Consider the following 72089-nt stretch of genomic DNA (forward strand, 5'->3'; position numbering starts at 1 on the left):
CATGCATCTTGATGGTTCATTAGAAGAAAAGAGTGAACAGCGATTGCAAAGCGGCTCGAATTGGTGAATGGCAAAGAGAGAAAAATAGTTTGTTATTTCAAGCAAACATCTCATCAAGAAGCATCCTACCATATAACCATATAACCATATAACAATGACAGCACGGAAACAGGCCATCTCGACCCTTCTAGTCCGTGCCGAACACATAATCTCCCCTAGTCCCATATACCTGCGCTCAGACCATAACCCTCCATTCCTTTCCCATCCATATAACTATCCAATTTATTTTTAAATGATAAAAACGAACCTGCCTCCACCACCTTCACTGGAAGCTCATTCCACACAGCTACCACTCTCTGAGTAAAGAAGTTCCCCCTCATGTTACCCCTAAACTTCAGTCCCTTAATTCTCAAGTCATGTCCCCTTGTTTGAATCTTCCCTACTCTCAGTGGGAAAAGCTTTTCCACGTCAACTCTGTCTATCCCTCTCATCATTTTAAAGACCTCTATCAAGTCCCCCCTTAACCTTCTGCGCTCCAAAGAATAAAGCCCTAACTTGTTCAACCTTTCTCTGTAACTTAGTTGCTGAAACCCAGGCAACATTCTAGTAAATCTCCTCTGTACTCTCTCTATTTTGTTGACATCCTTCCTCCGTCTCCCGAGCCCCCGGGTCGTTCAGGTTGGAGGCCGCTCCACGGTGCTAGGCCCCAACGACAACGGAGACCCGACAGGGAAAAGGTCGGGTCTCCCGGACAGGGAAGAGATTTTAAACAGTTTCCCCCTTCCCCCCCCCCCCCCCCACATATACACATTTAAAACCAGTATTAAAAAACACCAACACTACATTTAACTAGACAAAAAAAAAAAAAAAAAAAAAAAAAAGACAGACAGGCTGTAGGGGCCGCTGCAACGGGTGAGTCGCGCCGGCAACCAATTGATTGACTTCTGTAGAAACATTGTAATGGGATGCTTTGTTATTGGGTTGGGGGATGTCAATAACACTTTAATGTAATAAATATCTGAGATTGGTTTGTAGGGGTACCACCTCCATGTTAATCTGCCCCACAGGGTTCGATGACCTATAAAAGGTGACCCCCACGAGGTTTGTTATCAATCTTCTGGAGGAGCGCTTGGGACTGCATAACCTTTTGGAAGTATCTGCTTGCATGAGGCTGAAGGGCTTGGACAAGCAGAGACAAGGATTAGGTATGTTACAAAACTTACCTTCAGCGGTGCTGCAGTTCTGTCACTGGCCGTGTGCGCGACTTTGGCGCCTTTGAGAGGGGGACGGGTTTAAAATGCCGTTTTCTCCAGCCTGTTCAAATCGATCTTTGTCAGGCTGTTTAGCTGCTGAAGAATAATCGCTCCGACATCTGTTTTATCAAGTTTATTAAAAATAGCGCTGAATAATGTAATAGCAGGAGTAAAATAAAAATCATCTTCTAAAGCCGTCAACGCCGACAACGGGACAGATCTCACGTACGGGACAAAGCAAGGTACGCCGTTTATTTTTACATATAAACATGCTTCTTAGGATGCCTTTAATCAAAATTTCACATTGCGAAAAGGTGATTTAGGCCCCATACGAACCGGCAGTGTTTTCCCTGCCGATATGGGGTTTAAATTCACCGCAAATGCAACGTTCCAATCGATCGTGTTCCACAAAATTTCACCTGCAAGATGAATAAAATGGCCATCAATTTACGGGAATTAAACACTAAATTCCTTCCATTTGGCCTATAAATTCATGACTGAGATTTAAAAATCATGTTATATTGTGAATTCTTGTGTGAATGTTATTTGGACACTTAGGCTATTTAAAAATGTCAACCTTTTCTTAAGAAATGGATAGATGTTTAGATCTAGTAATTGAATTTTGTAATTAGCTACAATTAGGTAACTAACTAATTATATGCTTTAATTTCACGTCATCCAAGTAAGATTGTTTCAGATTTGTTTCAGAATGCTTCAATCTATAATAACTGAAAATTTCATTCAGTTCTCTTAATTATTAAGAAAGTTATGGGCTTTTGAGTGTCCTTGATCACAGCTTTTGAGTTAAGTCAATGAAAAAGCAATAGGGAACAAGATGCTAATTTCCGAGTATGAAAATCGCCATAATTATTTAAATACTAAAGATATGAAAGTGAATTAGGTGTCAAATTAAACTTCTTTTGATGCTTTATCTGATGGGATAAATTGCAGACTTGATTTTTAAAATCTCAAAATTTTGTAACATTGCTACAAGGATCGATCCTCGGTGTGGGTAGGTATCGTACAGGGAATTCGTCATTGATTCATAAAATAAAAGATTTAGTGGTCCAGTGCTTGACTCGGTGTTTTACTGAACTAGACTAAGGGGGTTAGCTCTAGGAGCATAATTACACCAGCAAAACTGAGAAGTGTTTCGAGAACAAAGCGTATCTTGGGTTCCCCAGCACACCTCCCTGATCCTGATGTTCGAGATGTCCGGCATTGAATTTTATCTATTTATTTATTTATTTATTTATTTGTTTGTTTAATTCTTTATTTCGAACAGAATAAATAAATAAAAAGCAAGTGTGAAACAGCATACAAAAAACAAAAGAATATTTATAATGTGTCATAAACAATATCTATAAATAAATGAAATCATATGTCCGAAAAGGAGCAGGAAGAAGCCAAAGCTTATTAATTCCCACCCCTTATTCAACTGCTAATAATTATCATATACTAATTTAGCAGCTATATGTACAACATATGTACACCAACAGCTATATGTACACCAAATTATTTCCATTTATACACTAATCAAATATTTACAAAGCCATACAAAAAAGAGAGAAAAAAAAATAAAAGAAAAGAAAAAACCCTCATATACTATACAGTATCTTAGTCATATATACAACCCATCACCCTATAATCACCCTTCCCAATACAATCAGTATAACAAATATCCCACTCACAATCACCTATCCTCATCCCAATATCCTTTTAAAAAAATGTGTTTTTGTACATCTTTTTAAACTGAATTATGTTTGTGCTAAGTTTTATCTCCTGTTCCAGACCATTCCACAAATTCACACCACAGATTGCTATGCACATACTTTTAATAGTTGTTCTGACATTGAGTTTTTTAAAATTATGTTCCCCTCTCAAATTATACCCACCCTGTCTTTCCATAAACAGTTTTTGTATATTTCTTGGAAGTAAATGATTTCTTGCTTTGTACATGATTTGCGCAGTCTTAGATTTAACCGTCGGTGAACTTCAGTGTATGTGACTTTAAGAATAATAAATTGGTATGTTCAAGATAGCCAACGTTATTGATAATTCTTATTGCTCTTTTTTGTAATGTGCATTACGGCACATTACTGTGTACTGTGAATTATTGTGAGTCTCTCTCTCCCTGGAGAAGGACCAACTCCTCGAACATTTGACAGCAGAAATGTCCAAATGTGCTTTCATAATTTTTGGTGGGATACACATTCTCCAGGATAATAGCGACTACTGCTTTTCCTTGAAATAATGCTATGCATCTTATACACCTTTTTGCCTCAATTTAATGTTTCATTCACTGGACATCACCTCTCATTTTGGAGTGATTGTTTGATATTAGTTAGTTGTGGAGCATCATCTGGATTTTGTGCTCAACTCTGCCAAAGAGGAGCTGATACTCATTCTGATTCAAAAGCAAGAGTTTTCTCACCGAGCCGAGGCAGCTGCATGCATCTTGATGGTTCATTAGAAGAAAAGAGTGAACAGCGATTGCAAAGCGGCTCGAATTGGTGAATGGCAAAGAGAGAAAAATAGTTTGTTATTTCAAGCAAACATCTCATCAAGAAGCATCCTACCATATAACCATATAACCATATAACAATGACAGCACGGAAACAGGCCATCTCGACCCTTCTAGTCCGTGCCGAACACATAATCTCCCCTAGTCCCATATACCTGCGCTCAGACCATAACCCTCCATTCCTTTCCCATCCATATAACTATCCAATTTATTTTTAAATGATAAAAACGAACCTGCCTCCACCACCTTCACTGGAAGCTCATTCCACACAGCTACCACTCTCTGAGTAAAGAAGTTCCCCCTCATGTTACCCCTAAACTTCAGTCCCTTAATTCTCAAGTCATGTCCCCTTGTTTGAATCTTCCCTACTCTCAGTGGGAAAAGCTTTTCCACGTCAACTCTGTCTATCCCTCTCATCATTTTAAAAACCTCTATCAAGTCCCCCCTTAACCTTCTGCGCTCCAAAGAATAAAGCCCTAACTTGTTCAACCTTTCTCTGTAACTTAGTTGCTGAAACCCAGGCAACATTCTAGTAAATCTCCTCTGTACTCTCTCTATTTTGTTGACATCCTTCCTATAATTAGGTGACCAAAATTGTACACCATACTCCAGAATTGGCCTCACCAATGCTTTGTACAATTTTAACATTACATCCCAACTTCTATACTCAATGCTCTGATTTATAAAGGCCAGCACACCAAAAGCTTTCTTTACCACCCTATCTACATGAGATTCCACTTTCAGGGAACTGTGCACAGTTATTCCCAGATCCCTCTGTTCACCTACATTCTTCAATTCCCTACCATTTACCATGTACGTCCTATTTTGATTTGTCCTGCCAAGATGTAGCACCTCACACTTATCAGCATTAAACTCCATCTGCCATCTTTCAGCCCACTCTTCCAACTGGCATAAATCTCTCTGTAGACTTTGAAACTCTACTTCATTACCCGCAACCCCACCTATCTTAGTATCATCTGCATACTTACTAATCCAATTTACCACACCATCGTCCAGATCATTGATGTACATGACAAACAACAGTGGACCCAACACAGATCCCTGTGGCACCCCACTCGTCACTGGCCTCCAACCTGACAAACAGCCATCCACCATTACTCTCTGGCATCTCCCATTCAGCCACTGTTGAATCCATCTTGCTACTCCCCCATTAATACCCAACCATTGAACCTTCTTAACCAACCTTCCATGAGGAACCTTGTCAAAGGCCTTACTGAAGTCCATATACACAACATCCACTGCTTTACCCTCATCAATTTCCCGAGTAACATCTTCAAAAAATTCAAGAAGATTAGTTAAACATGACCTTCCAGGCACAAATCCATGTTGACTTCCTAATCAGACCCTGTTTATCCAGATGCTTATATATATTATCTCTAAGTATTCTTTCCATTAATTTGCCCACCACTGACGTCAAACTAACAGGTCTATAATTGCTAGGTTTACTCTTAGACCCCTTTTTAAACAATGGAACAACATGCGCAGTACGCCAATCCTCCGGCACTATTCCCGTTTCTAATGACATTTGAAATATTTCTGCCATAGCCCCTGCTATTTCTACACTAACTTCCCTCAATGTCCTAGGGAATATCCTGTCCGGACCTGGAGACTTATCCACTTTTATATTTCTCAAAAGTGTCAGTACTTCCTCTTCTTTGATCCTCATAGTTTCCATAGCTCCTCATAGTTTCCATAGCTACCCTTCACTTTCTATTTGCATTCCTTCATCCAGCTTCACAATTTGCAACTCTTCAATCCTTTTGTCTCACACCTTCGGTCGTATTGTTTCTGGCCTTTGCCCAGCCATGTGCCGATCAATCTGTTCCAGCATTCCTTCCCCCCACACAATAGACAATCAGTTTGAAGAAGGGTCCCGACCTGAAACATCGCATATACATGTTCTCCTGAAATACTGCCGAACCAGTTGACTGCTACTCCAGTACTCTGTGTCATCTCACCAATAAAGATGAGGAACTTTACAGCTATATTTCTATCCAGAATTTATGTGTACCATTGCCAAAAGCAACAAGACACATTTGGGTGGCACAATGGCCACTGCATCACAGCTCCAGAAATCGGGTTCGTTCCCGACCTCGGGTGCAGTCTTTATGGAGTTTGCACATTCTCCCTGTGACTGCATGGGTTTCCTTCTAGTGCTCCAATTTCCTCCAACATCCTCGAGATGTGCAGGTATGTAGGTTAATTGGCCTCTGTAAATTGTATCTAGTGTGCAGGGAGTGGATGCAAAAGAGGGATAACATAGAACTTGGGTGAACGGGTGATTGTGGTTTATGTGGACTTGGTGGGCCGAAGGGCCTGTTTCTATGCTGAAATTTTCAATCGAAACGGAAGAAGTTTTCATTAATGGTTCACCAGGTTGTGATGTGTGGAATTGACTGTGCATTTGGACTGGGAGAGGAAGGAATACTTTCATCCATTACTTGCACCATCCATGCCTGGCTGCAGATCTCGCTTTTACCTCATCACTTACTTGAAAATTTGCAAAACTGGAGTCAAAGTATGGTATCCTCAACCCCAAAGGACTGCCTGGGTAGAGATTCCAACACACATTTGTTATTCAGAGAATCTTAGATGCTTTGTTTAATGTATATGGAATCCCAACAGTGAAGTTTCACACAAACTTCTGCTGCAGAACCCAACCCTGAGAAAGAGGTCATCCTTGAGCTGCTCAGTCTATATAGATCATAATCATTTTTTAATTTTTTTTATTAGCATTGGATGTTCCATAAAAGAGAAATACTGTCCCCTCAATAATTCAGCATTACTCCCAATTCAACTCAGTCTAAGACATGGATCCTGTTTCCACATCAGGAGAAGCAATCAGTGCTAGAAAAGCAAACAAATGTTTAGTGATTGGCACTGTTGGTTCACAGTAATCCAGGTTCAATCCTGCCCTCAGGTACTTTCTATATGTGATCTGCACCATCTACTTCTTTTCCATCAGGTCCCCATGCTTCTTCCCACAGGATGAGCTCTTCAGTCAACTGCTGAAGTCAACTGGTTCAGTCGGAACACTTAGTATACAAACTTAAAGCACATGGTATTGGGGGTTCAGTATTGATGTGGATAGAGAACTGGCTGGCAGACAGGAAGCAAAGAGTGGGTGTAAATGGGTCCTTTTCAGAATGGCAGGCAGTGATTAGTGGGGTACCGCAAGGCTCAGTGCTGGGACCCCAGCTATTTACAATATATATTAATGATCTGGATGAGGGAATTGAATGCAACGTCTCCAAGTTTGCGGATGACACGAAGCTGGGGGGCAGTGTTAGCTGTGAGGAGGATGCTAGGAGGCTGCAAGGTGACTTGGATAGGTTGGGTGAGTGGGCAAATGCGTGGCAGATGCAGAATAATGTGGATAAATGTGAGGTTATCGACTTTGGTGGCAAAAACAGGAAAGTAGACTATTATCTGAATGGTGACCGATTAGGAAAAGGGGAGATGCAACGAGACCTGGGTGTCATGGTACATTAGTCATTGAAAGTAGGAATGCAGGTGCAGCAGGCAGTGAAGAAAGCAAATGGTATGTTAACATTCATAGCAAAAGGATTTGAGTATAAGAGCAGGGAGGTTCTACTGCAGTTGTACAGGGTCTTGGTGAGACCACACCTGGAGTATTGCGTACAGTTTTGGTCTCCTAATCTGAGGAAAGACATTCTTGCCATAAAGGGAGTACAGAGAAGGTTCACCAGACTGATTCCTGGGATGGCAGGACTTTCGTATGAAGAAAGACTGGATAGACTCGGCTTGTACACGCTGGAATTTAGAAGATTGAAGGGGGATCTTATAGAAACTTACAAAATTCTTAAGGGATTGGACAGGCTAGATGCAGGAAGATTATTCCCGATGTTGGGGAAGTCCAGAACTAGGGGTCACAGTTTAAGGATAAGAGGGAAGTCTTTTAGGACCAAGATGAGAATTCATTTTTTACACAGAGAGTGGTGAATCTGTGGAATTCTCTGCCATAGAAGGTAGTTGAGGCCAGTTCATTGGTTATATTTAAGAGGGAGTTAGATGTGGCCCTTGTGGCTAAAGGGATCAGGGGGTATGGAGAGAAGGCAGGGATGGGATACTGAGTTGGATGATCAGCCATGATCATATCGAATGGCGGTGCAGGCTCGAAGGGCCGAATGGCCTACTCCTGCACCTATTTTCTATGTTTCTATGTTGTTATGTTTATCAGTGCTTCAGTGCTGTCTGTACGGAGTTTGTATATTCTCCACGTGACCATGTGGGCTTTCTCCGAGATATTTGATTTCCTCCCACACTCCGAAGACATACAGGTTTGTGGGCAAACTGGCTTGGTATAGGTGTAAAATTGTCCCTCGTGTGTGTAGGATAGTGTTAATGTGTGGGGAATGTTGGTCGGTGCGGACTCGGTGGGCTAAAGGGCCTGTTTCCGTGCTGTATCTCTAAAAACTAAAAACTAAAACTAAATACCTTGGGCTCAATGGCCACCTTCTATGTTGTGATAAGCTTGCTGCCTTGATCTATTCACTAGCAATGTGAAGTAGTGAAGCAACTTTTCTTTCTTCTTGTTTGATGCTTCATGAATGATTTCAGTAATTTGATTTAGTTTGCAAAATGATTCAGATTCCGTGAAGTGAAGCAAAATGCTCCCACTAAATATAGCTCACTCCCTTTCTCACAACGATGCTTCACAGGACATCACCGTGAATTGATTTTCATACCCATCCTGCTGTGAAATTTCCATGAGCATATGTTGAATAGGAAACCAATGTTTTTTTCATGTTTTTCTTTGCATCGGAATCACATCTCCCAATGAATCAGAATGGTGGAATCAGGGATGGAGGTGAGGTTTATATCTTTAACAAGTCTCCTTCTATGAACCCTTAACAAACTTAAAAGTAGCAATCATATTTCTTTTCAAAACACTCTTTCCAAGTGAATTACACCTCCAGCCCCTTAACCATTCTGCCTGCAGTCTTCAGCACGCGTTTGTATATATTTATATCATGGTATATTGACACATTTATCTGTTTTGTAGTAAATGCCTACTATTTTCTGTGTGCTTAAGCAAAGCAAGAATTTCATTGTCCTATACAGGGACACATGACAATAAACTCACTTGAACTTAATAGCTGCAACACCATACGGTCATGGTGGCGCAGCGGTAGAGTTGCTGCCTTGCAGCGCCGGAGACTCGGGTTCGATCCCGAATACGGATGCTGTCTGTACGGAGTGTGTACGTTCTCCCCGTGACCTACGTGGGTTTTCTCCGAGATGTTCGGTTTCCACCCACACTCCAAAGACGTACAAGTTTGCAGGTTGGTAAATGTAAAAATTGTCCCCAGTGGGTGTAGGATAGTGTTAATGTTCGGGAATAGCTGGTCGGCACGGACCCGGTAGGCCGAAGGCTGTATCTCTAAACTAAACTAAACTAAACCTTGTTTGTGCCATTGTGACAAACAATCTCCCAGAAGTATGGGAGGACAGAGGATCTAAGGGGGTCGAGGAACTGAAATAAATTTTCATTAGGCGAGAGATAGTATTGGGTAGGCTAATGGGACTGAAGGATGATAAATCCCCGGGGCCTGATGGACTGCATCCTATGGTCCTCCGGGGGGTGGCTCTAGAATAGTGGATGCACTGGTGATCGTTTTCCAATGTTCAATAGATTCAGGATCTGTTACTGTGGATTGGAGGATAGATAATGTTATCCCCCTTTTCAAGAAAGGAGCGAGAGAGAAAACGAGGAATTACAGGCCAGTTAGCCTGACTTCGGTGGTGGGAAAGATGCTGGAGTCAATTATTAAAGAGGTAATAATGGGGCATTTGGATAGCAGTAAAAGGATTAGTCTAAGTCAGCATGGATTTATGAAAAGAAAGTCATGCTTGACTAATCTTCTGGAATTTTTGAGGATGTGAGAAGTAAAATGGATAAAGGGGAGCCAGTGGATGAAGTGTATCTGGACTTTCAGAAAGCCTTTGATAAGGTCCCGCACGGGAGACTGGTGACTAAAATTAGAGCACATGGTATTGGGGGTAGGGTGTTGACGTGGATAGAAAATTGGTTGGCAGACAGGAAGCAAAGAGTAGGAGTGAACGGTTACTTTTCAAAATGGCAGGCAGTGGCGAGTGGAGTGCTGCAAGGCTCGGTGTTGGGGCTGCAACTGTTTACCATATATATTAATGATTTGGAAGAGGAAATTAGGAGCAACACTAGCAAGTTTGCGGATGACACAAAGCTGGGTGGCAGTGTGGACTGTGAAGAGGATGTTAGGATGTTGCAGGGGGACCTGGACAGGTTGAGTGCGTGGGCAGATGCATGGCAGATGCAGTATAATATAGATAAATGTGAGGTTATCCACTTTCGTGGCAAAAACAAGGTTAGGTAAGGGGGAGGTACAGCGAGACCTGGGTGTCCTTGTACACCGGTCACTGAAAGTTGGCGTGCAGGTACAGCAGGCAGTGAAGAAAGCTAATGGAATGTTGGCCTTCATAACAAGAGGATTTCAGTATAGGTGTAGAGAGGTTCTTCTGCAGTTGTAAAGGGCTCTGGTAAGACCACATCTGGAGTAATGCGTACAGTTTTAGTCTCCTAATTTGAGGAAGGACATCCTTGTGATTGAGGCAGTGCAGGGTAGGTTCACAAGATTGATCCCTGAGATGGCGGGACGGTCATATGAGGAAAGATTGAAAAGACTAGGCTTGTCTTCACTGGAGTTTAGGAGGATGAGGGGGATCTTATAGAAACATATACAATTACTAGACTAAGTTGGACCCATTGGGTCCCATGTTCACACGGGGGGGCTGGTCCCCCAACGCAATATTCCACCTCTTCACCAATTCCAATATTGGTGGCCAGTGGGGGGGGGGGGGGGGGGGGGGGGGGGGGGCATTATGGGTATTAAGGGTATTGACTAGTATGGGTATTGTGGGCTGAAGGGTCTGGTTTCCAGAGGGCTAGTATGGACATTGTGGGCCAAATGGATTCTTGGGGTGACAGCTCAGTCACTCAAGCCTGATGTGCTGGCAACTCACTCACGACTGGTGGGCGAGCAGTTGACTCACGGCTATTCCTTGAAGTTCCATTTCAAGCAGGGTGCAAGGCCACCAAATTCAATTGCAGTTTCACCACTTCAAGCAGGGTGCAAGGCCACCGAATTCAAGTGCAGTTTCCTACCACTTCAAGCAGGGTGCAAGGCCACCGAATTCAAGTGCAGTTTCCTACCACTTCAAGCAGGGTGCAAGGCCACCGAATTCATGTGCAGTTTCCTACCACTTCAAGCAGGGTGCAAGGCCACCGAATTCAAGTGCAGTTTCATACCACTTCAAGCAGGGTGCAGGGCCACCAAACTCAAGTGCAGTTTCCTACCACTTCAAGCAGGGTGCAGGGCCACCAAACTCAAGTGCAGTCTCATGCCACTTCAAGCAGGGTGCAAGGCCATCAAATGTTAGTGCTGTTTCATACAATTTCAAGCAGGGTGCAAGGACACCAAATTCAAGTGCAGTTTCATATCATTTCATGCAGGGTGCAAGGCCACCAAATTCATATGCAGTTTCATACAATTTCAAGCAGGGTGAAACCACCATAAAACCACACAAAACACCACATAAACACCACACTCACAGTTCAGTAGACATTAACTGCGTTCAGTTGATTCACAGCTCAGACAGAATCGAGACCTCTCCCTCTCCCATCTTCCAGAGACTGAGCCACACCCACACTTCCGGATTCTATAATCCCTCCCCCTCCCACCAGAAGGGGCGTGGCTTTCATGGCGTGATTGACAGGAGAGAGATTTTCAACATTTTTCAAAACACTAATAACACTTTTATTTTTCATTGATGGGAAGAATCCTCTGCACCTGATGAGCGGAGGGGGACTGAGTAAGATGGCCAAAAATCACAGCCGTAAGTGGTAGCATTTTATCTAAAATCAATATACAGTGCAAACAGGAAGTTGTCAAGTTACCACCACCAACAACCATTTGCAGTGCATCATTTCAAAGCAGTTACCACCACCAACAACCATTTGCAGTGCAGCATTTCAAAGCAGTTACCACCACCAACAACCATTTGTAGTGCAGCATTTCAAAACAGTTAACACCATCAACAACCATTTGCAGAGCTGCATTTCAAAACAGTTACCACATTTTCATTTTCAAACCACATTAAGGGCACTCACTGTTGAGTAGACATGTGTTCAGTGTTATTCACAGCTCAGAAAGACGTGACCCTCTCGCTTCCCCCATCTTGCAGAGACTGAGTGAGGCACAACACTTCTGGGTTTTATAGTCCCTCCCCCCTCCTACCAGCAGGGTCAGCAGAGAGAATGTTAACATTTTTTAAACAATAATAACTCTTTTATTTTTCATCGATGGGAAACATCCTCTTGTCCTGCGCAGCGAAGGGGGACTCTGAGTTAGATGGCCAAACATCACATCCGTAAGTGGCAGCGTTTTTTCAAATATCATGAAACAGAAAAACAGGAGTGGCCAAGATTCCAAGCTAGATGCAGGAAAAATGTTCCCAATGTTGGGCGAGTCCAGAACCAGGGGCTACAGTCTTAGAATAAAGGGGAGGCCATCTAAGACTGAAAAAACGTTTTCTCCCAGAGAGTTGTGAAAATTGTGGAATTCCCTGCCACAGAGGGCAGTGGAGGCCAAATCACTGGATGGATTTAAGAGAGAGTTAGATACTCTAGGGGCTATTGAAATCAAGGGATATGGAGTGAAGGCAGACACGGGTTATTGATTGGGGACGATCAGCCATGATCACAATGAATGGCGGTGCTGGCTCGAAGGGCTGAATGGCTCCCTCCTGCACCTATTTTCTATGTTTCTATGTTTCTATGTTTCTATTGGATCTTGAATTGCATACAGCATTCTAAGGGTGTTTGCAGAGAGGGTTTACCCTATTGTGTTGGATCAAGCCATTGTCATTTGACACCAGGTGATTGCGAATTTAAACAACTCTCAAAGCTTAGCAGTTGCTAGGTAACAGAATGTATGAGAGGAAAAACCCACAGGCGGTATAGAATAATTTGAACAAGAAACAAGCGCAGAGGAGGAAGGGGGAACCGACCTGGAGCAGGCACCCTGTTTCACTTGCACTTACCTCCTGGTGGAAGAGATAGAAAGTGGAGAGCAGCGATCATTGAATGTGACCCGGAAATTCTTCAGACACTGCTGTTCAAACATCCAGCCAATGTCACCTGATTCCTGGATATGGTCTACAGTGGAATAGTGTAGACTATACCCAGGAATCAGGGCATGGTCTACATTGGAATAGTCCTGGTGGAAGAGATAGACTGTGGAGAATGGAAGCCAGGAAACCCACCAAGTAGAAAGTGAATCAGGATGGGAAATGATTCCTGAAGCATTTTAGAAGTCCCCTTAGTTATGTTCCTGGCTCCTACTGGCCTTGCTCTTTTTGGTTGTGATGATCATACACTCTGACCCTTTCTGACTGGGCTCGTTGTTCTGACTGGCACGAACGTTAATATCTTTGCCAACCCTTACAAACAAGACACCTGTTACATGATTGATGCACAGCTCCTTGTGATAGTTGCTGAATGTGTTCTAGCAAATCCCTGGATGTCATTTTACACAGTGGAATTCTTCAGTGGAATAGTGTAGACAATTCCCTGGAATCAGGGTATGGTCCACTGTGGAATAGTAAGGATCATACGCAGGAATCATGGTATACTCTACAGTGGAATAATGTTGATTATACACAGGAATCAGTGTATGGTCTACTGTGGAATAGTGTAGGCCAAACTCAGGAATCAGTGTATGGTCTACTGTGGAATAGTGAGGACCATACCCGGGATCCAGGAATCAGGACATGGTTGACTGTTGAATAGTGTAGACTAAAGCCAGGAATCAGGGTATGGTCTGTTGTAGAATAGTGTAGATTATACCCAGGAATCAAGGTAAGGTATACTCAACCTGTATAGATGTAGATTAGGGGAACATAAGTCTGGTGCATATTTCTAATGTCTTATTATTATTATCTTATTAATACCCTTAGCATAAGCTGCACCTATTTTGATATGGCTATGTATATCTCATGGAATCATGAAGTCATGTAACAATTCATTTACAATGATCTCATGCTAGTTCGTTCCTTCTTTAATTCTCTCCACATTTATAATTATCTTCTCCAGATTCTACCATTTACCAGCTCTGGGGACAATTTGCAATGGACAGTTAACCTATCACCCTGCATATGAAGGAAATCCACATGGTCATAGCGGGAATGTAGAAGTTCCACACACACAGACCACCGGGAGTCAGGATTGAACCTGTTGATGCAGCAACTCAAATAGCTGCACTACCCAGTCACCCTGTTTGGTATTTGTGGAAGCAGAGTTTAGTTTAATTTAGAAAATACAGGTCCACACTGACCTGTTCACAGTAGTTCTATCTTATCCCACTTTCGCATCCACTTTCCCTACGCACAAGGGGCATTTTATAGAAGGCCAATTAACATACAAACCCGTACATCTTTGGGGCATGAGGGGAGACTGGACTACCCAGAGGAAGCCTGAGATACAGAGAGAACATGCAAACTGAGCGCAGTCAGCACCCGTAGTCAGGATCAAACCCGGGTCTTTGGCGCTGTAAGCTGAGCCACCGTGTGAAGCCAGAGAGGTGAAGGTAAGCAATAGCATCATCAAAAGTTTGCATAATTTCTTCAAAATGTTTCTCCAGACATTCAATAATTAGCGCATGACGCAACTCTTTTAAGAATGTATTTCTGGGAATGCTGCCAAGAGACTGCAGTGTTTGTTTGTTGCCAGATTTGTTTGTCACCTGTCTCAGGCAGCAACTCTCTTGGCTCGGCTGTGGTGGCAGGCACCTAGAAGTTCAGCAAACTCAAGTTTAGTTTAGTTTAGTGTAGAGACACAGCATGGAAACTGGCCTTTCGGCCCACCGAGTTTGCACCAACCATCGATCACCCATACACACTAGTTCTATGTTATTTCACTTTCTCATCCACTCCCTACACACTAGGGGCAATTTACAGATGCCAATTCACCAACAAACCTGCATGTCTTTGGGATGTGGGAGGAAACTGGAGTAGATGGAGTAACCCACGCGGTCACGGGAAGAACGTGCAAACTCCACACATAGAGCACCCAAGGTCAGAATCGAACCCTGGTCTCTGGCACTGTGAGGTACTGGCTGTATTAGCTGCACCATTGTGCTGCTAAATTTCACTGTACCGTTTCATTTTTAAAACTGCTGCTCATATATTTCTCAATGATTGAAATACCAAATGCTTTCCCTTGGCGGTGGCTGCTTCTCGATACATTTGGTTTACACTCATAAATCAGTATGGTGGACCTCTAACTTGTGGGAATCTAACTTTCTTGCTCCTTTCCAAACCCGTTAAACTCTCAGACCTTACAAGTATGATTGAATTACATACTTGTATTCAGGCCTAGGTAGAGTGGATGAGGAGAGGATGTTTCCAGTAATGGGAGAGTCTAGGATCAGAGGGCACAGAGTCAAAAGAAAAGGACATACCTTTAGAATGGAGATGAAGAGGAATTTCTTTAGCCAGAGGGTGGTGAATCTGTGGAATTCATTGCCACAGATCGTGTTGGAGGTCAAGTCATAGGGTATTTCTAATACGGAGATTGAGAGATTCTTGATTGGGAAGGGTGTCAAAGGTTACAGGGAGAAGGCACGAGAATGGGGTTGAAAGGATAAAATAGTCAACCATGATTGAATGGAAGAGTAGATTTGATGGGCTGTATGGCCTAATTCTGTGCCTAAGTATTATGGTCTTAAGGGCCTGTCCCACCAGCATGCGATTGCATGCATCTAGCGGGCCCAGACATGGTCGCTTGAGGCGCACGGCCGCGTGGGGCCGGTCCCACTTCAAATCGCGGAGGTGTATGGAGTTGTGCGGGGCTGGTCCCGACGTCATACTCACCAATCAGCTGGGCAGGAGGTGGGCCAACTGAATTTGGACGTTGCATGGCGTCGGGCGGTGACGTCATCACGCAACGGCACGCCGGTCGGTGACGTCATTGTGCAATGCCACGCGCTAGGCGTACGCCATCAAGACGCTGCGTACGCCGTCAAGACACTGCGTACGCCCTCAATGCGCCTGCAGGCCAACAGGCTGTTGGCGCGCGGAATTTTTGGACAGTGCAGGATTTTCAGAGCCCTGCGCGATGTCGGGACCAGCCCTGCACAACTCCATACGCCTCCGCGGTTCGAAGTGGGACCGGCCCTGCGCGGCCGTACGCCTCAAGCGACCTCGTTTGGTCGCGCTAGACGCATGCAATCGCATGCTGGTGGGACAGGCCCTTCAATTGTCTTATGTGTTAAAAGCAGAGTCAAGCTCACTTTCCATTTGCTGTTAATTGTTCCCAGGCACTGGATGCAATGAGGCACAGACCACCCCTGCTGTGAACATGCGTTCATTTCCTGCATTAACAGATTGCCAAGCCTGTACTGGGTTAATGATGAGATTATACGGTGCAGGTCTGGACTCTGGGTAGAGACTGGCCAGAGTCATTTCTGTTTCCTAGACTAAACCTTCTTTAATGAGGCAGTGCTGAAAGGCAGTCAGCACGTATGCTTTTCAGCATTATTTATTGCTAACCAAATCTGTTCCTAATCACGATAAAAGGACCAGTTTAATTATTGGAAATGCATAAGGTATGTAAATGTATCTGGCTTTGCTTCAAATCTGTAACTGCTTCATTCTCAGTTCCCTCACGCAATTAGTTGATAAAGTAGGGATCAGTATCAAAGAGCCAGTATCAAAGAGCCAGTGAATTTGTCATAGCTAAACTAATCTTTTCCTAATAACAGCCAGAGTAATTAAGATGACCCGATAAACTAATTTCCTTTAACCTGTTATGCTACTTACATTACATGTGTTTGGATTGCTGAATATTTAAAAATTGCAAACTGGTTGAATGATTCAAAGGGAACAAACTGTAAATAATTATAAGATTGAAGTATAATCGGTCCCCATACACACAGATCTCAATTCTAATTCAGAGCTAGTGTTCAGCAGGTGATGTTTGTTGGCAGTTCAAAGCTCTCCAATTCCAGCGTGACATGAAGTGATTAAGCAGGGTGGCACAGTGGCACAGCGGTAGAGTTACTGCCTTACAGCGCCAGAGACCTGGATATGATACTGACTACGTGTGCTGTCTGTAGGGAGCTTGGATGATCCCCTTCTGACTGTATGGGTTATCTCTGGGTGCTCCGGTTCCCTCCCACATTCCAAAGTAATGCAGGTTTGTACGTCAATTGGTTTCTGTAAAAATTGTCCCTCATGTGAACGATAGAACTAATGTATGGGTGAGCATTGGTCGGTGTGGGTTTGGTGGGCTGAAGGGCCTGTTTCCATGCTGTTTGTCTAAACAAAACTATTACAAGTAAGGAATTGCAGATGTTGGTTTACAAATACAGATACAAAGTGATGGAATAACTCAGCAGTTCAGAGAAAGAGCAGCACAAAGCATGATGGCAATAGGTCAACACTGTCGTGGGGCGATTTTGATAGGCAATTGGTTGGACAAAGGCCAGAGATGAAAAATCAGTAGATGTGAGGCTAAAGGATTGAAGAGTTGCGAATTGTGAAGCCAGAGAAAGGTTGTGAGCTACTCGAGCAGAATATGAGATGCTGTTCCTTCAGTTTCATGCGGCCGTACTCTGACAATAGAGGAGGCCCTGGACAGAAAGGTCAGTGTGGGAATGGGAAATTGAGTTAAAATGATTAGCAACTGGGAGATCCAGTTGGCCATGACAGACTGAGTGCAAATGTTCAACGAAACGGTCACCAAGTCTACAATTGATCTCGCTAATGTGGCTTCCCTAGATGGATGTGAAGGAGGTGGTATAGGGGAAAGTAGCAGGGATGGGAATGTTCTAAGTCATTCTCCTCCTTTACATGTTAGCAGGCAGATCCCCACCCATTCTAATTTGTAAGTGATGGAAACTCAAACAGAACATCAAACATAGAACAGTACAGTGTGGGAACAGGTCCTTTGGCCACAATCTTTGTACCTAACATGATACCAAGTTAAACTAACCTCCTATGCCTGCACGTGATTCTTATATTTAATTCCCTGCATATCCATGTGCCTATCTAAAAAACTCTTGATGCCTCTCTCATGCCTGCATCCTTCATAACCCCTGACAGCTGCAGAGGCTTCCCAGAAACATTGGGTTTTCATGAACTTGGGTTAGGAGTGAATGGGATGATGGTACATGGTAGGTAGGCCTTACAGCCTGTAAATACATTATATCTACTCCATCCACTCTTCAACCACCTGTCATTACCCCAGGTACCCCTTTGTTCTGTCACCCCATTCCTTTGTTTCCTTCTCCTCACCATCCCTCCCTCTGGTTCTAAATGTGAATCCCCCCCCCACCTTAATTTTTTTCCCAGATTCCACCATTTGTGCCGTTCTATATTCCCCTCCAGCTATGTTTACTATTTCCACCATTCTTTGTCTTGCCTGACTTATCTGTCAACCACTCCTCCTTACCTGCGACCACTTATCACATCAGTTCTTCCCCCACCCCTCTCCCTCACTTTTTTTGTTACCAGCTATCTCCATCTACTCCCCTCAGTCTTAAACAAGGGTCCTGCCCCAATAGTGGCGTTCTATCCATTTCCATCCAAAGATGCTGAGTTCACCAGCAGAGAACAGTGAGGTTTTTTTTAACTTGAGAAACAATACAACATAGGTTTAAAATGGTGCTGACATATGCACTAATTTAAAAAATGATTTTTACATTGTTCATATTAGGTGTGAGAAACCTAAATCAGCGGGGATTACACTAATTTATAGTAAGATTAAACAAGAACTTACCAGTTTGAAGTTTGATCTTTATTTTATGAAGAGTTACATTGAGGGACTATGTGAAGAGACCCCATCCAGGCACACGTGCGTCAATCTTCAAAGCAGCGGTGTGAAATCACAGATGATAGTTACCGAAGCTTAATAGTAAGCTACGTGAAACAAACATAACTTACCGTTGATCTTTATTAGGGTGGGAGCGGAGGGCACGTAGTCCCTCAACGTAACTCCTCATAAAATAAAGATCAAACTTCAAACTGGTAAGCTCTCGTTTAATCTTACTATTTTAATTCGGAGTCACGTGAGTGACTACGTGAAGGTTTTAAAGCTTCTGTGATTGCAGGCCGTAGATTCAATCCAGGCGTCTCACTGCATTTGATTGACTCTATATGAGTGAAAAACAATCAATAACATGCAACCATAACATTGATGTAATCAGTTAATGATTTTTATTTATCATAAAACATTTTTTGTCCCCTTTTTTATCACTGGGGAACATTTAATACTGAATCCCGTTTTAGCAGTCGCTGGTTTTTCTACAGCCGACTTTTTAATGGGGCGCCCTCTACTCTCAGACATTCTGTCCTCTTGAGTTCTAACTGCGGTGCGTTTCCCTTTACTTTTCCCACTTTTCTCCATAATTCGACTTGCCTGATTCCCAGCACACAGTCTCCACGGAAGAAAATTGGCCTGAAAGTGAAAGTAAAAGTACATACCTTCAGGTTTTCGTTCACTCACCGCTTGGAGGGCTCTGCTCCTCCCAACGCAGTCGCAGTCGCTATGCATCTGACGATATGATGCATGTGCGCCTGGACGGGGTCTCTTCACGTAGTCACTCACGTGACTCCGAAGTAAAATTGTTAATAAGAAGCATAATTGAACTTACAATTGAGTGATCAAGTCCTTTTGTTGGAGAGCGATCAATCACTCAAAATGTTTGACACAAGATGCTGGAGTGACTCCGCAGGATACACAGCTTCTCGGAGGAGAAGGAATGGGTGACATTTCAGTTCGAGATCTTTCTTCAGACTGAGTGTCAGGAGAGAGGGAGTCTGGAGATATGGAAGGGTAAGCTGTGAAAATGACAGATCAAAGCAGATGGTGATAAGGAAATGTAGAATGGTTCATTGTTAGCTGAGGGGAAGGTAACAGAGTGGCATACAATGTGTAATATACAATGTGTAATATTTAAGCAGGAGGACTGGTCAGAGAATGAGAGAGGGAAAGCCAGGTTTACTTGAAATTAGAGAAATCAATTTTCATACCGTTGGGGCAATATGAGGTGCTGTTCCTCCAATTTGTGTTGGGCCTCCCTCTGACAGTGGAGAAAGCCCAGGACAGAAAGCTCAGTATGAGAATGGGAGGGGGAGTTAAAGCATTTGGCAACCGGGAGATTATGTAGGTCTAGGTGGACTGAGCGGAGGTGTTCAGCGAAACAATCGCCGAGCCTGTGAACTCTTCAATTCAAAATGTTGAATCTGTAGGTGACTTTCGTTCCATGATTCCCAGGATATTTCTGCCAGAGTGGACTAAGCAGTGCAGTTCCAAGTTGCTTTAGTTCCAATGTTCCTTCTGTCCTCAACTTCCTTGTGATTCATCAACCACAGATTGATTTATTTCGCCATGATTGTGAGACATGTTGCTGTTACCGGTTGGTTCAAGGTTTATTGGATTACTTTGTGCTAATCAGTTTAATGGTGACTTAGAGAACATACAACAGTATAGAAGATAGACACAAAATGCTGGAGTAACCCAGCAGGACAGGCAGCATGTCTGGAGAGAAGGAATGGGTGACGTTTTGGGTCGAGACACTTCTTCAGCCTGAGAGTCAGGGCAAAGGGAAACAAAAGATTTAGACGGTGATGTAGAGAGTATAGAACAAATGAATGAAAGATATGCAAAAGAGTAACGATGATAAAGGAAATAGGCCATTGTTAGTGCTTTAATATTGTGTTTCTTTACTTTAAACTGCTCCATTACAGTTACACAACTAATTAACAGAGGCTTTACACTCGGGCCTTGGGTTCAGCCATCCATCTTGGCTACTGCCTCATGGGTATTGCATCATCAGTACTGCACCACCGATGGCGCTATTCCCATAACAGTTAGCTGTTTGCTAGATGAGAACGAGAAGCTGGTGCGACTTTGGTAGGGGTGCGATGGAGAGAGTGGGAATGCATCAGAGAAATCTGAGAAATCATTTTTCATACCACTGGGTTGTAAGCTGCCCAAGAAAAATATGAGTGCAGCACAGGAATGGGCCCTTTGGCCCATAATGTTTGTCCTGAGCATGGCAACTTGAGGTTAGTCATGTAAATGGGCTCTCAATAGTCAAAAAGCAGTGTATAAGCAAAAGCAAAAGTAAATGCATATGACAATACATGGAACCATGGATCCAGGAGAATACTCCTACATTAAAAATGTTGCCCGCTACTTTGATATTACGTTCAATTTCTTCATTGCTCGATTACATTTGGGTGTACCAAACGTCTTTGAGTCTCGACTTCACCGATTCAAGACAAAGTTATAGAAATGAGATTGGATTTCCAAACCAAAGAGTTTTCAGTTGTTCTGCTTCCTTCATTTCATCATTGATCACTTTATTCCATATTTAGCTTTGGAACCTGTAACATAGTGCCTCCTTGTTCTCTTTTTTTTCAGATTGCACCCCCCCCCCCCTTTTCCCATTAGAAATAAGGCCTAGACATCTTTCATCTTATTTTTTAACCTTCCTGTAAGATTTATTTTTACATGCTGTTAACAGCTTTGAAAGTAATGAACTGTCTGGCTGTAAGTAAATTCATAATCAAACAACATTCATTTCATAAAAGTGCATTAATCAGAGATATAATTGTTCAGCAAAAAACCATTAAGCTGCAACCAAGCGGAGCTTTAATAATAAGTACAAAGAAATAATTAGCACTTGATAGTCAGGTTGCATGCAGGACTACATCTAGATAGATACCAGTGCAAATGACGCCATCTCCTATAGTGCTTCTCTCTTTCTTATCTTGTCATTCAAATGCAAATCCAACATCATCCACCAGACACTAGCTGAAACAAAAGCCTGAAAGCAATTCATTTTTGAAGAATAGCAATGCAGTCAAAGTCTGAAGCAAAGATCCTATAGCGAGCAAGGTGGTCAACTCGATGAAAAAGACGTAGTACAGTCATGGGCAGATTCATGGATAATTTAAGGCCCCATTTCCGTAACCGGCTTCCGTCTCCGCACCAAAGATCAATTGGGATAATAGTGCAGAGACAGAAGCCGGTTACGGAAACATCCTCGTAAAAATAAAAGTTACTTGGTAAAAATCTTCTCCTCATTTTCAGAATTTTAATTTATTAACACAAACTGTTCCCCTGCAACGTTGATTACACTGCGAGTCGGGTCGGGTCGGGTCCGGTTACGGAAATGGATGAAAAAAAAGCCCATGTTCCGTTCCGTTGTGTACTACACGTCAGCCCCATTGCATTTAGCAGGAGTGGTCTATCTTGCTCCGCTATAGGGTCTTTGGCCTGAAGAAGGGTCTCGACCCGAAACCTCGCCCATTCCTTCTCTCCCAAGATACTGCCTGTCCCGTTGAGTTACTCCAGCTTTTTGTGTCTATCTTCAGTCAAAACCTCAGTCGTTTAACTATTTCAAAGCTTGTTGTTAAAATTTTCTCAAGCCCACATCTTCCAGCCTCGGTCTTGCAGGGAAAGAGGCTTATAACACTTAACTCAGTTTTAATTCTGTTCCTTCGGCAGAACAGAAACTCACAAATTCTAAATTGCATGCATGCTGACTGAATTTTCTAAGCATAAACTTCAAACATCCCTTCAGGATACAGGCAAAGATATTCATATCATGCCATACAAATATATAGACTTAAAGATCCTCCAAATCTTCTTTTAAATCTCTCCATCTTGTGGATAATCTTTACCATCCCAGCTCTCACAAACCAAATTAATATCCTTCTTTAGTTGAACCTCAATTTCATTCTCTCCGACAGATAACAAGGCGTTTAACTTGACGCTGAGTGTTTCTCAGCTTAGGACAAGGTCTTTCTGGGTTGGTTCCATTGTTGGTCATTGTTGCCCATGGTCCCAGCCCATTTGCATTTACCTGGGCTGGTTGCAGAGTTTCTTGCCTGCAATGTAACATGCCTTGCAAATTTATAAGGTTAATTCCTGTAATGAGGGAATTGTCTTATCATTGAGTGGGCAGAGATGGGACAATGACATTTAGAAGAACGAGAGGTGATCATAAAGAAACATATGATTCTGAGGAACATATAGGTTAGAAACTGAAAAGTCGTTTCCTCTAACTGGAGACTCCAAACTAATCGCAGAAACTCAGGATAAGCAGTTTGTAAAGTTCAGGAGGAATTTGTTTTTTAGAAGTGTATGAATTTGCGAGCCCTTTACTTTGGAGGATTCTGCCATTAAGCGAACGTAAGGATGAAATTGGCATGAAGGGGATCAACGGAAATGGGGAAAAGACAAGAAAATTGGTGGAAACAAGGAATTGCAGATACTTGTTTACAAAAAAAGACAAAGTGCTGGAGTAACTCAGAGGGTCAAGCAGCATTTCTGGATAATATGGGTAGGTGATGTTTTGGTTCAGGATTCTTCTTCAGACTGATTGTGGGGCTGAAGAAAGCAGGAAGAGAATAGGCAGATGTTTGATCAAAGGCCAATGATGAAAAAACAAAAGTTGGGAGATAAATGGATTGAAGAGTTGTGAATTGTGAAGCCAGAGGAAGGAATATAGGTGGTGGGGGAGGGGAGGGGAGAAATAAGTGGAAGTCCAGATGAGGCACCAGGGAGGGGAAGAAGAAAATATAGGGAGAAAGGGGTGAGGGAGTGGTGAGGTTGGTAGGAGTTACTGAAAATTGGAGAATTCAATGTTCGTTCATACCTTTGGGTTGTAAGTGATCCAAGTGGAATATGAGGTGATGTTCCTCCAACTTGTATGTGACCTCACTCTAGCAATGGAGGCAGCACAGGACAGCATGGGAACAGGAAGGGCAAAGATAAATTGGTATATTAGCCACAATCTTATTGAATATTAGAAAAGGCTTAAGGTGATGGATGCCTTGTTCCGGTTCTTATTTTTATGTTGTCCTTACACAAAAAGTAAGGCAGTGATTCCAACATTTGTGAAAAAATTGGACATAAGACTTCCTTCAATTTGTGACAATAGAAAAGGAAGATAATGTTTCCTTTTCTTCTTTTATATTAATCATGGAATAATTTAGTACTTATTAATCTGAATTAGTTCCCATGGGTCAACATATTAGAAAGCGGAGAATGACGATGATGGTTGCCCAGAATGCTGTGAGCCGCAAAAAATGTTCCAGATGCAACCAAACACCGCTGACAGTTAACTCTTGGTGAGTTATTCCGGGCAGGGGATGGAGGGGGTGATTCCGACGCGTAAAAGCTGACTTGCATACGGAACGTATCCCTTACTTAAATTGGGGAGTGCCTGTACTGGCAAATGTTTATTTCAGCAAATAAAAATTGCTGCTTTATTTTCAGATTAAATTGAAGATGTGTAAAAATCGGACTGTAGCTACTGTAGTTTATTCTAGTTTATTGTAATTCATTGTAGTCCTTTTCCCGTGACTTTCAGTCTGAAGAAGGGTCTCGACCCGAAATGTCCCCCATTCCTTCTCTCCAGAGATGCTGCCTGTCCCGCTAAGTTACTCCAGCTTTTTGTGACTATCTTCGGTTTAAACCAGCATCTGCAGTTCCTTCCTACACATGTAGTCCACAAGCTTGCCAAGACCTACCATCACTCACTGACTTTCTGAGTTTTCCAAGAGATTCGAGAGGTTTATCCAGATTACAAATTCTTCAGATGGTCTCCCTCACTAGAAAAATGGATGAAGTTAATGACCCAGATTCCTAATTCCTCAGTAAGGATCCCATACAGCAATGACTTACCTTTAGAAATTGAAACAGAAAATGCTGTAAATACATGCCAGCTGGTGGCAATTGCAGAGAGAAATATTTGAGGTCACTGGTCTTTTACCACCTAATTCATCAATTATCTCTGTTAAGCTCCCCACAGATGCTGCCTGACCTGCTGAGAATTTCTGCTTTTATTTCAGATTTCCTCAGTTTGCATCCGCAACTTGTTTGCTTCTTGGTTAGGGATTTATAGATAAAACTTTGTCACACAAATTCTCCTTGTTTTCAGCTCACACCCTCGCAGAATATATCCAAACTACTGGAGAATAAAACATGAACTTCATCTTCAAGCTTCAGAGCTAATATTGCAAACACTTTGCTGACAATTCTTTGACTTTCCCTCTATTTTTAAAGGCCACAACATTATGGTTTCCATGGGAGCCTCATATTTCTTATTTGCCGGGGCAATAAGATGAAGAGAAGAGGGGGTGTTTGTCTCTTGAAAAATATTGAGGTGGACAAATACCTAGGTCATGACATGACCTATTCCAAGTTATTTAGAGAGTCAAGAGAGGAGATTACAGGAGCCTTGACAAAGATCATTATATCCCCTCTAGCTAGGTGAAAGGTCCTGCAAGACAGGAGACCACTAGGGGCGCTGCATTGAAGGCGTCTCTGCCTACAGCCTGTCCGTTTTTTCCCTTTTTTTAATTTTTGTTTGTCTAAACTGATTGTTTTGTGGTTACTTTAGCTTTTCTATGTGGGAGAGGGGGGTAGGGTAAGGGGGAAACTGTTTCCCAGTCGCTTCGTGGTGGGGATGCGACTATTTCTCCGAGTCGCGTCCTCGCCCCCCCTCCTCACGACCTACCAGCTGGATCGGACCAGCCTTTCCTGCCGGGGACCAGACCAGAGCTACTACAGCGGCTCACCGCTGGATTCACCGCGGAGCAGGCGCCGTTTGGAGCTCTGGAGTGTTGGGCCTGCAGCATCAACATCATGGAGCTATGGTTCGCGGAGCTCCCAACGTGGGTGATGCTGACCGACATCGTGGAGTACTGGGGCCCTTTGCCGAGGGTCGCCAGCGTTGAATCTCCGCCCGGCGCGGCCAGGGGAAGTCGGGAGCTGCGGACTACATTGGGAAGCGGCCGTTTTGGAGGTCCAAGCCGCTGAGGTTGTCCTCCAGTACCGACGTCGGAGAGCCAACATCCCAGCGAGCGGGCCTGAGTGGCGGGCTGCCCATAGCGGCGACTGCAGACGGCTCCGGAGGCCCCGACCACGGGTGAACATCGAGGAAGAGACTGACTTTGGTACCTTCCCTCACAGTGGGAAACTTTTGATTCTGCTGTGTGGGGATGTTTTATGTTTAAATCTATAGTGTGGTGAGTTCTTTATTTTAGAGTATGGCTGTATGGTGATCACATTTCACTGTGTCATCTGGCACGTGACAAATAAATATATATTGTATCTTGTATGTTGCCCCTTTGATTATCTCTATTTCCTTTCTTAAAAACAAAGAAATCACAGGCTGTATAGCATCACATCAATAGTAGGATGCTATAGGAGAGGATTCATAGGGATAGATTCTTATTTGGAAGATAATGGGTTAATTAGGGCCAATCAGCCTGCGGCATGTCATGTTTTACTAAGTTGATGTTTAATTTGAGGAGGTTACAAAGGCGATTGATGATTGTAGGGCAGTGGATGTTGTTTACATGAATGTTAACATTGATAAAGTCTCACATGGTAGCACAGTAACGGCACTTTGGCCCACCGAGTCCACACCTACAAGCAATCCCTGCACACTTACTCTATCCTATACTAGGAACATTTTTTTACATTGATACCAAGCCAATCAACATACATATATGTACGTCTTTGGAGTGTGGGAGGAAACCGAAGATCTCAGAGAAAACCCATACGATCACGGGGAGAACGTGTAATCAGGATCGAACCCGGGTCTCTGGCGCTGTAAGCGCTGGAAGGTAGCAACTCTACCGCTGTGTCAATGTCGCCGCTCCCGATCCAGAAAGTTAAGATGCTTGAGGTCTATGGTGACTTGGTAGTTTGGATTCAGAACTGGCTTTCTATAGAAGACAGAGGGTGATGGTGAATCTCTTTTACCTGCATGTGATCCATATCCCTCTATTCCCTGCATGTCCATATATCTATCAATAAGCCTCTGAAATGTCACAATCATATCTGCTTCCACCACCATACCTGGCAGCATATTCCAGGCACCACTCTCAGTGTAAAAAAAACTTGCCCAGCACATCGCCTTTAAACTTTACCCCTTTGACTTTGAAGCTCTGTGATTCTGTTACTAGATTCTGTGGAGCGGCCAGCTGCGACGCTGAACGTTACATCCCGGAGCCTGGGATCTCTTGCCGAGATCGCCAGTGTGTGGAGCTCCGTTCGGCGCGGTCTGTTGGCTTGGTCTCCGGTGGGAAGGCAGCCGTTCCTGGCACCCCAAGCCGCTGGGGGTTCTCCCGACGCCGGAGTACCATCACCCGGCGAGAACATCGGGCGCCGTGGCGGCGACTGTGGAGGCCTCAATAGGCCCAACTTTGGGTGGACAAGAGGATGGGACTGGACTTTGTGCCTTCCCCCACAGTGGGAATCACTATGCGGGGATGTTTTTATGTTTTGGTGTTGAATTTCTTCATGAATACTGTGTTGTATTTTTATTAGTGTGCTGCAAGGACATCAGAATTTCCCCTGAGTAAGGGGATTAATAAAGTCAATCAATCAATCAGTCAATCAATCAATCAATCAATCAATCAATCAATCAATCAATCAATCAATCAATCAATCAATCAATCAATCAATCAATCAATCAATCAATCAATCAATCAATCAATCAATCAATCAATCAATCAATCAATCAATCAATCAACCAATCAATCAATCAATCAATCAATCAATCAATCAATCAATCAATCAATCAATCAATCAATCAATCAATCAATCAATCAATCAATCTTGAGAGCCAGAGGACCTGTTCCTGTGATGTTATGCTCTCTGTTCTCTATTTGGAAGAGACTCTTAAATACTGAAGCTAAGGGTTAATTAGCTCACTGCCTTCATCTGTATCAACTAAAGGTTTGAATGTGCAGTTCTTTGTGTTATTTGGCCTATTCCATGCCAAAAATACATTATCAAAGTGAAACTCATTTACAGAACAACCATGCTCTACCAGGCTGCCATTGCTCTGCTGCCAGGACACATGCAGGATAATATGTAGGATAATATGTTGGTACCATCTGCTACAATACCACAGGGATTGTTCTCTCCCTAGCCTTCTGCTAACCAAGCAGCTGTCAGATGAAGTTTCAATCAGATTAGCATGACTGATATTTTAATCTCTTCTGCCTGTTACCAGATGTTTGCCGTTTCATAAGTGATAGGAGTAGAATTAAGCCATTCGGCCCATAGCCAACCCCACCATTCATTTATGGCTGACCTATCTCTCCCTCCCAACCCCATTCTCCTGCCTTCTCCCCATAACCCCTGACACTTGTGCTAATCAAGAATCTCTCTATCTCTGCTTATGAAACGGCAAACATCTGGTATCTATCTCTGCCTTAAAAATATCCATTGACTGGGCTCCTCTGACTAAATAAATTTCTCCAAATCTCCTTCCTAAAGGAACATTGTGGCATCACCTGATGGTCAGATGACTTACTGTCGAACCTCATCAGTGGTTACGAGGACTGTCACGTGATGTCATGGGATAAGGGGAGTGTCCTGCTACATCAGCAGATCTTACCTAGAGATCGTTAGTCAACAGGTAGCTAAGCTCGAGTCAACACCCTCGCTCAGCAGCAGCAGCAGCAGCAATGACTCTTATGTTAAAGAGTCCCAAACACACATGTATGTTAAACTTATCTCACCAAATAAAGAAACCGTTTGATCACAAAGTTTGGACTCGCTACAACATCCTTTAATTCTGAGGCTTTGACCTCTAGTCCTAGACTCTCCCACTAGTGGCAACATCCTCTTCACATCCACTCTATCCAAGCCTTTCACTATTCTGTATGTTTCAATGAGGTCCCCTCTCATTCTTCTAATCTCTACTGGTGGACTAACTCCACCTGAGGCCCACAGGGTTATTTTGAAGGATTAATCATTCCATATAAGTGATAGGAGCAGAATTAGGCCATTCGGCCCATCAAGCTTACTTTGCCATTCAATCATGGCTGATCTATCTTTCCCTCTCAACTCCATTCTCCTGCCTGCTCACCAGGTGGACCTTTTCAACGACCCAACTTGCGTGGATGTCAAGCCAATCCACATGCTGAATTTTAAACCAAAGCACCTTAAAATTATTGCCCTTCCAAATAGGAGAATGTCACCAAATCGCACCTCTTTCCTGCTCTGCTGCTAACATTCAATGCAATTGCAACAAGAATACCCTTTGAAAAATAACCATGTGCAATTCTCAAGGGCAGTCAGTGATGGGCAAATCCTGAAAAATGAGTAAATAAAAATATACATATAGTTCCTCTGTGCTGTTGGGTATTTGTACTGCTTCACTGGCTGAGTCCGACAGAACTCTGTGATATTGTTTGTAACATCAACACTTCCTATTTTAAGACTGGTGATGGATGGACAACGCGCCTTTTAATGGGAGTCCTGTAGAGTTTGAAACGGTGAATGTGGGAGGACAAATTGTTAAAGGGCCACATGGAATAAGAAGAGGCTCACTGTACAAAAGGCAGATATTACACAAACCTATGTAAATAATTGATTACCCTCCATCTAGAATATTGAACACCCCACTTCAGGGAGTATATTTAACTGCCAACAGAGCAGGAGAATTACTCATGTGGTAAAAATCTGACAAAAAAAACACATAATGCAAAGGGGAGCAGGAACACACCATCCAGCCCTTGAACCTCTTGTGTATTTTTCCTCAAGATCTTGTACAGTACCACAGAGTCATGGCCCTGCATTGCCAATATTACCTTTGAATACATTCATATTCAGAAAATGATTGGTCTTTGAGTTCAAAGACCAAGCTTCAAAGTGTCCTGCAAGAAGGAGAAATCCAAAGATTCATCACCACCTGTGTGTAGAAACATTTCCTTATTTCCCTCCTCCTTGAACATCATCCAGCCAAGTCAAATCAATTACTGTTTGCCATATGCACAAGCACAGTGAGGTTTGCAGTACAATGGAAATCATGTTTGCAGCACTGTCACAGACACACAAACTCCTGTTCCATTTTTCTATGTTCGCTCTTCTGGGTGAGATGCTAACTGCATTTCGTTGTCTCTGTACTGTACACTGCACAATGACAATAAAGATTGAATCTGAATCTGAATCTGAATCTGAATCTCAGACAATGCACATCGATTTTGTATGACAGTGAAAAGATAAAGACTGTGCGAATAAAAAAAGACTTTAATACAAAACACGATGAGTCCATGGCAGTGGAAGAGGGTGGTCCATTGTCGAGGAAAAATGAATGTTGTGCAAGTCAGTTCATTAATCTTCGGTCCACCGAGTCCATGCCGACCAGGATCACCGATACGCTAGTTCTATCCTACCCAAATTTTACCAAAGCGATCCCTTATTCTGAAACTGTGACTCCTTAGTTTTATCCTCAGCCAGGAAAATCATCCCTCTTTGCATCCTCGTTGGCGGCACGACTCACTGTTGCAGCGGCCCCTACAGGTTGTCTGTCTTTTAAAATATTTTTGTCTAGTTAAATGTAGTTTGTTGTGTTTTTTTTATACTGTTTTTAACTGTTTATGTGGGGGGCGGGGGGAGGGGGAAACTTTAAAAAATCTCTTCCCTGCACGGGAGACCCGACCTTTTCCATGTCGATTCTCCGTTGTCGTTGGGGCCTAGCACCGTGGAGCGGCCTCCAACCGAGACGACCTGGGGGCTCCAGTCGCAGAGCCTGCGGAGCTGCGGACTCACCATCGTGGGGCTGGCCGGCCTCGGAGCGTGGGGAGCGGTGGTGGCTCGCTGCTGCGGCCCGACCCCGGAGCTCGGAGGCTCGGAGGCTCCAACTGCAGCCACAGGTCCGGTGGACTGTGATATCGGGAGCTCGCGGGTCCGGGTGGGAGACCGCTTTCCGGAGCTCCCGCAATGCGACTTCTCCAGCCCGTATCGCGGGGTTGGAACGACCCGGAGCGGGGCCGTACATCGCCTGGCGCCGCTTTAATGGCCGCGGGACATTCGAACGCCTGCCGGGGGCTCCAACTTTTTGACTTTTGGGCCTGGAGCGGGGCCGTACATCGCCCGGCGCGGCCTAAAATGGCCGTGGGTCTTACCATCACCCGCCTGGGGCTTCATCATCGGGAGAAAAATGGAGAGCAGGGGAGAAAAAAGACTTTGCCTTCCATCACAGTGAGGAGGAGGTTCACTGTGATGGCTGTTTGTGTGGTTGCTTGGTTGTGTGTCTAGTAAGAATCGTTTTTTGTTTGTATGGCTGTAGAAACAGAGTTTCGTTTGAGCCTCACTGAGGTTCAAATGACAATAAATATTGTATTGTATTGTATTGCATCCAGTCTGTCAAGAATTTTGTAAGTTTCAACAAAATCTTCAATCTCCAGAGAATGTAATCCTGTACTGCACGCACTGCACTCTAGGGCAAGTGTATCTTTCCTAGGTAAGAGGACTGGAAGTGTACCCAAATCCCAGGTGTTGGTTCGTGTATTATTGCAGTAAGACTTCCTTACTCCTGTATTATAATTTGATTGTAATAAAGGCTAAAGTTCGAAGAATAGTCCCGACCCAAAATGTTGTTTGTCCATTCACTCGACTCGCTCAGTTCATCCATCTTTTTGCTCACATACAATTTGTAATGAATTGTATTGTAATTAATTTATTAGCCAAGTATGTAAACATACAAGGAATTTGATTTGCCAACAGTCATACACAAAAGCACCAAGGTACATAACCACATAAAAATCAAACATAGACTTAAACAGCCACCACAATGGCATGTGAGAATCCCCAGGGCACAGTGTAAGTGGAGACCCACAGCTATCAGTTCAATGATTTGCATTCTTAATCACGTTTCACCTGCTTGTTGGTTTCCAGTTGCACCAAAGCCTCTTAGAACATCAACACTAGCCAATCTTAAAATATAAATGCTGTCATATGTTCTAGAGCTGAATGAAGCATTTCAGACCATCAAGTCTACTCCGCCATTCAATCATGACTGAACTATTTTTCCATCTCAACCCCATTCTCTTGCCTTTTCTCCAGAATTGACACCCTTACTAATCAAGAATCTCTCAATTTCCACCTTAAAAATATCCATTGACGACCTCCACAGCCATCTGTGGCAATGAATTCCACAGATTCACCACCCTCTGACTAAATAAATTCTTCCTCATCTCCTTTCTTAAGGTATGTCCTTTTATTCTGAGGCTATGGCCTCTGGTCCTAGACACTCCCACGAGTGGAAGCATCCTCTCCACATTCATTCTATTCAGGCCTTTCAGTATACGGTAAGTTTCAATGAGGTCCCACCTCATCCTTCTAAACTCCAGTGAGTACAGGCCCAGTGCCTTCAAACGCTCATCATATGTTAACCCAATCATTCCTGACTTTCTATAGTGTCGACAATGTGGATAACCTCATATGTTCCCACATTATATTCTCTCTGCCCCTTTCTCCTGTCCTTACTCAGATTTCCCTTTAAGGTTCTTTCCATTCCCCTTCATATTCATAATTTCACTTCACTAGATTAATTTATTTTCAGCTGCACATCACAGTTTTTTTATTAAGCCTTGTGAACACAATTTTTTCAACAAATCATTTATCAAAATGGATTTGGATGAATAGCTCTGCATGTGTCTGTGAGCATATGAATATTTCTTCTAGGTGTACAAAAAGGTTTAATCCAAACAGTTTTGTCTCCTGGTAGCATGTTGCTGGGCCATGGATCAATGGCACCAGGGAAAAGAAAGCAAATCGATGAATATATTGGCAACGGGAAAATATGATATTTGTGGGAAAACCTGCCTAAAGGAATAACAAAACACATCCAGCAGAGAGATGAATCCATCCGCAAATACCGATGTCTATTATCATTTTTGCATACCCTATGTGAGTTCTGGAACCAACTGTTATGCAGCTCAGAAGTCGCATATGGATGCTTATTTTTATTCCTAATCTGCATGCAGCAGGCTTAGTCAATGTACCCAGGGCACGGTGAATTACTGTCAAGAAGATAATTCAGTCTCCAGCCAACTCAAAATTCACTGTTAGCCATGGAAATAACGTTCACAAATACCTTGAGTGCAGTGGAAGAGTGGATGTAATTTCATTTACATTTTGAGAAAGAAGACTTACATAACAATCTTCTCACAACACTTGTCCAAACCAGTGCATTCGATATGTCCTGTGCCACACTCCTAATGTGTTCCAAATTCAAATTTTGTTGAAAAGTACGCAGCTTTAAGGGCCTGTCCCACGAGCATGCGACAGCATGCGGCAAGCGCGACCAAATCGGAAGCGGGGGCCGTGCGGAGGTCGAGTGATCCCTGTACAGGGCCTGTCCCACCAGCATGCGACTGCATGCGGTGAGCGCGACCAAACCGGAAGCGGGGGCCGCGTGGAGGTACTAGTTGCATTAAGTTCGAGCGAAGTCCGCGGGAAGTTCGCGCTAGGCGTACGCTGTCAAGACGCTGCATACGGCGTCGAGACGGTGCATACGGCGTCGAGACGGTGCGTACGCCCGTCGATGCGGTGCGTACGGCCTCAATGCGGCTGCGGACCGGCAGGCCGTTGCCGCGCGGAATTTTTGAACGGTGTCAGTTTTTCAGAGCCCCGCGCGATGTCGGGACCAGCTCCGCATAACTCCATACGGCTCCGGCGATCGAAGTGGGACCGGCCCCGCGAGGCCGTATGGGTCGCGCTTGCCGCATGCAGTCGCATGCTCGTGAAACAGGCCTTTAACTGTCTCACTTTTGAATTCGAAGGTTCTAGATATGGAATCAACGTATTTAAATTATATTCTAATAGTTTCACTTCCACAGATCACATCGTTTATGACTGCATAAAATGATAAATGTTAGGTTATCCATTTTGGTGGCAAAAACAAGGGGCAGATTATTATCTCAATGGGGTTAGGTTAGGTAAGGGGGAGGTGCAGTGAGACCTAGGCATCCTTGTACACCGGTCACTGAAAGTTGGCATGCAGGTACAGCAGGCAGTTAAGAAGGCTAATGGATTGTTGAGAGGATTTCAGTATAGGAGTAAAGAGGTTCTTCTGCAGTTGTATAGGGCTCTGGTGAGACCACATCTGGAGTATTGTGTACAGTTTTGGTCTCCTAATTTGAGGAAGGACATCCTTGTGCTTGAGGCAGTGCAGCGTAGGTTCATGAGATTGATCCCTGGGATGGCGGGACTGTCATATGAGGAAAGATTGAAAAGACTAGGCTTGTATTCACTGGAGTTTAGAAGGATGAGGGGCGATCTTATAGAAACATATAAAATTATAAAAGGACTGGACAAGCTAGATGCAGGAAAAATGTTCCCAATGTGGGGCAAGTCCAGAACCAGGGGCCACAGTCTTAGAATAAAGGGGAGGTCATTTAAGACTGAGGTGAAAAAAAACATTTTCAACCAGAGAGTTGCTAATTTATGGAATTCCCTGCCACAGAGGGCAGTGGAGGCCAAGTCACTGGATGGATTTAAGAGAGAGTTAGATAGAGCTCTAGGGGCTAGTGGAGTCAAGGGATATGGGAAGAAGGCAGGCACGGGTTATTGATAGAGGATGATCAGCCATGATCACAATGAATGGCGGTGCTGGCTCGAAGGGCCGAATGGCCTCCTCCTGCACCTATTTTCTATGTATCGATGTATCTATGTCCCTCTGCTCCTCTAACACTGCTCCAGACTTGCTCCGTTCTCATTGTGAAACATCACAACTCGCCAGAATTAAATATCCAGCTGCCTCCTCATCCCATTCCTGCTCCTTGCTTAATCTTTCTCAATTCGCAACTCTCAATCACTTGCCAGAAAGATCAATGGTCCTAAAAAAAACCTTGCACATGATGCTATCAGATTATGTTTTCTTCTTCACACACCCTGACCTTCCAGTCATCCAATGACCTCCCTATCAGAGTAGCAATGTCTTCTTCAGTTTCAAACTCCACTATTTGCCTCAAACATCTAAGCCCCACTTACAGACTTGAGCATATAATAGAGACCCATTCCAGTGCAGTGGGGGGGGGGGTTAAAACCCATCATATTCACTCTCTAGTTTAATGATACCATATTTCAGTAACTTGACTGATGCTAACCTGACTCTATTTTCAGACAGGAACCATTCAGGTGACTCATCATATTTTGTATTCTCATTACTAATAGGTCACTTGCTCGACCCTTAGACTAGAATCAAATCCAATGGCTTTAAGTTTGTCTCCAGTTTTTACCTGGGAGAAGTCATAATTGTTGGTCCCAGAGCCTAGTCATTGTATTGATAGAAATGGACTCATTCAGCTCTCAATCTAATCATACACAGGTGGAATGGACCATCTTGTTATCTGCACCCAATTTTCATACCTTTCAATTGACTATATCTTCTTCAATCTCTTCAAAGATCACTGAAGATAAATTGTGAAAGAAAATTACACATTACATTGCAAGAGCTATATTTTACAGTAGACAGTGAAGAAAGCGAATGACATGTTGGCCTTCATAACAAGAGGAGTTGAGTATAGGAACAGAGAGGTTCTTCTGCAGTTGTACAGGGCCCTAGTGAGACCACACCTGGAGTATTGTGTGCAGTTTTGGTCTCCAAATTTTAGGAAGGACATTCTTGCTATTGAGGGAGTGCAGCATAGGTTCACAAGGTTAAATCCTGGGATGGCGGGACTGTCATATGCTGGGAGAATGGAGTGGCCGGGCTTGTATACTCTGGAATTTAGAAGGATGAGAGCGTATCTTATTAAAAATATAAGATTATTAAGGGTTTGGACACGCTAGAGTCAGGAAACATGTTCCCGATATTGGGGGAGTCCAGAACCAGGGGTCACAGTTTAAGAATAAGCGGTAAGCCATTTAGAACGGAGATGAGGAAACACTTTTTCACACAGAGAGTTGTGAGTCTGTGGAAGTCTCTGCCTCAGAGGGCGGTGGAGGCCGGTTCTCTGAATTCTTTCAAGAGTGAGCTAGATAGGGCTCTTGACGATTGCGGCGTCAGGGGATATAGGGAGAAGGCGGGAATGGGGTACTGATTGTGGATGATCAGCCATGATCACATTGAATAAGGCTTAAAGGGCCGAATGGCTTACTCCTGCGCCAATTGTCTATTATCTATTGTCTATTTACTATCAGGTTCAATCAATGAAGCCCATCATTTAAGAATTGTAATAAAATTACTAATTTGGTTGAAGATGATACTGAGATCTTCCCCAAGTTATGTGCTGAAAAGACTATTTTAAATAGATATCTGCCAGCGTATAACCTGTGTACGTTAGAAGGGATCCCGGGTTATAAATCTGTCACATTATGTGTACACTCTCTTTGTATTGTGTTTAGTTTAGTTTAGTTTAGAGAGGCAGCACAGAAACAGGCCTTTTGGCCCACGAGTCCGCGCCGACCAGCAATCACCCCGTACACTAGCACTATCCTACATACCGGGGACAATTTACACTTTACAGAAGCCAATTAACCTACAAACCTGTACCTTCGTGGAATGTGGAAAGAAACCAGTGCTCCCTGGGAAAACAAGTGTATAACCTGCGCACTCACGGGGAGAATGTACAAACACAGGGAGAACATACAACAATAGCATCTGTAGTCAGGATCAAACCCAGGTCTCCGGTGCTGTAAGACAACAACTCTATCGGTGTACCTGTAACATAGAAACATAGAAAATAGGTGCAGGATGAGGCCATTCGGCCCTTCAAGCCAGCACCGCCATTCATTGTGATCATGGCTGATCATCCCCAATCAATAACCCGTGCCTGCCTTCTCCCCAAATCCCTTGATTCCACTAGCCCCTAGAGCTCTATCTAACTCTCTCTTAAATCCATCCAGTGATTTGGCCTCCACTGCCCTCTGTGGCAGGGAATTCCACAAATTCACAACTCAAGGGCTGAAAAAGTTTTTTTCTCACCTCAGTCTTAAATGGCCTTCCCTTTATTCTAAGACTGTGGCCCCTGGTTCTGGACTCGCCCATCATTGGGAACATTTTTCCTGCATCTAGCTTTTCCAGTCCATTTATAATTTTACTTCGGAGTCACGTGAGTGACTACGTGAAGAACCCGCTCAGCGCGCATGCGCGGCATTACGCCAGCAGTGCAACAGCGGCGCAGCGGGAGTCAGGCGCTCCCGCTACGAGCCTGAAGGAAAGGAACGTTAGGTAAGTACTTACCTTCAGTTTAAAGTTGGTCTTTGCGTTTGTTTTTGCTCCAGGGGGAGCAAAGCAGCAGAGGGAAGCGGCCCCCGTTCGACTCCAGGGAAGGAGCCGACAGTGGAGGGGGGAGAGGCGGCAACGGGACCGCACACGCTGCGGTCCACAGACACGGGTGCTGCACTGATGCCCAGTCCGCTAAACAGCTGTCTGACCAACAGCAGCGGACTGGAGGGAAATTTAAAACCGGCCGGCACCCCTGCAGACTCCCGACAAGGAGACTCGCCTCCCCAGAACCGCTGAAATACCGCCCGAAAACGGCAGACAGCCTCCAACAGCAAGGTCAGGACCAACCTCAGGCTGGAGACAGACACGGAAGATGGGATCAGCACTTCAAACAAGAAACAAGAGTGTCTGTTTCTCCAAGCCAGAGGAAGGTCATGGAGCTAAAAACTCCAGCGAGACTGCCTCAGGAGCAGGGGCAAGTCCGCCAAGGGAGCTAACACTCCCACTCCAGTGCCTAACAGCACTGGTCATCTCCCTTGTCGAGGGATCGATAGCGACCAGGGCTGGGCTGGTCAAGAAGAGGGGTCACTGGCTGAACAACATCGGGAGTATGCTTGAGGTACAGGATCAGGAAGAGCTGCTGGGTGTGGCCGCTATGTGGCTCCACCACTAGCGAGATGGCTTTTCAGTCTCAACTGATGGCCAGCTTACTACCTGTTCTTTTCAAAAAACCTCTCCAAGACAGGTAGTCATGAGGCGTTGGATTTCATCACGCCTCCCCTAAATTGCATTTACTCAAAGTGCCCACCATTATTGGGGGGTACATTGAGCATCGCTTTTAAAAAACCCAAATATCTAAAAATGAATTTGATATCCCTGACGTCGGCTATCATTTTCGCATGCTCTTTCCAGAGGGTCAGGGTAGTATGGCAAACACCTGACCCTACGGTTCGCAGTGCTCCGCAACTTCTCAGGAAGTTATAAAACCTGCCCTCAACTCAAATTTTTTTTTACAGGACTGTGAGAACGCCGACCTCACAACCACAGATCCTGTTGTCTGGCTAAGTTACCAAACCAAGCCTAAAAAACTGGACGAAGTGTCCAAAATATCGGTGCAAGAGGGCAGGGTCTGGAATGAGCACCACACGTAAACCAGTCAGCAGTACCTCTAACGCGTCCACCAGGAGGGTCTACCTCATGGTACTGGTGAAAGCACGGGGCCTGCATGCCAATCCCGTAAGCCTTTCAGGCCAAGGCCCAGAGCAGGCCCCATGGAAAATGCGCCACCCCCCAACACCACCGCCACGTCAGACAACGTGCAAGACTCGTTGGACCGGCAGGAAACAGAAGAATACCCATAACCATGGAGGTAGGTGGGTCTGGTTCCTACCAACGTATAGAAAATAGGGGCTTAATACTAACAGGGGGGAGATTACACCTGTTTTAAGAAGCACGGGAGTCTATCACAAGTGATCAGTATATACTCAATGGCTTTAGTGGATACAAAATACAATTCATACTAGGAAAATTGCCACCAGTTCAACATTTACCCTAGAGGGTATTTTCCCTCTCCGTTAAAGAAACGAGAGGGACAAGCTGTTCTGGTGAGACTAATTACAAAGGGTATCATGGGAAACATGAACCCTTGGAATTCGTATAAAATATTCGTCACTAAACCCAAAAAGATGGTGGATGTCGCATCATCATTGACTTAACTTCACTAAATATGTTTGTTAAGTATATACATTTCAAAATGGAAACGGTTGTTACTGCCAAACAACTAATTTCCAAAGGATACTTCATGGCAAGCATTGATCTTAAAGATATTTACTATTTAGTACCATTCACAAGGATCATCGCAGATACCTGAAATTTACCTGGATGGGGCAGCTATGGCAATTTAAAGCGTTACCCAATGGGAAAATAGGCAAGACCATGGAATTGACTATGTTAGCTGTATCAGCTACCAAACAGTTATTCGAAACCCTGGGATTGTCTTACATCCAGATAAATCTAAGTTGAAGCCATCCACAATCATGGACTACTTGGGCTTCACAATTAATTCAGTCTACGTGACTGTAACATTGCCAAGAGACAAAACAGTTGAATTGGCACAATCATGCAATAATTAATGGTCCACGTACTCCCAACTATTCGACCAGTAACAGAGTAATTGGGAATATGGTAGCAGCATTTCCGGCTACACAATTCAGACCTTTGCACTGTCAAAACTTACAAAGAGCAAAGTTACAGGCACCAAAACGACATACAGGTCATTATGATCGTGTCATGAAGTCACCCACTGAAGCAATATCATGACTACAGTGGTGGGCAAAAAACATTTGGCATAATTTCAACCTATTATCATCACTAACAAGTAGTAGATGGACTAACCCAGAATCATCGTTACCACTTACACTGGGCATTAATTATCTACAGATGTTGGGTGACTTTTATGGTTTAAAAGCATATGCACAAATATGCATCACTTGCATGTACGGTTACAAATAGATAATTCTACGGTGGTAGCCTACATTAACCATATGGGCGACATAAAATCGGTATCATGCGACAAGTTGGTCAACACAATTTGGCAATGGTGTGTCGAAAGACATATATGGCTATCAGTAACTTACCTGCCAGGTAAGCTAAATACAGTGGCAGACACCAGGTCATGTAAATTTAATGACAATGGATGTTAAACCCCAAATAATTTGCAAAAGTTATCATGCAATATGGCACGCCAGATATCGATGTATTTGCATCAAGGCTAAATCACCAGGTACCTATGTATGTCGCTTGGGAACCAGACCCTGAGGCAGCAGCGGTAGATGCGTTCGCGCTGGATTGGGGAAATTCTTCTTCTATGCATTTCCTCCCTTCTGCCTCATCAGTTGGGGACTACGCACAATACAAATGGAATCTGCTTCAGGTATTTTGATAGTACCCGACTGGCCTACGCTGCCTACGAAACTCCGATGGTATCCCCAGTGACCCATAGTTATTAACACCCAGTGTCGGGCAAAAGCCACCCGTGCCATGAAAAAAAAAAAAAAAAAAAAAAAAATCAAACTCCTGGGTTGCAGATTCTGCACAAACCACTTCTGGGACTGGGATTATCAGAACAAACCATCGACACCATGTCAGCATCCCTTCGAACATCCACTAAAAAACAGCACTTGTCCAGCATCAAGAAATGGGAGAAGTACTGCTTGGATAATGGGACCACCTACTCAACTGCTACAGTTACCAACGTACTGGGATTCCTGGTGAACCTTCACCACGATGAAGGACTCAGCTACGGAGCCATCAACACGGCTAGAAGTGCCATGCCTGTCTATTTAAAACCAGCTCCAGGACAACAGGCCATGGGGTCCCACCCGCTGGTGGTCAAACTAATGAAGGGTATTTACAACTCTAACCCCCTAGACCAAGGTACACCCATACATGGGATTTCAGTGTGGTCCTGACATACCTCAGGGGATGGCCACCAGCCAGATCCCTTAACCTGGAACAATCTATGCTCAAAACACTCATGTCGATGGCAATTGTATCTGCACAGAGGGTCCAGTCACTACACCTATTGCGACTGGACAACATGATCACAGCTCCAGACCAGATCTCTGTCGTTATCCAGCGACTGATCAAACAGAGCAGACCAGGAACACCTAATCCAGTCGTGGAATTCCGGGCTTACCCACCAGAACCACGGTTATGTGCCATGACCCACCTACTATCCTGCATAGACACAACCAAAATATTCGAGGGAGATGAAAAGCCTTGTGGGTCAGTCATAAAAAACCTTATGGTCGGGTGACGAGCCAAACCATTGCGAGATGGCTCAAGCAGGTGCCAAAAACTGCTGGGATGAACACTAACATGTACAAATTTTATTCCACCAGGGCAGCATCCACGTCGATGGCTAAAAGAATGGACGTGCCTATAGACCACATCCTGGCTACAGCAGGATGGTGGGGGGAAAGACCGTTCTGAAATTTTATAATAAGCCGTTGGCAAAACCTGTTTTATTTGCAGGAAAAATTTACGGACTGCAAATATTTAATTTAAGCCCAGGGGAGCAATTTAATTTCTTTGTTGTTATTGTTAAAAAATACCATTGTGTTTTTCTACAAACAGATTCATTGGTTGATTACGATAACACTTCCTCCCTCAAGAACTTCGGCAGTGAGTGAAATAAAACTGTTACACGGTTTGAAATCGCAGATCTTTGAAGTCTTCACGTAGTCACTCACGTGACTCCGAAGTAAAATAGTAAGATTAAACGAGAACTTACCAGTTTGAAGTTTGATCTGTATTTTATGAGGAGTTACGATGAGGGATTACGTGCCCTCCGCTCCCACCCTCATAATATAGGTCAAACTGATAACTGATGTCTCCTTTTCTTTACTATGTTTACTTCAATAACTGTGTCTCTGTGATTCCACACCGCTGCTTGGAAGTATGCCGCGCATGCGCGCTGAGCGTGTTCTTCACGTAATCCCTCATCGTAACTCCTCATAAAATACAGATCAAACTTCAAACTGGTAAGTTCTCGTTTAATCTTACTATTTTATATGTTTCTATAAGATTACCCTCATCCTTCTAAACTCCATTGAATACAAGCCTAGTCTTTTCAATCTTTCCTCATGTGACAGTCCCGCCATCCCAGGGATCAATCTCGTGAATTTACGCTGCACTGCCTTAAACACAAGGATGTCCTTCCTCAAATTAGGAGGAATTGGGGACACAACTGTGTCCCGCATTGTGGTAGCCTACAGTGTACCTCAACATTTGAGGACAGATAGTGAATGGGGCTTGCTCTTGTAGTAGGTGGGGTTTGTTGTGAATGGAACTTCTTGTGAATGAAACTTTTTATGAATGGCACTTGTTGTTTTTCACTGCATATTGTGCATAGTGCTTGTAGTATTAATTTATTAATATCACATGTGCTGTGTTACATAAAAAGCTGTGTTTTGCATGCTTTCCAGGCAGATCATGATGTACATGAGTACACCAGGCAATGCAAACTAGAAAAATAAACAGAATGCAGAATCTAGTGTTACAGCTACTGAGTAAGTGCAGATAAGAGTGCAAGTGACGCAATAAATGATTAGAAGATCAGGAATGCATCCTCAGCATGTAGTAGGTCTGTTCAATAGTTTCACAGCAGTGGGGAAGAATCTGTTTCTGAATGTGGTGGCACATGCTATCAAGCTTTTGTATCCTCTGATTGGGTGTGAGTGGTCCTTGAATATGTTAGCTGCTTTGATGGTGTAGATGGAGTCTATGGGGGGAGGAGGAGAGTATAAGGGGGGGGGGGGCAGCTGGATTTCATGATGGACTGGGCTCTATCCATGACACTCTAGAATTTATTCTGGTTTTGTGCAGAGTAGTTGAGATGAATTAAGGTGCTTTCCATGGTGCATCTGGAGAAATTGGTAAGAGTCATTGAGGATATGGAAACTTCCCTTTGTCTTCTTAGGAAGTAGAGACTTGGTATACTTTCTTGACTGTAGCATCAATATGTTGGGCCTTCATATTGTTGGTCATATGTACACCTAGGAACTTAAAGATCTCAATCATCTCCACTTCAGTACCATTGAGACAGACTGGGGCATGTACTCCACTCATTCCTGAAGTTGATGACCAGCTCCTTCATTTTGCCTACATCGAGTGAGAAGTTGTTATCTTGACACCACGGTACCTAGCTCTCTATCTCCTTCTTGTACTCTCTCATCGTTGTTTGAGATACAACCCACGATGGTGGTATTATTGAAAACTGCAGCAGTTTTTTGGCAACATTGAATGGAACAAGAGTGTTGTAAGGGGTTGAGGATGCAACCCGGTTGGGCCTTGTTATACGAGAATTTTGCCTGAACATTCTGTGACCCATAGCTCTGTGGCCATAGCACTATGTTTAAAGCCCATAGCGCTATATTTAAAGCCTATAGCGCTGCGGCCGGTAGCGTTATATTTAGAACCGATAGCACTGCAGCCGACAGCACTTTATTTAAATTCCCACGCACTAAGCCGACAGCCCTCTGTTTAAACCATTGCGTGCTAAACCGGCAGCGCTGTGTATATTACCTTTACGTGGCAAGTCTGTAGAGTCATAGAGTCATAGAGTCACAGAATGAATCAGTGTGGAAACAGGCCATTCAGCCCAACTCGCCTACACCGGCCAATAATGTCCCAAGTTTGAATTTGGGAGCAGCGCTGTTGACCAGGACTTACCGGCGGTTATTTCAACAGCTGATGAAGGCATTAAGGCCTGTATAAAGCAGGCCTTAATGCAGCACTCCGAGAGTTTGGGCTCTTTGCTCAGTCGTGCCTCAGGAATGGGTTGTGAGGTTGGCCGCTCCCACCGCATGTAGTCTATGTCCAAGTCAGGCCTCCAGAGGGCCGGTGTGTAGCTGGTCTCTCCTGTAGCCTATGTTTTGTGCACAAGATTTAGACTGACATTCCAATGCTGTGCTGCATTTTCCGCTCGCTCAGATAAGGCAGCTCAAGGCACAGATCTGTTGAGTTTTGGTACACACTCTCTGTGTGTGCTGTGAATATATAATCCTCACTCTACAACATTGACTCAGATGATCTGGCCATTAACACATTAGCTTTGTTAGGCCCATGATGTCAATTGAGTTCAGAACTTCTTGCATTCAATGGTGGCTGCATTTTTAAAGTACTTAGTTGACTAAAACATACTCTGCGATATGCTGATATCCTGAATGATACCTTATCACTGGATGTCTTTCAACATGGAAGTTTTCTGAATTTTTGGGATAATTTCTATTAATGCACAGAGAAAAATGTAAACAGGTGAATTTCTGATAACCGTGAAAAAAATGGTAGCAGTTCAAAGCTGCCTAGTCCATGGCTAACAACAATGTTCAATATCCAGAGTCAATTGAAGTGACAACACAGCCATCAAGAAGGTAGATTCATGGTGTGGGTACATGCTGCTGTATGTGGGGGGTTCATGGATGAAGCACAAAGGCACCTGCATGATATGCCTTTGTTTCAATTTACACTTGTTGAGAGTCATTGAGATAAAATGCAAAATGCGGGAACTCTGACATGTTAACAGAGGAGGTGATGTTGGGAGGAGGTGTGGTGCTGGGGAGGAGAGAGAGGAAGGGGGAAGGAGTGGGGCAACAGAGTATTATGTAGATCGCATTGGATCTGGACCATATTCCATTAAGGTGCAGGATCAGTTTGGGAATTTGAGGGCTGGTGCAGTACAAAGTTCGGGGAAAAATAATCCGATGGAGAATCTAATTCTGCAAAAACTGAATTAAGAACATACTGCTGAAGGGTATCTGACCACCAAATTGGTGTGAAATTAGAAAATAAATCTACTATTGAGTTTTAAATAAATAAATAGTCTATTTATAGGTAGCTCTTGATTCATTGATGTGCCTTCTTCTTAAATCCTTGATGTGGCCCAACCATTCATTTCAAGGGCAATAATCATGCCCAGACCCTGAAAACTGAACACATTTGATAAATGTAGCCCACTTAAGGTCAGTCAACCAGATAGAGCATATCAATGCAATACGCCAGCACTTCATAGCATGGGGGTAGAGCAATGCCCCATAGACTATATGGAAATTAAATGTTATCCAACCGTGTGTTATCTGGCATCATTGCAACAAACATTTGGCACAGCAGTGGCATCCCAGCTGATGTGATGTGTTAGGAGAGCATCTGCAAAAGGAAACTGTGCCAACAATTCACAATTAATGCAAATGTCACATCAGCACAGGAGTTATACTGGAGAGTGTATTGCATGATATACCAAGGCAATCTGGGGACATTTACAAAGGGAAATGTGCAGGTAAATCTTCAGGCAGATGGAGTAGGGAGGTGGGGGGTGGAGAAAGCTGGAAAAGAGAGGTATGGGCAGTACAAAACCTAGCAAGTGGTAATAGACACAAAATGCTGGAGTAACAGCGGGTCGGGCAGTATCACTGGAGAAAAGGAATAGCTGACTTTTCTGGTCGGAAATCCTTCTTCAGATTGAAAGATAGAGAAGGCCGGAATAAAACAGCACTGGCGACAGATGACCTCAGGAATGGTAGAGTCCATAATGGCCCATTGTTGGCTGAGGAAGATGTGCTAACGACAGGGATACAAGGATGTGAACCGTGGAACTAAATAGGATGAATAGGGAGGGAAAGGAATGCAAGGGTTACTTGAAATTAGAGAAATCAACAACATACCTCTGGGTAATAAGCTGCCAAGCAAAATATGGTGTGCTGTTCCTCCACTTTGTATGTGTCAAGTCAACTCGTCACTTTTATTTCTATGGCACATTTAAAAAACAACTCTCGTTGACCAAAGTGCTTTACATTGGTGGAGGTACTAACGTTACACAACAGTGGTTCATAGATTAAGTACATACATAAATACATACATATAGCCCTCACTCAGAGGACGTCAAGAAAGGCTTGAGAGTAAAGATGAGTTTTAAGTCTCGACTTAAAAGAGTCGATGGAGGGGGCAGTTCTGATGGGAAGAGGGATGCTGTTCCACAGTCTAGGAGCTGCAACCGCAAAGGCGCGGTCGCCCCTGAGTTTATGCCTAGACATTGGTGGAGGATGTTCAGTAACCCCAAGTCGGCCGATCTGAGGGACCTGAAGTGTTGTGGGTAAGTAGACTTTTGATGTAGGTGGGGGCAAGCCCGTCAAGGGCTTTGTAAACTTAAAGAAGGATCTTGAAATTTATTCGGAACCGCACAGGGAGCCAGTGGAGAGAGGCCAGAGTCGGGGTGATGTGGTCCCTTTTTCGGGTGCCCGTCAGGAGTCTCGCTGCGGCGTTTTGGACCAGTTGCAGGTGGGACAGGGAAGATTGGCTGATGCCAGTGTAAAGAGAGTTGCAGTAATCGAGGCGGGAGGAGATACATGTGGTCTCGCTCTGACAGAGGAGGAGGCTCAGGACAGAAAAGTTAGTATGGGAATGGGAGGGCGAGTTAAAATGTTTGACAACCGGGAGATCACGTAGGTCGAGGTGGACTGAGCGTAAGTGTTCAATTAAACTATCGGCAAGTCTACACTGGTCCTGCATTTGGGCCACGGGTTGCACTGGCATATATGAAGAATAGTGACCTTTTACAGTATATATCTCCTTTAATGAAGCAAAACATCCCAAGGCACCACACAGGATTATCATAAACCAATTTACACTGAGCAATACAGATAAGGTGAATGCACATCGGCATTTTCCCCCATGGAAGGGGAATCAAGAACTGGAGGGCATAGGTTTAAGATGACAGATAGAAACCCGAGGGATAAATCTTGCACACAGACAAAGGAGGGTATATGGAAGGAGCTGACAGAGAAGGTAGTTGAGGTAAACATGTAAAAGTCATTTGGGCTGGTACATGGACAGGAAAGGTTCAGAGGGATATGGCCCAAACACAGGCAAATGTGACTACCTTAGAAAATAGGTGCAGGAGTAGGACATCCGTCCCTTTGAACCAGTGCCACCATTCAATATTCAATATGATCATGGCTGATCATCTAAAATCTGAAATCAGTACCCTATTCCTGCTTTCCCCCCATATCCCTTGATTCCTTTTGCCCTAAGAGCTAAATCTAACTCTCTTTTGAAAACATCCAGTGAATTGGCTTCCACTGCCTTCTGTGGTAGAGAATTCCACAGATTCATAACTGTCTGGGTGAAAAAGTTTTTCCTCATCTCAGTCTAAATGGTCTACCCTTTATTCTTACACTGTGACCCCTGGTTCTGGACCCCCCCCCCAATATTTGGAATATTTTTCCTGTATCTAGAATCCTTTAAGAATTTACATGTTTCTATAAGATCCTCTCTCATCCTCAATTACAGTGGAAAAAAACCCAGTTAACCCATTCTTTCATCATATGTCAGTCCCGCTATCCCGGGAGTTAACCTGGTGAACCTACGCTGCACTCCCTCAATAGCAATAATGTCCCTCCTCAAATTAGGAGACCAAAATTGCACACAATACTCCAGGTGTGGTCTCACCAGGGCCCTGTACAACTGTTGTAGGACCTCCTTGCTCCTAAACTCAAAACCTTTCGCAATGAAGGCCAACATGCCATTAGCTTTCTTCACTGCCTGCTGTACCTGCATGCTTACTTTTAGTGACTGATGTACAAGCACACCCAGGTCTCGTTGCACCTCCCCTTGTCCTAATCTCCTTGCTAACTAACGTATGGCATCTCTGGGTGGTATCTCAGCTGCACGGAGGCGGAGAGGAGAGCTCTTCAGCGCGTCGTCAACAGAGTGCAGAGGATCATCGGGACAGAGCTACCAGCCTTGGAGGGCATCTACCACACGCGGTGCCTCAGGAAGGCCCTCAGCATCCATAAGGACTCATCACACCCCTGCCACGGTCTGTTTCAACTACTTCCCTCCGGCAGACGTTACAAGGTCTTCTACGCCCGAACCTCCAGACTCAGGAACAGTTTCATCCCAAGAGCTATAGCGGCTCTGAACCGGCCCTAATGAGTGCCCCCCCACCCACCCCCTTTGGACAGTCTCCCTCAGATGGTCACGTCAATCAATTCAGCTTGTTTATTTATGTATTGTATTTATTTACCTCTCTTGTACATCAGTGGAGCTGCACACTAAATCTCGTTGCACTGACGTGCAATGACAATAAAATATATATTATTATTATTATTATTATTATTATTATTATTATCTGACACCATTCAGATAATAATCTGCCTTCTGTTCTTGCCACCAAAGTGGATAACCTCACATTATCCACATTATACTGCATCTGCCATGCATCTGCCTACTCACCCAACCTATCCAAGTCACCCTGCAGCTTCATAGCATCCTCATCGCAGTTCACAATTAACCCCTTTGACTTCCTCTGTTGAGATTTAAATTTCTCCCAGTCCTCCGGTTTGCTGCTTCCTCCGGCTACTTTATATGTCTCTTCCTTGGATTTAACACTATCCTTGATTTCCCTCGTTAGCCACGGTTGAGCCGCCTTCCCCGTTGTATTTTTTTGCCAGACTGGGATGAACAATTTTTGGAGTTCATCCATGCAGTCTTCAAATCTTTGCCATTGCATCTCCACCGTCAACCCCTTAAGTATAATTTGCCAGTCTATCCTAGCCAATCCCCGATTCATACCTTCAAAGTCTCCTTTCTTCAAGTTCAGGACCGTAGTCTCTGAATTAAACATGTCACTCTCCATGATCATGCAGAATTCTACCATATTATGGTCACTGTTGTTTTGTACTAGGTTTAGAACTAGGTTTTAAGGAGGCATCCCATGGAAGGCAAACAGACAAAAAGATTTAGGGACACAATTTCAGAGCTTTCATCTCTGTCCATTTAAGTCAGGTTTGCCAAAGGTAGAGTGATAAATTTGGAGTTGATCAGATTTTGTGGCACATAGAAATCTTAGAAGGTTAACAGGTGACGCTGAGCCCATGAAAGGATCACAAAATAAAGATGAATATTTTATGATTGGACTGAGTAGAGACATGGACACACGATTCACAGTTTGTCCCCAGGGATCAAATAAATCATCACAATTATAAACCATGTTGCTTAATTTTGGAGTCAAGAGTCATAGAGTGTGGAAACAGGCCTTTCGACCCATCTTGCCCACACCTACCAACCTGTCCATTCTGCACTAATCTCACCTGCCTGCATTTGGCACATATTCCTCTAAACCTATCCTACCCATGTACCTGTTTAAATGTTGTCTGGGTGTAGGAAAGAGCATGCGAACAAGTCAAGTCAAGTTTATTCGTCACATACACATACGAGATGTGCAGTGAAATGAAAAGTGGCAATGCTCGCGGACTTTGTGCAAAATGACAAACAAACAAACAACCAAAGAAACTACAAACAGAATGGAACAGAATCACATATTCTTTTACATATTAAATATTGTGGGCGGAAGGAAAAAGGGGGGAAAAAACAGCAATTAAAAAAAAAAAGCAGTAGAGTGGTTCAGTAAAGTACAGTAAATCCATGGAAGGGGTGGAAAGGGTCTCCCATGATCTTATTGGCTCTGGAGTTACACCTCTGAGATACTCTGATGGCAACAAGCAACATGGATTGGGTCTCCTCAGTTTTAAGTTGAAAGAATTATCTGCTCATCCAGTATTGGATAACCTCCAATTAGAGGAATGACTTGGAGCTGGGAGAGACATGGAGAAGCTTCACCAGAGGTTGAACTGGGTGGCACCGGTGAACATATGGAAAAACAAACTCTCTGTTTTCAGATAAGATTTTGTGGATCAGTAGCTGGAAATAGAAGGGAATCCTACGGGAACATCAAGGTAATAATGCAAGAACAGGAGGGGAATTTTCTGTAGGTTCTGTTGCCAGATGATCAAGAATGGAACCAGACACATGGAAGATAATAAGGCAGGTTGCATTGGTCATACGCGCCAAAGGTTAAAAACGATAAAATAGGATAAATGAGCAAGTCACAATCAAAGAGGATGTCATGTCTGATTTTGACCACAGCCACTTTAGCAGAAACCAGGTGGGAACGATCCAAATGAGGAGATCGGGTACCTGGGTTACAATATAATTAAGGAGTTTAAAGAGGACATACAAGTTGCCTATTTTTTTTTGCCAGATATGGGGTGGCACAATGGAGCAGCGGTAGAGTTGTTGCCTTAAGGGCCTGTCCCACTATACGAGTTTACCCAAGAGCTCTCCCAAGTTTAAAAAAATATCAAACTCGTGGTAAATACGTAGAATGTACGTGGCGGGTACGTTGGAGCTTGGGACGTCTCTTAGCAGCTCGTAACGCTAATGGTAGGTACTCGGGAAACGTGGTAAGGTCGTGAAGTGTTTTCAACATGTTGAAAAATGTCCACGAGAGCCCCGAGTACCTAAAAGCGGCTATTACCGTAATTCTTCGAGTTCGAATCAGGGGAAACTCGGGAGTACTCTTGAATTACCTCGTACAGTGGGATAGGCCCTTTACAGTGCCAGAAACCTGGGTTTGATCCTAATTACGGGTGCTGTCTATACGGAGTTTGTATGTTCTCTTTGTGACCACGTGGGTTTTCTCCAGGTACTCTGGTTTCCTCTCACATTCAAAACACGTGCAGGTTTGTAGAATAGTTGACTTCTGTAAATTGTCCCTAGTGCGTAGGATAGAAGCAGTTAGTGTATGAGTGATTGCTGATCAGCAAAGACTCGGTGGGCCGAGTTTCCACATTGTATCTCTATACAAAGCTGAATATTTTGCAAATTTGGTAGAAGAGGTTATTGGCGACTGGCTGATAAATGCAATCAAGTGGATGTTGAATGAAGACAAATTAGACCTTACTATTAACAATTCCAGTCCAATTGAAAGCACTCATATTAGAGTCGATCGGCACAGTGACCTCTTCAGCAAGGCCACAGAGAGAGCAGAGCACCTGGCTTTGCTACATGAACGGCAGTCATGAAAACTAGGAAGGAACCAAGGCAAGCATAATTTAATGAGGTTTTTGGCAACCTTTAGTGAGTTTCCAGGGGAGATGTTATTCACTGTGCTAACAACAGATCAGGTTTTGTCATTAAAATAGCAGCCTCTAAATTGGCCATCTGGTGGACAGTGCTACCACTGTGTGCTGATCTTTATCATGAACTTATTTCCATTTTGTCTGAAACATTTATCTGCAAATCACACAGATAAACGAGCATCTGAAAGGTCTTCTGTCACTGTAACTAATTCAAGAAGGCCAAGTGGCTTGATCCTTTACGTCTTTTATGATAAACAGGACAAAGGATTCATTTTGAATCATTTCTAATCTTTCAGTGGGATTCTGGTATCAACTGCAAGGCTCGCAATTATTGCCCATCCCTTGGCAAGTCTGCGATGAGCTGCCTTCCTGAACCGTAATAATTGATGTGCTGAAGGAACTCAAGGGTTTTACACTGGCAGCAAGAAGGTTCACCCCACCATTTATTCCTTCACACTCTCAAGATATTTCATTGTCTTTGTGACTGCAATCTTCCAGAAGTAAGACTGTAGTTAATTATACATTAGTGAAATACAAGGGGTAAACTGTTGTGTTTTAGAAATTTGAAGAGCTTCTACCCTTGCACTATGTGCAGGAAAGAACTGCAGATGCTGTTTTAAACCAAAGATACACACAAAATGCTGGAGTAACTCAGTGGGACAGGCAGCATCTCTGGATAGAAGGAGAGAAGAACCTCTGAAGAAGGGTCTTGACCCGAAACACCACCGATTCCTTCTCTCCAGAGATGCTGCCTGTCCCTCTGAGTTACTCCAGCATTTTGTATCTATCTTTGGCTTACACTAATATGGTCTGATAAGTTAGTAATAACTGATAATTTATTGTATTATTGTTCATTTATTGTATTATTGTTCACTGTATATTGTTGTGTCAATGAGCCTGTAAAGGGGTAGGAATAGGAAAATGAATAGGAATAGGAATTGTTCCCATTCCAGACTCACAATTAAACTCTCCTGAGTCTTGACCCTGAGAACATCAGACATAACAAAATGACAACACACCTCAAATACTTCACTGCACCTCTGAGAAATGGTGTAAAATTGCCTGCAGCAGGATAGATTATATTCACAATCATTGATTTGCATGCAGACATCTGTAGCTGAAGTACACAGCAATGTGAAGATGAATGGATGAATAAATGAATGAATCATCATTTACATTGCAGTCTATAGTCTGGAACTCAGGATCTTTCAGAAAGAAAGATTTTCTTTCAACTCATGTAGAGAGCTTGTACAAGCCCTGCGGTGGAGGTGACTTGGAGACAGGAAGAGAAATACATAAGGAACTGAAACATAATGTAGGACAGCATAGTGGTGCAGCGGTAAAATTGCTGACTTACAGCGCCAGAGACCCGTGTTTGATCCTGACTACAGATGCTGTCTGCACGGAGTTTGTACATCCTCCCTGTGACCACGTGGGTTTTCTCTGGGTGCATCGGTTTCCTCCCACACTCCAAAGACGAACCGGTTTGTAGGTTAATTGACTTCTGTAAATTGTAAATTCATCCCCAGTGAGTAGGATAGTGCGAGTGTAAGGGGGAAATTGCTAGTCTGTGCATACTTGGTGGGCCGAAGGGCCCGTTTATCACGCTGTATCTCTAAAGTCTAAAAGTAAAGTAAAGTTTTAAAAAGGCATATGTCGGGAATCCAGTGACAGATTTCTGAAAACTGCCTTCAGCTATCATTCATTTTGTTTGTTTACTGGATTGGAAGGTTATAACTGAAAGTCCAACACCTCTCACAGGTTGTTTGATTTTAATGGGTCCATGGACAGATGACTGGTCTATTTATCCCGTGGGCCTCATTCTGTTCTGTATCACTATTAATATGTCAGTCCATATAATACAATAATAATACTATACAAAACAATAATACTTTATTAGCCAAGCATGTTTTGCAACATACGAGGAATTTCATTTGCCAAGTCAGTCATGCAAATAAAAAGCAACAGAACACACAAAATACATTTTAACATAAACATCCACCACAGTGACTCCTCCACATTCCTCACTGTGATCGAAGGCGAAAAAAAAGTTCAATCTCTTCCCTTCTTTGTTCTCCCATGATCAGGACCTCGAGCCTTCCGTTGACGAGGCAATCTTGGCTCTCGTAGCCGGCTGTCGGGCCCTCCGCGTTGGGGTGATCAAGCTCCTGTAGCGGGGGGATCTCAACTCCCCCGCACGGGCAATCGGACCTCGGTCGGGGCTGTCGAACCTTCTGCATCGTTGGAGCTCCCGACATCAACGGTCTCTACCCGAGACTGCGAGCTCTCGATGTTAAAGTCCGCAGGCCGCGGTTGGACCGATCCCAGGCAAGGAATTGACTCCAATGGTAAGTCAGTCCCGAGTGAGGTCTCCAACTCCACGATGTTAGGCCGCAGAGCAACCAGAGATACGACCCAGAAAACAATTGCATCTCCGGCAGGGTAAGAAATTGAAAAAAAAGTTTCACCCGACCCCCTCCGCCTCCCCACATAAAACAAACCGGAGACCATTTACACAAACTTTAAAACACACTTAAAAAAAGACGAAAAACAGACTGTTGGCGAGGCTGTCAATGGTGCGGCGCCCCTGGTGGTACAGAAGTTGGTGTGCAAATGTATTGTAAATTCCCATCTCTTCATCTCTTTGGGTGGCACAGTGGCCCAGCGGTAGAGATGCAGCCTTACAGCATCAGAGACCTGGGTTCGATCCTGGCTATGGGTGCTGTCTGTATGGAGTTTGTATGTTCTCCCCGTGACTGCGTTGGTTTTCTCCGGGTGTTCCAATTTCATCCCAAGACTCCAAAGACGACAGGTTTGTAGGTTAACTAGCTTCGGTATAAATGTAAAATGTAAAATGAAAAAAAACGATTCTGGACTTACCTGGACTTTTACCTGTCTGTACATCTGGACGCCCATAGCGATGGCTGCGGAAGGTTGAGGTCCCGACCACGGGGGAAAATGGAGGAGGACTGGCCAAATTTTGTGCCTTCCACCACAGTGATGAATGCTGTGGGGTATTTTGTGTTAAATTTTTAGTGTGTTTTTGTGTGTTCTTTATCACTGTACCACTGCTGGCAAATTCACTTCACTTGCACTTTATGTGCAATGTGACGAATAAAACTGATTGTTGATTGTTGTTGTTGATTGTTGTATCCTAGTGTGCGTAGGATAAGTGTTAATGTGCGGGGATCACTGGTTGACACGGACTCGATGGGCGATGGGCCTGTTTCCGCGCTGCATTTCCAAACTAAATAAAGCAAAGGTCTGGAAAATCCTGAAAGTGTGTAAGCTGTAGTTTCCCCGAGCTGCTCACTGGCAGACACTAAAAAGAGAAGACAAAGGGAAAGCAGAAAAAATGATTGTGATCTGAGGAGACTTAATTTCTTCTTCAAGGCTCCCTTTAGATCTCACAAAAGACATGGAATGATTGACCAATTAATTTCTTCTTTGCTATTGACCCAGATTCAGGGACAGTTTCTTCCCAGCTGTCATCAGGCAACTGAATCATCCTACCACAACCAGAAAGCAATGCTGAACATTTATCTACCTCAATGGCAACACTCGGACTATCCTTGATCGGACTTTACTGGCTTTACCTTGCACTAAACGTTATTCCCTTATCATGTATCTATACACTGTAAATGGCTCGATTGTATTGAATTGAATATGTTTATTGTCATTGCACAAAACTGAGCAACGAAATTCCATTTGCCTCTCCTCCGTTAAAAGAAATACAACACGACAACCAATACACATATGTACAGTTAATAGTAAAATAATAAATACATTTCTAAAAGAGTTTAAAAGAATTTAGCGGTATTCCTCGAAGGTACTTCTTGCTTCCCAGTGTTCACTATTGGAGTTAAGCTCTTTTATCGCACATGGGTAGAAACTATTTTTTAGTCTACCGGTGCGAGCCTGCAGAGACCTGAGTCGCCTCCCCGAGGGTAGCAGAGTAAAAAGGTGGTTGGCAGGGTGGGATGTGTCCTTCTTGATATTTATGGCCCTGCGCAAGCATCGGGCCTTATATATGTCATCCAAGGAGGGCAGGTTAGCGTTTGTAATGCGCTGCGCAGTTTTTATAATTCCCTGCAGCGCCCTCCTCTCAGCCACAGTACAGCTGGCAAACCACACCAGGATTCCATAGGTGAGGATACTTTCCACGGCGCATCGATAGAAGGACAGCAGCAGCGGCTGTGAGACGTTAGCTCTCCGTAGAGACCTCAGGAAATACAGCCGCTGATGAGACTTCTTCAAGAGAGTGACGGTGTTCATTTGCCATTTGAGGTCCTGGGAGATGTTTATTCCCAGGAACTTAAAGTCGTTGACTCTCTCCACCATGTCTCCTTTGATGTATAAGGGAGCAGGTTCCTCTCTCCTCTGCCTCCTGAAGTGAACGACAAGTTCTTTTGTCTTTGATGGGTTTAGTACCAGGTTGTTTTTGGTACACCAGACGGTCAGTTTTTGGACTTCATCCCTGTAGGCAGACTCGTCATCGTTGTTTATCAGTCCCACCACAGTCGTGTCGTCCGCAAACTTGATGATCCTGTTTGTACTGTGTGTTGGTATACAGTCGTAAGTGTATATTGTATACAAGATTGGACTCAGCACACATCCTTGTGGCGCACCTGTGCTAAGCGTCAGGACTGGGGAGTAATTGGACCCCATCCTGACAGTCTGTGGGCGGTCTGTTAAAAAGTCCCTAATCCATCCACATGTGTTTGCATTAACACCCAGATCAGACAGTTTGTCCACCATTCTGCTGGGGATGATAGTATTAAATGCAGAACTAAAATCTACAAATAACACCCGCACATATGAGCCAGGACGCTCCAGATGTGTCAGTGCAGAATGTAGAGCTGTGTTGATGGCATCTTCCGTTGACCTATTAGCTCTATACGCAAACTGATGCTGATCCAGGGTGGGTGGGAGTGAGGACTTAATGTGGGCCAGGACCAGCCGTTCAAAACATTTCATCACGGTCATTTCATCATGTATTGTCTTTCCCCTGACTGGCTAGCACGCAACAAAACCTTTTTACTGTACCTTGGTACACATGACAATAAACTGAACTGAACTAAACTGAACTGAATTGAACCATTTAGCCTAGGACACAGAGAACTTCATCAGAAAATGCTGGTGGATTTTTCCAATATGCATCAGATCCTAACAGGCAGGATGAGGGTTTTATTAATGTCTCTGCCTCTTACGGGGTTCCTTCCAACATTATTAGCATAAGTAGGCTGCTGAGTTTCCTACGCAACAGTCGGTGAGTCACTTCAAAGTGTTTTAATGGGTGTAAAGCGCTTTGGGTTGTCTGAGTCTCATGAAATGTATTAATGCTAACTTGGACCACATGCTGTTTATTGGAAATGGGAGCTTGATCCATAACCTTTTCCCTGGAAGTTACTCGAATTAAGTCACATTGGTTTTTCTTTGCACTTGTTGTTCCCTTTACACTGTTCTTGAAGCATCAAGTGTACTCTGAGTTAGAAAGATGATGGGGTGGCGTGGGGGTAAGGTAAAATAGTGGCAACAACATTGCTGGCTATTTGACTACAGTGTCCTGAGCTTGATGACATGCAATGGCCAAGCAAGGACAACAACACATTTACTTTCTCAGAAAACGTAAGGAAATTTAGCTTGACTTCAGTGACTCTCAAATTTCTACAGGTGAACACACAAATGATTGGACAAATGAATTGCTATCAAGATGCATCACATCTTGGTTAGGCAATTGCTCTGCCCAAGATCACAAGAAATTGCCGAGTTGGTTAGATTCCAATCAAGCTTCCTCCCGCCTCCCTCATTTCCCCATCAACTCCATTCTAAACATCACTTGCCTCAGGAAAGCAGCCATCATAATCAGGGACCACTTACAACCCGGACATTTACTCTTCTCCATTGTCCTGTTGGGCAGAAGATACAAAAGCTTGAAATCCCATCCCAACAGATTCAGGAACAACTTATTCTCCACTGTTATACAACTCCTGAATGGACCTCTCACAGACTGAGGGTCTAGTCCTGATCTTCCAATCCACCTTGATGCAAATGTTGCACTTTTTATCTGCCTTTTCTTGGCAGTTGTCACACTACTCTGCTTATTTTCTCTTTGCATGACCTGTTGTACTGGTGTATCATTTGATCGTACTCATGTATGGTATGATTTGACTAGCTGGTATACAACATATTTCAATGTATCTTGGTGCACATGATAATAAAAAACCAATACCAATGCTGTTGAAAAAGGCTTGTGTGTAGATATCAGGAGAGCTCAGAATTGGACCATGCAGACACCTCTTGGCCATATCTCCTACCCACTTACACTAATCTGGATGGTATGAGAAATAATCTACTGAGCACGATATGCATGTGTCACAATAGTGGCTCCAGTGAATGAAGTATATTGTCAGAAATTTGATTCAATTTATTGAATAATGAGAATAGTCCTGATTGAATATTTTAATTTGAAGGATGTATAATGTCAAGGAGAATTTATGATCTTAAGAAAGAAGAAAAGTATTGAGACAATAAGGCATACGTTTAAGTACAGAAAAATAAGTTTATAGGGAATCTTAGAGGTATGGTTTTACTCAGAAAGATTAATATATGAAATGCAATGCCGGAGGAGGTGCCGGTATCAGATACATTCACCACGATTATAAGGCATTTAGATTTATTTAGGTAATGCATGGAAGGATATGATCCTCATGCAGACGTGGGATTAATGCAGATGGGCAAAGAAGGTTGACATGGATGTGAAGGGCTGAAAGTCCAATTTATATGCTGTATGAATCTATGATTCAATGAAAGCTTTGCAGTGACTTTTTATGATGCGATGGTGGTATCTATGCGTGTTGCTTGATGTTGTGTGGTTTAGAATTCCTATATCATAACCCTATAGTATGGCAGTCAATAACAAAGCGGCATGGACAGAAGATTGCCTGGCTAACAAGAAATAAAGAATTGGTATAAATGGGTCTTTTTCTCGTGAGCACAATGCATGGAGTGGTGTGCCACTGTGATTAGTGCTAGACCTCAACATTTCAAGATTCAAGATTCAAGATTCAATTTAGTTGTCACATGTACCAATTAAGGTACAGTGAAATTTGAGTTACCATACAGCCATACTAAGTAAAGAGCAACAAGACACACAGTCACATAAAATAAAATTTAACATAAACATCCACCACAGCGGAATCCACATTCCTCACTGTGATGGAAGGTAATAAAGTTCAGTCATCTTCCTCCTTTATTAACCCGTAGTCTGGGCTTTTGAACCCTCCGCAGTTTGCTGCTGCCGATGGTCCGAGGTCCGAAGCCCTCTTGTCGGTATGATGAAAACTCCGGCGTCGGCACGGAATGAAACACTCCGATCATGGAGATCGCTCTTCTTACCGGAGACCGCGAGCTTCGCGGTGTTAAAGTCCACAGGCCCCGCGGTTGGATCCTCGGCAAAGGATTGCAGCTCCCGAAGTTAAAGTCCCCACCACTCCCATGGCTTGAAGCGCTGGGCCGGTCTCCAGGAAAGGCTGCCAATTCCACATTGTTAGGCCGCAGGGGAGACGGAGATGCGAGATGGAGAAAACCTATGTCTTCTAGTTCTTGATTCCTTTACTCTGGGTAAAAGACTGTGTGCATCTATCCTTCCTATTCTCCTTATGATATTATACAGATCTATAAAATCACCCCTCAACCTCCTGTGTTCCAAGGAGTAAAGTCGTAGCCAGCCCAGCCTCTCCCTATAGCTCAGGCGATCAAGTCCTAGCAGCAACCTCGTGAATATTCTCTGCATTCTTTCCTGCTTAACAAGATCTGTTCTACAGCACAGTGACCAAAGTTGAACACAATATTCCAAATACGGCCTCACCAACAGGACTCGCAAGAAACATTTAAGATTTTGAGGGGTTCCAAAAAAGTAGTTGTGGAGAGGATTAATTAGTTCCCATGGTGGGGAATTGTTTAAGGGTAAGGTGTCATCTATTTAAGACAAACTTTGAGTCCCTCCAGTACCTCATGATTTGCTCAAGTTTCCAGCATCTGCAGTTCCTTGTCTCCAGTGGGTCAGACAGCATTTTTGGAGGGAACATTATGATTCTTTGGAACTCTCTTTTTCAAAGGAGTGGAAGGGGAATCCTTGAACATTTGTAAGGAGAGTTAGATGGGTTCTTGGGAAGCAAGTGCGAAACTTTATCATGGGTTGACTGGGAATGAGGAGATGAAGTTGCAATCAATGCAGCTATCATATTAAATGGTGGACGAATAGTCTAGTGGCTTATTTTTGCTCCGAGTTTGTATGTTTGTATGAATCAAAGAAACTCTCACTTTCAGATATGAAACAGCAGCAAGCCATCAACCCCTAGAGCCTGCGAGAGCGGGGGCGCAAGATGGCTCACCGATTGATAACACGGTTACAGACCCAGGAACGGAAACGACTATGGACAAGGAGAGCATGGCACATGAGACATCCACAACAGCTGCGGGACACAAACTTCAGGTGTGCATTTGTGGTTGGGAGAAAATTACATCAGTGAAGGGCTTGAAGATCAACCAAGGGAAGAAAAAGTGCTTGAGAGAGCAGAGACATGGGCCTCACATTGACCAGTACTTCTTACGAAGCAACCAGTCAAATCAGTCGAGTGAAGCACAGCGACGGGACTCAAACCAAAGTTCGCAGAGCATCAGCACCCATGTCACTGAAGAGGGTGATACAAGCACAGAAATGCCGGTGGAGGAGCCCACGCAACAACGACAAAGACCTCCATTGGAGGGAAAGATCAAAGGGCACAAACCTGGAGTGAAACGGCCCAAAGCTGTTGAAAAGAAAGAGTGGGAGACGGTCAACAGTGACCTTATACATATCTTGGAGCAACAAGTGGGCACAGCAGTGGAAAAGCTTGAAAGGATGGGCAACACAACCTACAGCTACGGAGAAGAACGGTTTGGGGTGAGTAAAGGGACAGGTGGAAAGAAATTACCAACACCAATCAAGTCCAGGAGGCAGCAGGAGATCGAGAGGCTAATCAGAGAGAGGAGACAGTTGAAAAAGCAATGGAAAAAAGCAACTGACGCAGAGAGAGAAGGTCTCATGCTACTCCAAGAGGACATCAAGAGCCGATTGGCAACCTTGCGAAAAGCAGAGAACTTGAGGAAACTTCGCAAGAAGAAAGAACACACAAGAACACGGTTCTACAAAGACCCTTTCAAGTTCATCAAAGACCTCTTCGCAAAGGAAAAAAGTGGAACTTTGAAAACATCAAAACGGGAATTGGAGGAACACCTGGAAAAGGCCCACCAAGACACGAAAAGGCACGAGCAGTTAGTCATCCCACATGACATCCCGCCTATTCAACCACCTGAATTCAACCTGGACACCAGCCCTCCAAGATGGAAAGAGGTAGAGAACACTGTCCGGCGAGCAAGAGCAGCATCAGCTCCAGGGCCAAACTGAGTACCATACAAGCTCTACAAGAACGCACCGGATGTGTTACGCTTTCTATGGAAGCTCATGAGGGTGGTGTGGAAGAAGCAAACAATACCTAAGGCATGGCGAAGGGCTGGCGGCGTGCTAATACCTAAAGAAAAGGATGCGTCAGACATCAGCCAATTCCGGCCAATATGTCTCCTCAACGTCGAGGGAAAATCTTTTTCAGCATTGTATCACAAAGGCTGTCTACCTATCTGGTAACAAACAAGTACATTGATACATCTGTACAGAAAGCAGGAATTCCAGGATTTTCGGGCTGCTTGGAGCATACAAGCATGATCTGGCACCAGATCCAAGCAGCTAAGAAGGAGAAGAGAGACCTACATGTGATCTTCCTCGATCTGGCCAATGCATTTGGTTCAGTTCCCCATGAACTCCTTTGGGAATCTTTTGCCTTTTTCCATGTACCAGAGCTCATCACCACACTGGTCAAGAGCTATTTCCAAGACCTGCAGCTGTGCTTCACAACAGCTGACTTCAGTACAACATGGCAGCGCTTGGAAGTAGGCATCATGGCAGGCTGCACAGTCTCACCCTTGGCCTTTACAATGGCCATGGAAGTCATCATCAGGGCCTCAAAATGGGTGGTGGGCGGTGAATGAACCAGGGCTGGGCTCCGTCTGCCACCCATCAGGGCATACATGGATGACATGACAACACTAACCACTACTGCAGCATGCACCAAGCGGCTACTTGGAAAGCTGCAGGAGAACATCAAGTGGGCCCGAATGAAAATCAAACCAAGTAAATCTCGAAGCATCTCCATAGTCAAGGGGGTGCTTAGAGACACAAGGTTCTGCATCGGTGACGACCCAATACCAACAGTGTCTGAACAGCCAGTTAAAAGCCTGGGCAGATGGTACAACGCAAGTCTCAAGGACAAAGAGCAGGTGCAACAACTAAGGCAAGAAATTGTCAACGGCCTGGAGAACATCAATCAGATCCTACTGCCTGGGAAACTGAAGCTCTGGTGCCTACAGTTTGGACTCCTTCCTCGGACAATGTGGCCACTGACCGTTTATGAAGCCCCAATAACAACTGTGGAGAAGATGGAGCGAACCATAACTTCATACGCGAAGAAATGGCTCGGGGTCCCACGATGTCTAACTAACATCGGTCTATATGACAAAGGGGTCCTGGAACTACCTCTCACTAGTCTAACAGAGGAATACAAGTGTTCTAAAGTAAGACTCCAGATGACACTGAGGGACTCTAGAGACAAGACCATCAGTGCTGTTGCGCCGCCCCTAGTAACTGGCCGGAAGTGGACACCATCTGATGCAGTACAGCAAGCTTCATCAGCCCTGAGACTCAAAGACATCGTGGGGCAAGTCCAGCAGGGAAGAGGAGGCTTTGGCCTTACGACAAGTAAACCAACTTGGCGAAAGGCCACAACATCAGAGCGGAGGACATTGGTGGTCGAGGAGTGCGGCGACAGGAGGAGGCCGCAAGAAGTGCAAAGGCGGTCTCTCTTGCCAAACAGGGGCAATGGATGCAGTGGGAAGGTGTGGAGCGGAGGAAGATCAGCTGGAAAGAACTATGGGAAATGGAAGCAAGCAAGATCAGCTTCATCATCAGAGCGACTTATGACGTGCTTCCATCACCAAAGAACCTCCATCAGTGGTACGGCGAGGATCCAACCTGTGCCCTCTGCCCAACTCCAGCGACCCTCAAACACATCATGGTAGGCTGCAAGACCAGCCTCACGCAAGGGAGATACACGTGGCGGCATAATCAGGTACTAAAAAGCCTGGCATCAGCCCTTGAGAACAGGCGATGTGCGACCAACTCCTTGCCTTCGAGAGCAAGCAACCCCCCCCCCCCCCCCCCCTAAGGGCAACAACCTTTGTCCGAGAAGGACAGAAAACATCTAAACATCCTTCCACCAGATCAGAAGAAGGAAACCTATGCAGGGCCCGTGACTGGAGGATGCTGGCGGACATCGGCCGACAACTAATTTTTCCACCTGAAATTGCTTCCACCAACCTCAGGCCAGACTTGGTGTTCTGGTCCCCTTCACAGAAGACTGCTTACATCATAGAGCTCACAGTTCCATGGGAGAACTCTGTTGAGGAGGCCTATGAGCGTAAGAAGCTGCGTTACGCAGAGCTTGCAGCAGAGGCAACGCAGCGTGGCTGGAACACCAAAGTCTATCCAGTTGAAGTGGGATGCAGAGGATTTGTTGCGTCATCTACCATCAGACTGCTGAAGGAGCTTGGAATCCACGGTCAGGCTCTGCGGAAGACCATAAGATCACTCTCAGAGGCGGCTGAAAGAATCAGCCGGTGGATTTGGCTCAAGCGGAAAGACCCATGCTGGGCCCCAAGTACTTCAGGGTGAATCTTTGGGACGGTTTGACACGGGACACGCGCTGAGGGCTGATCATCCTGCAGCGGGCCGCCCTTGTGGAGGGTGTATAGTGTTAAAAGGCCGAAACACTCAGTGATGCAAGGGTACACTACTGATGATGTGTCCTGTGCCCAACTGTCCTGAAGGTTACCCAGGCCAAGACATACGTATCCACTCCCCCCCCCCCCCCACCGATGTTGAGCGTCTACCACTCTCAACAATCAACGAATGTCGTGAAATGCTCCCCACCTATTGGCACAAGGGACTTCTTATCATCTTGTCCTGTGTATTTGATTCTCTACACTGGTAATTTAAATATTGTTCTTCTGCAGAATTGTTTGTAATGTGCACCAATATAACATTCTATGGGTAACTCATCAGGACCACTAAAGCTGTCAGTCCATTGTGATTACAGCAGTTAAATCTGTGCCAAATATTCACCTTATCCCCATTTACTTCCATGATCCCACATCTTCCACTCTGTTAAGTATTCATTCACTTTTACATACAAGATGCAATGGTCTCCCCTGATGGTCTCCCATCAGCTCTCCGTCAATGCTTATGAACCGAGACTGTGTTCTCTGTGCTCCGTGATAAGCAGTTCTACAATATGCCCAAATATGTTACTCAGTAGGAGTGCTGCCAGAAGCTGCCAAATGTCACTACCTTTGGGAGCATTTGACTACTTGTTTGTCATGCTGACTTCAAAATAATTGAGAACTTACCTTCGGAACTTCGTGACGGCGACATTTTTATTGTTTTTTAGTAACTCTTTGTGAAACATTAAAAACTTCACATTTGTGGGTCTATATGGCTGTGTTTCTTTTGCAGAGAAAGTCTGGAATGATGACAATCTAGCAAGAAATAACAGTAAGAAAATATTTGGTAGGTTTGAAATAAAATTAAATACAAGTTAGCTATTTGAACATATGATCAATCCAACTCCACTTAAGCCTGTTTCTCAACAGTGTACTTAGAAGTCTGTTCTGTAAATGTGTTAGTCCAGTGTCTTTTGTTCCTCGACATGCTCATTCTTCAGTCCTTAAGTTACAGTTCCATCGGTTCTTTGTTTTATTAGTTATGATATGTTCAGTTTTTAGTTAAGGTCTACAGATATTTTAATGCTTTGCTCTGATGCTGTGTAACCGTTATGCTTGAATAAAAGTTTTAAAACGCTACTAGTAGACTCGGCATATCATTGAGAATTGAGTGATCCTACACCTTCTTCCGGTTGGGAAACCTGAAATGTCACCTATCCTCATGTTGTCTAGAGATGCTGCCTGATGCTGCGTTACTCCAGCACTTTGTGTCTTTATTGTATTCCAGCCTTTGCAGTCCAATGTGTCTACATTAAATAATATGAAGCATGTTTCTTTCAACAGCAAGCTAAACTTAGGGCATTCATTTAGCTGTCAGCGGTCCCAGCAGGTCACACTCTGGCACTGTCACTTGCTGTGATTTACATCCAGAAGGCTTTGCTCTCCACAGTCCTTCACCAACCAAGTTTAGAGCTGACACGGTTGAGGAAGTTGTGGTATGAAAATCTATTTAAAATAAGTAGATTTAGCTGCGTAGGAAGGAACTGATGATGCTGGCTTACACCAAAGATAGATACAAAATGCTGGAGTAACTCAGCGGGACAGGCAGCGTCTCTGGAGAGAAGGAATGGGCAATGGAATGTGTAGGAAGTTTCTGCAGATGCTGGTTTACACTGAAGATAGGAAAAAAATGCTGAAGTAACTCATCAGGCCAGGCAGCGTTTCTGAATAGAAGGATAAATTCTTTCTAACCAGAGATGCTGCCTGTCCCGCTGAGTTACTCAAGTATATTTAGCTGGTAGGTGAACAGTGAGTGAAGCTGGCTAGTCACTGGCAACAAACTTCAGGCCATTTTACCATCTGATTGAGCTTTGCTTACAAATGACCATATTTTAGGAACTTTCTAATGTTATTACTATTCCCTGCAATTCCTAGATTCTGAATGATAATGGGAACCATGGAGTGAGATAGTGACTTCAAAGGAGATGGGTGTTGGCACTAATTTAACAACAGGTTATCTCCCCACTCTAATTTCAAGTTCAAGTTCAAGTTCAAGTGAGTTTATTGTCATGTGTCCCTGTATAGGACAATGAAATTCTTGCTTTGCTTAAGCACACAGAAAATAGTAGGCATTTACTACAAAACAGATAAATGTGTCCATATACCATGATATAAATATATACACACATGAATAAATAAACTGATAAAGTGCAAATAGCAGAAAGTGGTTATTAATAATCAGAGTTTTGTCCGAGCCAGGTTTAATAGCCTGATGGCTGTGGGGAAGTAGCTATTCCTGAACCTGGTTGTTGCAGTCTTCAGGCTCCTGTACCTTCTACCTGAAAGTAGCAGGGAGATGAGTGTGTGGCCAGGATGGTGTGGGTCTTTGATGATACTGCCAGCCTTTTTGAGGCAGCGACTGTGATAAATCCCCTCGATGGAAGGAAGGTCAGAGCCGATGATGGACTGGGCAGTGTTTACTACTTTTTGTAGTCTTTTCCTCTCCAGGGCGCTCAAATTGCCGAACCAAGCCACGATGCAACCGGTCAGCATGCTCTCGGTCAGTCCAATTTAATACATAAGTTTCAATCAGGTTTATTAAGATTTGAAATTATTAATTCCTAGCTTCTCAGTCTATGGCTGCAGATGTGATTTTTAAAAATAAGGATATATTTTACAGCTCAGAAGACTGATCACACCTAGAGTTTATGTTGGATAAAACTAAATTACTTTGATTAATCGCTCTTATTGATACCAGCATAGCATGGTTGTAGTTGCAGCTGATGTTACACTGATTAGGGTTATGATACTTGCCTTATACATAGATAATTCCTTGTACTTATTCTTTTCCATTTAGTTTAGTTTAGTTTAGTTTAGTTTAGTTTAGAGATACATCATGGAATCAGGCCCTACGGCCCACTGTCTGGCCAACCAGCACAAACACTATCCTACACACACTAGGGACAATTTCCAATTTTACCAAGCAAATCCGGAGAAAACCCAGGGGCAGAATTTACAATGTCCATTCAGACAGCTCTGTAAGGCAGCAACTTTACCACTGCACCACCGTACCATCACCAGTCAAATTCTTCAAGCTTCCTCCAACCTCCAAGTCACATAATCTTGACCAAAGAAAGTCACCAATCCCTGACCATTAAAGAGTAAAAAAATCCTACGGAACAGAAACGGGGTCTTTGAACAACCAGGATCATGAGTTTTATGTCAGTCCTGCACATTTGATTCCTGCACATTTGCCTGTACTCAATCTTTGCCTATTCAAGTACCTGTCTAAATATCTCTTAAACATAGTTATTATCTCTAATTCCACCACCTCCTCTGGCAGCAGGTTCCAGATATCAACTATTCTCTGTGTATGAAACATACCCCCGCAGCTCCCATGTAAAACTCCTTCCTTTCCCTATGAACTGAAATCCTCCAACCCAAGCAACATCGTCATGAATCTTCTCTGTGCTCTCTCCAGTGCAACAACATCACCCCAATTGCATGCCATTTACTTCGGAGTCACGTGAGTGACTACGTGAAGAACCCGCCAGGACGCATGGGTGTCATATCGCTTCACGCATTGCGAAACGACAGACGGGGTGGAACGACGTTCCCCCGCAGCGGTAAATTTGAAACCGCGACCGACAGGTAAGTGAATTACTCAGCGGTCATTTTTTGTTTCCCGCGCAGTTTTTTACAGGGGGAAACTGGACAAAAATAGAGTCCACAAGGGCTGCATCTTAAGCTGGCTGGGGAAACCGCGGAGTTGCGGGCAGCCAGCAGCAGCTAAAGGCACCAGCATCACCATGAGTGGGATCAGCTGTGCCCGACTTAGCACCCGCGCCGGCCAGATCAACACCACGGCCGAGCGGGAAGGCTACACAGATCAGAGCCGTTGACTCTGACAAGTTGAAATGGCCAGCGGGGGCAGCATTCCCCTGCAGCGGCAAGTTTTTAAAACCAAGACCGACAGGTAAGGGAATTACTGCGGTCATGTTTGTTTCCCGTGTCTGTTTCTTACAGGGGGAAAATATGGACAAGAGTCCACAAAGGCTGCACTGGCTGGGGAAACCGCGGAGTTGCGGGCAGCCAGCAGCAGCTAAAGGCACCAGCATCACCGTGAGTGGGATCAGCTGTGCCCGACTTGGCACCCGCACCGGCCAGATCAACACCACGGCCGGACGGGAAGACTACACAGACAGAGCCGTTGACTCTGACAAGTCAAAACGGCAGGCGGGGGGGGGGGTGTGGGGTGGGTGGGGGGGGGGGGGGGGGGTTTTCCCCTGCAGTGGCAAGTTTTTTTTAAACCAAGACCGACAGGGGAATTACTGCGGTCATGTTTTGTTTCCCGCGCTGGTTTTCACGGGGAAAATATTGACAAGAGTCCACAAAGGCTGCACTGGCTGGGGAAACTGCGGAGTTGCGGGCAGCCAGCAGCAGCTAAAGGCACCAGCATCACCGTGAGTGGGATCAGCTGTGCCCGACTTGGCTGACAAGTCGAACTGCAAAGAAATGCCGCGGGGACCAGCGTTACTGGGGCCAAATAGAGCGGCTTATGGAGCACATGTTCCACTGTGACAGACTCTGGGAGATGGAGTCTAGTCACAATGGGTATATAATACACCCATGGCAGCACCTTATCAGGGCTGCACAGTGCATCTCCCTCGACAGAGGGGAGTACTGGGAGCCAATTCTGGGCTGGCTCTGAAGAGGGGTTTTGCTGAAAGAAGAAATCAGTGTGCAGGGGGTGCAAGAACAAGGTACCTCCTGGAAAAGGAGTCCAAGTTTGTGCATCTAAAAACAACTACAGGAACATGGCTGTAATAGACACTACTGCCAAATATTTGGCACCGGAAAATGGGTATCCCTCAAAAATTTCCCACGGTGAACAGTTACATCTGAAAAACATTGGAACGGGAGTCAGAAGGCAGGATGTTTAGCTAAGACGCTGTGGCATTATTCTGCAATACGGAGTATGAGATTAATAGTCTCAGGAGAACGCCATTCGCCCAGCTTTAAACCCTAAGCTTGCAGAGCTGTGCAGACCTGGAGGGATTAAACCACCAATATTACTACTTGGGGGCAACCTGTCAAAACAGGTAAAAGAGCTCAATAAGGAGGCCAATACCCTGGGGCTCATAAAGGCGGCAACAGGCAGGATCTCCTACACACGACAATAGTACCTCCACGCACCCACCAGCAGGAAGACACACAGAAGCTGGTGAAAGCTCAAAGGCCGGGCTACAGGGCAGAGGTCTTTTAGGCCTGGCCCAGACCGGCCTTCGTGGAAGACGTGCAACCCCAAATCCCAAATCCAAAACCAACGCCACAACCTCTACGGCGACTGCAAGGATGAAAACAAACTTTCCACTGGTCACCATGGAGGTAGGGGGGTCTGGTCTCTTCCAAAAAACAGGAGGTGTAAATAACACAAATTGGTGTGTAGATTACATTTTCTTGGGAGGCATGGAGTGCAATAACTATTAACACTTATTTTCTACATAGTGTTCAGGGATATACAATTGAATTTGTGCACAAAATTTCCCGGTTCAGCATGTACCGAACTGAACGTTCGTGCCTTCACGATAAGAAAAACTGGAAGCGCATGCTGAACTGGAGAGGCTAGATGCTAGGGAATCATGGGGAAATCCCAACACGACTCTTTGGAATTCGGGTCAATATCTTCACGAAAAACAAAAAGATGTGGTTACCAATCATTCAGGTCTGACAAACCTGAATACATTGTGCAGTAAATTCATTCGAAATTGGAAACCTTTGTTACTGCCAAACAATTGATTCCATAGGCTACTTTATGGATTGCATCCATTAAAAGATGCTTACTATATGGTGCCTATGCGGAAGGATTATAGACGTTATTAATTCTAAACTAACACCTTCCACCACTAAGGACTACTTGGGGTTCACCTTTGACTCAGTCTACATGTGGGTAACTTATCAAAGGAAAGTACAGACTTAACTGTGGCCAACAACCTCATTGACATCAGTAAACCACCTATTCGACTGGTAGCAAGGGTAATTGGCAATACTGTGGCCTTTCCAGCCACACTGTTTGACCTTTGTATTACCAATAATTACAAGGACAAAGGTATAAGCACTTAAAATCAATACTGGTCATGTGTAGAGACCAATGAGGCTACCAATCTAAGCAATCACAGAATTGTTATTTCTATGCATTCCCTCCTTTCTGCCTCATCAGTCGGGTATTACGCAAAATACAACTAAACATGGCTCTCCGTTCCGAAATAACCAGATTGTTGGTTCATCCCGTAACGGGCGGGAAAATCATCCCTACCATAATAGGACAAATGTGTTCGTCAGCAGAATCTTAAGTAACCATTTCCGGACCTGGGACTAACGAACCGAACAATGAACATATACAGCGGCTCACAGGCAGTCCACGAAGAAACTATATCGGGTCCACATCAGGAAGTGGGAAATATTGTTCTAGGAACAACATCACTACTGTACGACGAACAAAACGTCTGTTCTGGAATTCCTGGCAGGCCTCCATTATGATGAGGGGCTCAGTTACAGTGCCATTAACTGCGCCAGAAGTGCCCTTTCAGCATATCTATGGCGAGGATCAGAGCGTCATTCTGTTGGGACTCACCCCCTGGTAACCAAACTTATGAGGGGAATTTTTAATATCAATCCCCAAGAACCAGGTACTCTCAAATATGGGATGTGAGTATTGTCCTAATGTTGCTAAGGAACTGGTCTCCAGCAACAGCTCTGTCCCTGCAAAAACTGACGCATAAAACAGTCATGCTGATGACTTTGGTCACAGCACAAAGGGTACAGTCTTTACATAAGTTAAGGCTGGACAATATGACTTCTTCAACAAGAAATATAACTTTTCATGTTCACGAATTAGTCAAACAGAACAGACCGGGACCATCAGGCCTCAAAATAGAATTTAGGGCTTACCCTATAGATGATTGTCTCTGTGTAATAAGACATTTTTATATATGGAGAACACCAAAAACATCAGAGACTATGAGATGGCACTACTAATCAGCCACAAGCAACCCCACAAAAAAGTGTCGGTTCAAACTATTTCCAGATGGCTGAAACAGGTTTTAACAACAGCTGGAGTGGATACTAACATATTCAAATCTCATTCCACCAGGGCTGCAGCTACATCGGCAGCTATGGAGTTGGACTACCGATGGACCAAATCCTGGAGACAGCAGGATGGTCAAGGGAAAAAATGTTCCAACAATTCTACCATAAACCAGTGGTTAAACCTGGAACTTTTGCAGAATCAATTTTAAGTTCTGTATTATGATTTCACCCCATGAAATAGGGGCTATAATTTGTTGTTAATAACTTTATCATGGATTTCAATGTCGGATTCATGTTTAAACATGTTAACACAATTCCTCCCTTAGTCAATTAAGGCAGATGTGATGCATGGTCTCGTTTCCACGGCATGAAATCACAGAGCTTTGAAATCTTCACGTAGGCACTCACGTGACTCCGAAGTAAAATAGTAAGATTAAACGAGAAATTACCAGTTCGAAGTTTGATCGTTATTTTATGAGGAGTAACGTTGAGGGATTACGTGCCCTCCGCTCCCACCCTTGATCATACAGTTCAACTGGTATCCTCTTCTCTAATCTTACTATGTTCAGTCATTACTGTTATCTGTGATTTCACACCGCTGCTTTGTAGAATGACACGCATGCGTCCTGGCGGGTTTTTCACGTAATCCCTCAACGTTACTCCTCATAAAATAACGATCAAACTTCGAACTGGTAAGTTCTCGTTTAATCTTACTATTAGACACTGAACACCATGCACCACATGCTGTCCAACCAGTGTTTTCTGAAGTTGCAACATAACATCCCAACTTTTTATAGTTAATGCCATGATCTATGAAGGTTAAAGCTTCTACACCGCCCAATCCTTCCACGTTGCCGCTTTCAGGGAAGTATGAACTTGAACCCCAATGTCTCATTGTTTATTAAAAAAAATTTACCAACCTATCAGTCATTGTCTGAGGTAGGGTCTGAAGGGTCTCGACCCGAACCATCACCCATTCCTCTCTCCAGAGATGCTGCCTGTCCTGCTGAGTTACTCCAGCATTTTGTGTCTAATAGCAGTCACTGTATACGTTGTACCCCTATTTGACTTCACTTTGCACTTCTCAGGATTTAATTCACTTGGTCAAATTCCTGGAACACTAAACCCAATTGAAAAGTAGATTCATTGATAACAGTGAGGAGAGGGTTGAAATGATGGTAGCGGCTGGGACGTGATAAATGGAGTCAACAGAGCAATTCAGATTCTGGAGTGTAATAAGAAGGGAAGGTGGAACTGGATAGGAATGGATGGTGGCAGGTGGGATCGATTCTGATATCTTTGACTCTGGTGAACAAAGGATGAGTAAGTGAAGCTGCTGGAAAGTTTCCTGATATGTCTAGTATTTGTGAAAGCAAGAAATAAATATTGGTGAACATCTGCTGACCCCACCTCATGACAGAATCTCACACATTGCCGATTGCTGTTGCCATTTTCTAATGACCAATTTGAATGTTTAGGTTGAAACATCATCACACGATGTTGAGGAATTTCCAGCATCTTCATAACAGGAATGTTTGGTAATATTTCCCCAATAACGGCAAGAACCTCTGTGACAAACTGTAGTTCCCACTGGAGGTTGTCATGAGAACAGCACAAGCACATCACTCAGTAGATCAAATCATATCCCTTGATATTGAATTGAATCCTTTATTTGTCATTCAGACCTTTCGGTCTGAACGAAATGCTGTTGCCTGCAGCCATACATGTAATAATAACAAAACACAATAAACACAAATTAACATCCACCACAGTGAGTTCACCAAACACCTCCTCACTGTGATGGAGGCAAAAGTCTTAGAGTTACAGTCTCTTCCCTCCTCTTCTCCCTCTGCGCCGAGGCGATACCCCACCGGGCGATGGCATCAGTCCCGCGGTTCAAGCTCCGCGGCCCGGGGGTGGTCGAAGCTGCCCGCAGCTGTTGCAACGGGTGCTCCGGAAAACAGGCACCAGCCTGTGACCTGCGAGCTCCCGACATTGTCCTCCATTGGCCCGCGGCCGAGCCCCGGATCCAGGTCGCCGCCGCCAGAACGCCGCCTCAGCCGCCGTAGCACCGTCTCCGCTCCGCACCGGGCCGCCCACAAGGCAGCGTCTCAGCCCCGCACCGGGCTGCCCCCACGGAAGCACCTTCCAGCCGGGAGCCGGTCCGCCCACACGGCAGCGTCTCAGCCGCGCACCGGGCTGCTCACACGGGAGCGCCTTCCAGCCGGTAGCCGTGCCGGCCGCACAGGAGTGTCTCAGCTCCGCGCCGTCCGCCCTCACCGGAGCGCCGAGTCGTGCCGCTACCCGGACGTCGCCACAGCTCGAAGACGGCCAGCCTCGCGTTGGTGAGTCCTGGCTGGCTCTACCTCCGGACCCTCGAGGTCGGTCGCAGGTTGGAGGCCGCCAGCTCCGCCATTAGGCCTCAGCGCAGACGGGGGAAGAGAAGGGGGATACGACAAAAAGTCGCATTCCCCCGAAGGGAGAGACAGAAAGCTCTGTTTCACCCTCCCCCCACACACATAACACCACCTAATAACCAAAAAAAATTCTAAACTAGACAAAAAAAAAATTGTTGGTTATTGAAGGAAAAAACAATTAAACACTAGAATGACAGGGTTTCGCTGCTATAATATTCCATGCCCTTTGGGCCTGATCTCAGAACACAAGACTGATTTTTATTTAAGGTGGAAATAGTATTGGGTAGGCTAATGGGACTGAAGGATGATAACTCCCCAGGGCTGGATGGTCTGCACCCAAGAGTCCTCAGGGAGGTGGCTCTAGAAATAGTAGA

General features: G+C 44.3%; 1 long non-coding RNA gene across 1 annotated transcript; it reads right to left on the reverse strand.

Annotated features, from left to right (window-relative positions):
* Nucleotides 1-17834: 17834 nt before the first annotated feature.
* On the reverse strand, nt 17835-36166 carry LOC116978804. The gene is made up of 3 exons (XR_004413561.1): nt 36155-36166; nt 27987-27992; nt 17835-17872 (listed from the first exon to the last, which is right to left on the reverse strand). It is a non-coding gene; the product is annotated as an uncharacterized LOC116978804 (long non-coding RNA).
* Nucleotides 36167-72089: the final 35923 nt, after the last annotated feature.

This window comes from Amblyraja radiata, chromosome 11, assembly GCF_010909765.2.
Source record: "Amblyraja radiata isolate CabotCenter1 chromosome 11, sAmbRad1.1.pri, whole genome shotgun sequence".
Classification (NCBI taxonomy): Eukaryota; Metazoa; Chordata; class Chondrichthyes; order Rajiformes; family Rajidae; genus Amblyraja; species Amblyraja radiata.